Here is a 71,530-nt window from a genome sequence, read left to right as displayed (position 1 = left end):
GTAATTGCCCACCCCTGCCTTATATAGACGGGTTATATATCCCTCCCTACCTTGTAGGCATATCTATTATTGAAGGCTCGACTTGACAATCTCTGAATGTCATTAAACTTTTTGGTGTTTTGTAACAGATGTCTATTTCCATTCATCAAATGGCCGCTGCACAGTTTAGATTGATTGAATGATTTTATTTGTCAAAAATACCTATATAGACACACAATACAAATATTTTTGTATCGTCGTTCTGCCCCTGAACAGGCAGTTAACCCACTGTTCCCAGGCCGTCATTGAAAATAAGAATGTGTTCTTAACTGACTTGCCTGGTTAAATAAAGGTAAAATAAATAAAAAATTGCACATTTCCATTGTGGTCCCTATTTCTACATAAATACATACAGTATACAATTACATAGATAGACACATTACTGAGATACAGACAAAAATATTTTCTACTGTTCAAACATTAGCCAGCTTTTGGCATAATTTTTTAAAAGTGGTTATGGTTGTTATGGCTTTCAGTTGCTGTTGTAGTTTGTTCCACTCAACAGTTCCGGTATATAAAAATGTGTTCTTACCAGATAGATTCCTATTTAAAACAGGGAATATTAGACGCTGGCTCTGGTATAATGCTGGTGGACATATCTAACAAATGAAAAATACTGTTGTTGGATAGGTACCTGGAGGCTGAGCCTGTGATAATTCTGTGGACAAGACCAAGTTGAATTAATACTTCAATTGTTTAATTACAATTCTTACAAGCTTGTTTTGGCTGGTCTGTAGCTGATTCTTGAGATGTTTGGGGCTGCTGGGGGACCATGATGTGCAGGCATAGTGCACTTGCCAGAGTCTTTAGGGTGTCAATGTCAAACCGTGCTGGAATTATATTTTGGATGAACATGCGCATGCCTTAAGGAAACATTTGAAGTAGCCTAATCAGATTAAAACATTATGACTGCTGGAAAATAAGTATTTGGTCACCTACAAACAAGCAAGATTTCTGGCTCTCACAGACCTGTAACTTCTTCTTTAAGAGGCTCCTCTGTCCTCCACTCGTTACCTGTATTAATGGTACCCGTTTGAACGTGTTATCAGTATAAAAGACACCTGTCCACAACCTCAAACAGTCACACTCCAAACTTCACTATGGCCAAGACCAAAGAGCTGTCAAAGGACACCAGAAACAAAATTGTAGACCTGCACCAGGCTGGGAAGACTGAATCTGCAATAGGTAAGCAGCTTGGTTTGAAGAAATCAACTGTGGGAGCAATTATTAGGAAATGGAAGACATACAAGACCACTGATAATCTCCCTCGATCTGCGGCTCCACGCAAGATCTCACCCCGTGGGGTCAAAATGATCACAAGAACGGTGAGCAAAAATCCCAGAACCACACGGGGGGACCTAGTGAATGATCTGCAGAGAGCTGGGACCAAAGTAACAAAGCCTACCATCTGTAACACACTACGCCGCCAGGGACTCAAATCCTGCAGTGCCAGACGTGTCTCCCTGCTTAAGCCAGTACATGTCCAGGCCCGTCTGAAGTTCGCTAGAGAGCATTTGGATGATCCTGAAGAAGATTGGGAGAATGTCATATGGTCAGATGAAACCAAAATATAACTTTTTGGTAACTCAACTCGTCGTGTTTGGAGGACAAAGAATGCTGAGTTGCATCCAAAGAACACCATACCTACTGTGAAGCATGGGGGTGGAAACACCCAAGGAAAGAATGAATGGGGCCATGTATCTTGAGATTTTGAATGAAAACCTCCTTCCATCAGCAAAGGCATTGAAGATGAAACATGGCTGGGTCTTTCAGCATGACAATGATCCCAAACACACCGCTCGGGCAACGAAGGAGTGGCTTCGTAAGAAGCATTTCAAGGTCCTGGAGTGGCCTAGCCAGTCTCCAGATCTCAACCGCATAAAAAATCTTTGGAGGGAGTTGAAAGTCTGTGTTGCCCAGCAACAGCCCCAAAACATCACTGCTCTAGAGGAGATCTGCATGGAGGAATTGGCCAAAATACCAGCAACAGTGTGTGAAAACCTTGTGAAGACTTACAGAAAACGTTTGACCTCTGTCATTGCCAACAAAGGGTATATAACAAAGTATTGAGATAAACTTTTGTTATTGACCAAATACTTATTTTCCACCATAATTTGCAAATAAATTCATTAAAAATCCTACAATGTGATTTTCAGGATTTTTTCCCCTCATTTTGTCTGTCATAGTTGAAGTGTACCTATGATGAAAATTACAGGCCTCTCTCATCTTTAAAGTGTGAGAACTTGCACAATTGGTGGCTGACTAAATACTTTTTTGCCCAACTGTACTTATATGTATATATTCTTATTCCATTCCTTTACTTAGATTTGTGTGTATTAGGTAGTTATTGTGGAATTGTTAGATGACATGTTAGATATTGCTGCACTGTCGGAACTAGAAGCACAAGCATTTCGCTACACTCACAATAACATCTGCTAGCCATGTGTATGTGACCAATAAACTTTGATTTGAGGCGAAGGTTCACAGCACAACGATCATAAGCACACAAACCAAGACAACACAGGACTGGCTTCGAGACAAGTCTCTGAATGTCCTTTAGTAGGCCAGCCGGAGCCCGGTCAAACATCTATAGCGAGACCTGAAAATAGCTGTGCAGCGACGCTCCCCATCCAACCTGACAGAGCTTGAGAGGATCTGCAGAGAAGAATGGGAGAAACTCCCCAAACACAGGTGTGCCAAGCTTGTAGCGTCATACCCAAGAAAACTCAAGGCTGTAATTGCTGCCAAGGTGCTTCAACACAGAATTGACTAAAGGGTCTGAATACTTATGTAAATGTGATATCAGCTTTCTAATTTTTATACATTTGCAAAAATGGGGGGGGGGGGGTGTATTGTGTGTAGATTGACGAGGGGAAAAGGCTGTAATGTAACAAAATATGGAAAAAGTCAAGGGGTCTGAATGCTTTCTGAATGCAGTGCATGCAGTCACGCAAACAAACATACCTATATATACAGTGGGGAGAACAAGTATTTGATACACTGCCGATTTTGCAGGTTTTCCTACTTAAAGTATGTAGAGGTCTGTCATTTTATCATAGGTACACTTCAACCGTGAGAGACGGAATCTAAAACAAAAATCCAGAAAATCACATTGTATGATTTTTAAGTAATTAATTAGCATTTTATTGCATGACATAAGTATTTGATCACCTACCAACCAGTAAGAATTCCGGCTCTCACAGACCTGTTAGTTTTTCTTTAAGAAGCCCTCCTGTTCTCCACTCATTACCTGTATTAACTGCACCTGTTTGAACTCGTTACCTGTATAAAAGACACCTGTCCACACACTCAATCAAACAGACTCCAACCTCTCCACAATGGCCAAGACCAGAGAGGGTGTAAGGACGTCAGGGATAAAATTGTAGACCTGCACAAGGCTGGGATGGGCTACAGGACAATAGGCAAACAGCTTGGTGAGAAGGCAACAACTGTTGGCGCAATTATTAGAAAATGGAAGATGTTCAAGATGACGGTCAATCACCCTCGGTCTGGGGCTCCATGCAAGATCTCACCTTGTGGGGCATCAATGATCATGAGGAAGATGAGGAATCAGCCCAGAACTACACGGCAGGACCTGGTCAATGACCTGAAGAGAGCTGGGACCACAGTCTCAAAGAAAACCATTAGTAACACACTACGCCGTCATGGATTAAAATCCTGCAGCGCACGCAAGGTCCCCCTGCTCAAGCCAGCGCATGTCCAGGCCGTCTGAAGTTTGCCAATTACCATTTGGATGATCCAGAGGAGGAATGGGAGAAGGTCATGTGGTCTGATGAGACAAAAATATAGCTTTTTGGTGTAAACTCCACTCGCCGTGTTTGAAGGAAGAAGAAGGATGAGTACAACCTCAAGAACACCATCCCAACCGTGAAGCATGTAGGTGGAAACATCATTCCTTGGGGATGCTTTTCTGCAAAGGGGACAGGACGACTGCACCGTATTGAGGGGAGGATGGATGGGGCCATGTATCACGAGATCTTGGCCAACAACCTCCTTCCCTCAGTAAGACCATTGAAGATGGGTCGTGGCTTGGTCTTCCAGCATGACAACGACCCGAAACACACAAGCCAGGGCAACTAAGGAGTGGCTCTGTAAGAAGCATCTCAAGGTCCTGGAGTGGCCTAGCCAGTCTCCAGACCTGAACCCAATAGAAAATATTTGGAGGGAGCTTAAAGTCCGTATTGCCCAGCGACAGCCCCGAAACCTGAAGGATCTGGAGAAGGTCTGTATGGAGGAGTGGGCCAAAATCCCTGCTGCAGTGTGTGCAAACCTGGTCAAGAACTACAGGAAACGTACGATCTCTGTAATTGCAAACAAAGGTTTCTGTACCAAATATTAAGTTCTGCTTTTCTGATGTATCAAATACGTATGTCATGCAATAAAATGCTAATGAATTACTTAAAAATCATACAATGTGATTTTCTGGATTTTTGTTTTAGATTCCGTCTCTCAGTTGAAGTGTACCTATGATAAAAATTACAGACCTCTACATGCTTTGTAAGTAGGAAAACCTGCAAAATCGGCAGTGTATCAAATACTTGTTCTCCCCACTGTATATACACACACACACTGCGTTTACACAGGCAGACCAATTTTTATTTTATTTTTATTAATTGGTCTTTCGACCAATCAGATCAGCTCTGAAACAAATCTGATGTGAAAAGATCTCATGTGATTGGTCAAAAGACCAATTAGTGGGGGAAAAAAAAAATCAACATTTGGCTGCTTGTGTAAACGCAGACATTCATGCTACACACAAATCACAACTGTTTCTAACAGACTAATGATTGCTAAATACTGCACAATTTGAACACTTGCCCCCAATCCCCCTTCCCAAAACACGTGTAAATATTGGACTTTAAATTGTGCCTTAATGTATTATAGTTATGCTAAGATGTTTATTCTATTCTACTGAGCCATTTAGTTTATGTTCGTATTCTTAGTTTATTATTTCTTATTGTTGTATTGTCAAGAAGGAACCTGCAAGTATGCATTTCGTTTGGACGGTGCATACCATGTGTCCTGTACATACGACTAATAAAACTTGAAATATGTCCGCACAGACAACAAAATGTGTGCGTTCGTCATGATGCTCCGAAACTGTGTCTATCCATACACACATAATAGTCTTGTGCAGCAGCCTATAAAATCTCATTTACTATACAACTAACTGTACGAGCTAGGCTTGATAAACTTGAAATATAAACCTGAACAACACTGCCCTCTTCAGGGCACCAAAAGGCAACAAACCTTGTATATACTCATTTTACTGTATTAACCACTCTGGTGTGAATTTCTGAGGTTACTTAAAATGCCCTCTTCAGGACAAGAAAAGATCTTACACCTAGGAAACAAAAGACCTGAAATTGTTTTATTTAGGCCTATTTCCAACTTCTGACAAACAACTCCTGATGAAACAGGAGCGATAAGAGAAAGCAAGAGAAAGAGAGACTCTGGCCTTGGTGTTTGAAGTCAGTAAAAAAGGTAAAAAATATTCAGATTTCAGATTTCTTGCTATGAAACCATAGTCTCTTCTCACAAAAACAATCACTTTGCGTTATTCATCTGGTCAGGTCTTGCAAGCCCCTTGAAGACGTGAATCTTCCCAGCTCCGGTTAGCTAAAAGTTGTAGTCTATTGTGACGTAGGGAGGCTCTCACACAATTCCTGTCTGTAACAGAAAGAGGATGTGGACTAAGATAAAGCAAGGATATGTAGCAAGAATGAGTGACTGAACCAAAATAACCTGATAGCTAAAAGCTGACATGGAGAGGAACAGGACAGTCCTGCAATATTTTAATGGTTGGGTTTGGCAGTTGTGATTTTTCAGTTTTTCATGCATATGTTTAATAATAATTTATATTTGAGTGTCAAAGTCAAACAAAGACATCTTACAGATGATTGAGGAGCGGAGAGTATGACACTGCACGCAGTGTTTGGGATGTATCCTTTTGTCTTACCTGTCCTGTGAGGAGGATGTTGGTCAGTGTGACAGCACCCAGCAGAAGACCGTTGACCTGACGGAGGACTGAGGGAGCAACAGGTGTACAGGCCACATGCCTTGTCCACACCCCAAAGGACACCTGCTGAGAACAGAGGGAGATCCTCAATTGCATACTCCTCACCTCCTCCTCAAAACCCATTGGAGGAGAAGGACCTCTGGATTTCTCATCCAATGGGTATTAAGAAGGAGGCGAGGACACGGGGAGTATGCAATTAAGATTCTCCCAGAAAGAAACCCACACCGTAGAGCTTTGTTATCCCTCCATCCATCCATCACACCATCCATTCTAAGAGTTATTCATCCATGATGGGGAGATGCCAAACTTTATTACTGTTCTCGGCTAGATAGATGACAGTTGTCCACACAGAACAGTGACAGACTAACATGTCAGAGGAGGCTGGTGGGAGAAGTTATAGGAGGATGGGCTCATTGTAATGGCTGGAATGGAATAAAACAATTCCATTCCAGCCATTACAATGAGCCAGTCCTATGGCTCCTCCCACCAGCTTCCTTTTTAACATGTGTATGGGTAATGGCTATAGACCTATATATACTTACCAAATCCTACGCAGGGACAGACAGGGGTTTGAGAGAGTAGAACTGGGCCTCCCCTGCCTGATACCTTCTCATTTAGAAAGCACAGCCTCACCAGACTGGCATTGGCAGCGTAGAGCGCATGAGCTGGTGCTACCTCACAGTGCATCACACCCACCGCCACTGCTGAATGGGGAACCAGCACAGAGAGGACAAGGGAGGGACGTAGTGGAATTAGTATATTCTAAAAGGTAAAAAAATATTACAGACTTGAATCCTATGCTTACACAGACATTAATAAAAACTGATTTGACACGAGCAGGCCGGCAGAACACGGCACTTATCAATGACATCAGCACTAGAGTGAGGCTACATTCTTCTCTAAAAGTTTGTATTATTTCTTACCTGGTAGGGGGTGAAGCCATGCAGCGGTCTGACGGAGCCTGGTTCAGGGGACTGCAGCTGGCTGAAGTAGCCCAGCAGAGCCAGGTCACGCTGCTCATTGCTACACTGGTGTCTCCTGTGGATGAAAAACACACACCAGAGGGGGGGGGGGCAGAGGGGTGAACTCAGAGAAGTAGGGCAAGAAAATCTCTGACAAAGGCTCATACATCAGCTTAATATGATACTCTGGCAAGTGCAGAGTGGGTTTGTCTTTTCTCCAAATAAAATGGCAAGTATCTTCCTTCAGCAGAAAAATGTATATCCATATCCATGGCAACCAAGAAAGCTGTTGTCTTGTTGGGACTCTTACATTTCGCCCAGGCGCCCCACTCCTTCAAACTGAATAGAGTATCTCCACTGGAGAGGATGGGATCCAGAGTTGTCCTCCCCCAGGGCTGACTGGGCAGGAGGGTGTGTCTGCCAGCCATGTGATGACTTCAGGAACTCAGGGGTGAGTTGGGGGCACATGACTTTATCCCCACTACTGAGCTGCACCACGTGAGAGACGGAGCAGAGGCAAATGATGTCCACCAGCAACTGAAAGCCAAAACCTGAAGAGGCAGACACATGTCAACAGGTCAGTATGAAGAATTCAACAACAAAAAAGTATTAATTACTACGCATTATTACTATGCATAATTTATTTGCTGACATGTGTGCTTGCTTTCCCTCCTTTTTGAGGATTGGGTGAAACATGAACATGGCAGCTTGGGACAAATGTAGCTGTTTTTTCCCCAGGTTGCCAAGAATACGGCGTTACTGACCTTTGACGCAGCCCATTGTGTTGATGACTATGGGCATCTCTCTGTTATACAAGCGCCACATGGAGTTGAGACTCCAGATAGTGGTCCAGGTCTGTTTCACAGGACAACTGGCCATAGAATCAAATCAAACTTTATATGTCACATGCGCCGAATACAACAAGTGTAGACCTTACCGTGAAATGCTTACTTACAAACCCTTAACCAACAGTGCAGTTCAAGAGTTAAGAAAATATTTACCAAATAGACTCAAGTAAAAAATACAAAATAAAAAAGTAACACAAGAATAATGAGGCTATATACAGGGAGTACCTTTTGAGGATCTGGGGACCAATGCCAAATCTTTTCAGTTTCCTGAGGTGGAAAAGGTTTTGTCGTGCCTTCTACACAACTGTCTTGGTGTGTTTGGACCATGATAGTTCGTTGGTGATGTGGACACGAAGGAACTTGAAACTCTCAACCCGCTCCACTACAGCTCATGTTAATGGGGGCCTATTCGGCATGCCTTTTCCTGAAGTCCACGATCAGCTACTTTGTCTTGCTCACATTGAGGGAGAGGATGTTGTCCTGGCACCACACTGCCAGTTCTCTGACCTCTTCCCTATTGGCTGGCTCATCGTTGTCGTCTGAAAACTTAATGATGGTGTTGGAATCGTGTTTGGCCACCCAGTCGTGGGTGAACAGGAAGTACAGGAGGGGACTAAGTACACATCCCTGAAGGGCCCCAGTGTTAAGGATCAGTGTTGCAGACGTGTTGTTGCCTACCCTTACCACCTGGGGGCGGCCCGTCAGGACGTCCAGGATCCTGTTGCAGAGGGAGGTGTTCAGTCCCAGAGTCCTTAGCTTAGTGATGAGCTTTGAGGGCACTATGCTTGTTGAACGCTGAGCTGTAGTCAATGAACAGCAATCTCACATCGGTGTTCCTTTTGTCCAGGTGGGAAAGGGAAGTGTGGAGTGCGATTGAGATTGCATCGTCTGTGGATCTGTTGGGGCGGTATACGAATTGGAGTGGGTTTAGGGTGTCCGGGAGGATGCTGTTGATGTGAGCCATGACCAGCCTTTCAAAGCACTTCATGGCTACTGAACTGAGTGCTACGGGCGGTAATCATTGAGGCAGGTTACCTTCGCTTCCTTGGGCACAGGAACTATGGTGGTCTGCTTGAAACATGTTGGTATTACAGACTTGGTCAGGGAGAGGTTGAAAATGTCAGTGAAGACACTTGACAGTTGGTCCGCGCATGCTTTGAGTACACGTCTGGTAATCCATCTGGCCCAGCGGCTTTGTGAATCTTGACCCGTTTAAAGGTTTTGTTCACATCGGCTACCGAGAGTGTTATCACACAGCCATCCAGTACAGCTGGTGCTCTCGTGCATGCGTCAGTGTTGTTTGCCTCGAAGCGAGTATAAAAAGGCATTTAGCTCGTCTGGTAGGCTCGCTTCACTGGGCAGCTCGTGTCTGGGTTTCCCTTTGTAGTCCGTAATAGTTGTCAAGCCCTGCAACATCCGACAAGCGTCAGAGCCAGTGTAGTACGATTCAATCTTAAACCTGTACTGACACTTTGCTTGTTTGATGGTTTGTCGGAGGGCATAGCGGGATTTCTTATAAACATACCGATTAGTCTCCCGCTGGTTGAAAGCGGCAGCTCTAGCCTTTAACTCGATGCGGACGTTGCCTGTAATCCATGACTTCTGGTTGGGATATGTACGTATGGTAACTGTGGGGACATCGTCGACGATGTACTTATTGATGAAGCCAATGACTGAGGTGGTGTACTCAATGCCATTGGATAAATACCGGAACATATTCCAGTCTGTGCTAGCAAAACAGTCCATGTCATCTGACCACTTCCATATTGGGCGAGTCACTGGTACTTCCTGCTTTAGTTTTTGCTTCTAAGCAGGAATCAGGAGGATAGAATTATGGTCAGATTTGCCAAATAGAGGGGCGGGGGGGGGGCTTTGTATGCATCTCTGTGTGTGGAATAAAGGTGGTCTAGGATTTCTTTCCCTCTGGTTGCACAGGTAAAAATGTGGTAAAACGGATTTAAGTTTGCCTGCATTAAAGTCCCCACCCACTTGGAGCGCCGCTTCTGGGTGAGCATTTTCTTCTTTGCTTATGGCCTTATAGATTTGGTTGAGAGCGGTGTTAGTGCCAGCTTCGTTCTGTAGTGGTAAATCGATGGCTGCAAATAATATAGAGAACTCTCTTGGTAGATAGTGTGGTCTACAGCTTATCATAAGGAACTCTACCTCAGGCGAGCAAGACTACTTTAATATTAGACATCGAGCACCAGCTGTTATTGCAAAATAGACCCCCCCCCCCCCCCCCCCCTAGTCTTAACAGACGTAGCATCTCTCTACTACAGGTGCATGGAAACTCCCGCCAAGTCTACATTATCATCGTTCAGCCACGTCTCGGTAAAACATAAGATAATACAGTTTTTAATGTCCTGTTGGTAGTGTTGGTTTCGAGGTAAACTTTGAACATTGTTATATGCATAAGCATAGTACATAAAGGAGAGGAAGAGACTGGTTTTTAATGTCAGAAGTTAATGGTTCTCTGTGGAAAGACAGAGTGGCTGTGGAATATGCTGGGTGGATGGGAGGGAGTCACGGGAGTGCGATAGGTGATACAAGTGGAGAGCTTTTGATTAGACCTCAAGGGGGTTGTGGTCAGGTCACCTTAAGGGAGACAGAACGGTTTATTACTTTATCACTTCGTCTTCCTGTCGAACCATAAGATGTAAGGATTGGAGAGAAGGAGGAGTGGCTAAAGTGGAGTATATACAGTGGGGCAAAAAAGTATTTAGTCAGCCACCAATTGTGCAAGTTCTCACACTTAAAAATATGAGAGAGGCCTGTAATTTACATAATAGGTGCACTTCAACTATGACAGACAAAATGAGGGAAAAAAATCCTGAAAATCACATTGTAGCATTTTTAATGAATTTATTTGCAAATTGTGGTGGAAAATAAGTATATAAAGTATTTGGTCAATAACAAAAGTGTATCTCAATACTTTGTTATATACCCTTTGTTGGCAATGACAGAGGTTAAACGTTTTCTGTAAGTCTTCACAAGGTTTTCACACACTGTTGCTGGTATTTTGGCCCATTCTTCCATGCAGATCTCCTCTAGAGCAGTGATGTTTTGGGGCTGTTGCTGGGCAACACAGACTTTCAACTCCCTCCAAAGATTTTCTATGGGGCTGAGATCTGGAGACTGGCTAGGCCACTCCAGGACCTTGAAGTGCTTCTTACGAAGCCACTCCTTTGTTGCCAGAGTGTTTTTGGGATCATTGTCATGCTGAAAGACCCAGCCACGTTTCATCTTCAATGCCCTTGCTGATTTAAGGAGGTTTTCACTCAAAATATCACGATACATGGCCCCAGTCATTCTTTCCTTTACACGGATCAGTCGTCCTGGTCCCTTTGCAGAAAAACAGCACCAAAGCATGATGTTTCCACCCCCATGCTTCACAGTAGGTATGGTGTTCCTTGGATGCAACTCAGCATTCTTTGTCCTCCAAACACGACGAGTTGAGTTTTTACCAAAAAGTTATATTTTGGTTTCATCTGACCATATGACATTCTCCCAATCTTCTTCTGGATCATCCAAATGCTCTCTAGCAAACTTCAGACGGGCCTGGACATGTACTGGCTTAAGCAGGGGGACACGTCTGGCACTGCAGGATTTGAGTCCCTGGCGGCATAGTGTGTTACTGATGGTAGGCTTTGTTACTTTGGTCCCAGCTCTCTGTAGGTCATTCACTAGGTATCCCCCTTGTGTTTCTGGGATTTTTGCTCACCGTTCTTGTGATCATTTTGACCCCACGGGGTGAGATCTTGCGTGGAACCCCAGATCGAGGGAGATTATCAGTGGTCTTGTATGTCTTCCATTTCCTAATAATTGCTCCCACAGTTGATTTCTTCAAACCAAGCTGCTTACCTATTGCAGATTCAGTCTTCCCAGCCTGGTGCAGGTCTACAATTTTGTTTCTGGTGTCATTTGACAGCTCTTTGGTCTTGGCCATAGTGGAGTTTGGAGTGTGACTGTTTGAGGTTGTGGACAGGTGTCTCTTATACTGATAAGTTCAAACAGGTGCCATTAATACAGGTAACGAGTGGAGGACAGAGGAGCCTCTTAAAGAAGAAGTTACAGGTCTGTGAGAGCCAGAAATCTTGCTTGTTTGTAGGTGACTAAATACTTATTTTCCACCATAATTTGCAAATAAATTCATTAAAAATCCTACAATGTGATTTTCTGGGTATTTTTTTCTCATTTTGTCTGTCATAGTTGAAGTGTACCTATGATGAAAATTACAGGCCTCTCATCTTTTTAAGTGGGAGAACTTGCACAATTGGTGGCTGACTAAATACTTTTTTGCCCCACTGTATACTTGTAGTGGTGGAAACATGTCTTTGTCTGAATACAGCTGTGTCAAACCTTTGAGAAGAATGAAACTTGGTTAAGCGTCTCTAGTGTCTGAGATATTTACTCTGAAACATTAGAACAGCAGGATAATCTTAATCGTAGGTCATCAATTTTATTTTCCAATGACTGCACATTAGCAAGAAGAATGGATGGCAGTGGGAGTTTACTCGCTCGCCTACGGATTCTCAGAGGGCACCCCGATCCGCGGCCCCTCTTCCTGTGTCTTCTTCAAGCAAATTACAGGGATCTGTGCCTGTTCCAGTGAAAGCAGTATATCCTTCTCGTTGGACTCGTTAAAAGAAAAAGTTTCTTCCAGTCCACCATGAGTAATTGTGGTTCTGATGTCCAGAAGTTATTTTCAGTTATAAGAGACAGTAGCAGAAACATTATTTACAAAATAAGTTTTAAAAGTATTTCCACAAAACGAAAAAAAACCACAAAAAAATAGCACAATTGGTTGGGAGTAGAGGTCGACCATGGCCGATTAATTAGAGCCGATTTCAAGTTTTCATAACAATCGGAAATCGGTATTTTTGGGCGCCGATTTGTATATATTTTTTTACCTTCATTTAACTAGGCAAGTCAGTTAAGAACACATTCTTATTTTCAATGACGGCCTAGGAACGGTGGGTTAACTGCCTTTTTCAGGGGCAGAACGACAGATTTTCACCTTGTCAGCTCGGGGATTCAATCTTGCAACCTTACAGTTAACTAGTCCAATGCAATAACGACCTGACTCTCTCTCGTTGCACTCCACAAGGAGACTGCCTGTTACGCGAATGCAGTAAGCCAAGATAAGTTGCTAGCTAGCATTAAACTTATTTTATAAAAAACAATCAATCATAATCACTAGTTAACTACACATGGTTGATTATATTATCTAGCGTGTCCTGCGTTGCATGACTGGGCATACAAGTATACAAGTATACAAGCATACAAGTATCTAAGTATCTGACTGAACGGTGGTTAGGCAGAAGCAGGCGCGTAAACATTCATTCAAACAGCACTTTCGTGCATTTTGCCAGCAGCTCTTCGTTATGCGTCAAGCATTGCGCTATTTATGACTTCAAGCCTATCAACTCCCGAGATGAGGCTGGTGTAACCGAAGTGAAATGGCTAGCTAGTTAGCACGCGCTAATAGCGTTTCCAACATCCAATAGTCAAAGGTTAATGAAATACAAATGGCATAGAGGGAAATAGTCCTATAAAAACTACAACCTATATTGAAGACTCATGTTTAAAGGAACCACCAGCTTTCATGTTCTGAGCAAGGAACTGAAACAGTAGCTTTCTTACATAGCACATATTGCACTTTTACTTTCTTCTCCAACACTTTGTTTTTGCATTATTTAAACCAAATTGAACATGTTTCATTATTTACTTGAGGCTAAATTGATTTTATTGATGTATTATATTAAGTTAAAATAAGTGTTCTTTCAGTATTGTTGTAATTGTCATTATTACAAATGAAAAATATATATATATTTTTTTATATATATTTTTTTTAACATCGGCCGTTTAATCGGTATCGGCTTTTTTGGTCCTCCAATAATCGGTATCGGCGTTGAAAAATCATAATCGGTCGACCTCTAGTTGGGAGAATGTAAAACATCAGCCATGTTCTTCGGTGCCATCTTCTTAGAAGATCATGTGCTCTGGGGCCCACTGGTGTGTGAAGGGGGGACCTAGAAACCACAAGGCAGACAGACAGACAAGGGTTCATTAGGGTTAGTTAAGACCCCAAACATTTATAGGATTGATGAAAATATTGCCGAAATGCAGGTAGTTCAAGTGTACTTGCCATTTGAGTAATGAATGCATTGGAAATTGTATTTACTGCACTAACATGTATTGCACATGTGATTGTGATGGAAGGCAGTACAGTACATACCCAGCAGTGGCTCTCTAACAGTAGACAGGGAGAGACAACCTGAGGGAGTGAACTCTGTCTGGCCCAGGTCACACTCCAGGTATTCTACACTTGCAGTGCTGCGCAAGTGCACACGGTTATTGCTATGGGCATTGTATCACTGCAGAACCTTTCAACCAAACAAACAAAGTAACAAACACTACTCACTGGTTTAGTGAGGTACTGAAGAAGTGACGGTTGAAGGTGGACTTCCAAATATTCTTAGCACCACATACTAGAATAACTGGAAAGCCATCTAGCTCCTCTGTAGATGGAAAATAACAATCAATAAGTAATCTAGTTAAAACATCTCAGTATCCCTCATGTGGAATAAAACGTTGTGGCGAAATCTTGTACGGAGCCTTCACCGTGCACTGCCACTTTAAGAGTGCATCAGCAGTCAGGACAAGGAACTAAAGATAGCTCTTCCGGCTCTGTGTGGGGCTCTCGGTTGGCGCGCAGTTTTGACAGTGTGTGCAACTCTTTGCGAAAGTTGTGTTTGTTTTCAGTGTGCTTAGTTTGTAAACTGTTGAAGTCAATCGACAGTTTTTACTGCCGGTGTTACTGCTCATGATCGTGTTTGGAATGTTTTGGGGCCGCTCCTGTCATTGATCGCATGGATAAGTAGCAACTAGGGTTGCAAAGATTTGGAATCTTTCTGATAAATTTCAGGAATTTTTCTGGACATTTTCCATGGAAGCTAAGCCCTGGAATTTTGCTTAAATTCATCATCAAAGCTTATAACAGTGAAACTTTTTTGTGGGATACACAAGGCAATTCTAGGTCTTGTGGCATATTATTTTGGTTAAACTACCCCCAATTCAATAGAATTGCAACCCTCTGCATGCACAACTCATTATTCAGTCACATGTGCAGTGCACTCTTCCATTACACGTACAGCTAATTCTCAAGATCTTGCACACTAATAAGATGCTATTGACTCCACACTACTACCATGTTTGAGCCAAGGACTACATGCTTTCTGGTAAGTTTTGATTACAATACTGGGTGGGGTAAATATATTTTATATGACATACATGATGTTTTGTTAATGAGTACATAGTAGCCTACAGCAAAGTGTGCTAAATCATTTCTAACTTGTTAACAATTTGGGTTTTAGCTTGTTTGAGCCTGCTAACTGAGGAGTGTTAATTCACCTATTTCCATACATATTTCATTTTAAAACATTTCTTACAAATGAGTTGTTTATTGTAACTGCTTAACTATTTCTCTGTTTTTTTATCATTTATTTTCTAATCTTTACAGGAAAATGCCCATGGGCACTATCTGATGTGTGGAGACATTTCACTGCAGCTAATGTAGAAGGAAAAGCTGTGTACATTTGCAAATACTATGCCAAATCATATGTGAAGAATGCCACAAAGATGCAGAATCATCTGGCCAAGTGCATCAAGTTCCCTCAGCGCTCACAACAAGCAACCTCTGACAAAAGTCCCTCTACTTCTATTCCAGGTGAAAATGATGAATCAGACACCTTATCGATAGCAACAGCTCATGGTCCTCATGGAATCAGAAGTTGTTTTTTTTACTCAATGGAGGAACGTAGTCAGAAATGCTGATGAATGTCTGGCTTGAGCTGTGTATGCAGCTGGTTCACCTCTGATGCTCACAGGCTGTGTGTATTGGAAAAGATTTCTGAATATTCTCTTCCCAGCATACACCCCTCCAACTAGACATGCTTTATTTTCTAATTTGCTGGATGCAGAGTTCAAGTGAAGGTCAAGCAAATCATAGAGAAATCAGACTGTATTGCAATCATGTCTGATGGGTGGTCGAATGTTTGTGGGCAAGGAATAATTAACTACATCATCTCCACCCCTCAACTAGTATTCTCAAAAATCTTTATCTTTACCCCTATCTGACAATACCGCTACAACGGAACATGCTTGTCTATAGAAAAGGACTGAAGGGGACCTGTGTGTCATGCTAAGATAGCAGGGCTGTGTGCGTGTTTACCTGCACAAGCGTTAACAACGTTGCAGAGAGCCTCCCTGCAGGTCTGTGACATCAACATGCTGTTTTCCTCAGTAGGGTCATGCAAAAACAAATGTCACCTTTATTTAACCAGGTAGGCCGGTTGAGAACAAGTTCTCATTTACAACCGCGACCTGGCCAAGATAAAGCAAATCAGTGTGACAAAAACAACAACACAGAGTTACACATAAACAAACGTACAGTCAATAACATAATAGAAGAGAAATCGGGTGGGTGTTGCTATGGTGACCAGTGAGCTCAGATAAGGCAAAAATTTACCTAGGAAAGACTTACAGATGACCTGGAGCCAGTGGGTTTGACGACGAATATGTAGTGAGGGCCAGCCAATGAGAGCATACACGTCGCAGTGGTGGGTAGTATATGGGGCTTTGGTGACAAAACGGATGGCCTTGTGATAGACTACATACAGTTTGCTGAGTAGAGTGTTAGAGACTATTTTGTAAATGATGCCAGAGAGCGGTGTGTCCAGCAAGTCTGAGCTGTCTCAGATGTCTCTCTATCAATGAAATGTATTTATAAAGCCATTTTGACATCAGCATTTGTCACAGTAACTCTACAAAGAAGAGGCCTGTACAATAAAAGTCTACATGAAAAGGCTGTAGAGATAGATGTGACTGTCAGTGTCAACCCACCGAACTGAGTCCAAACAGCTTGTTGAGGTCTGAGAAACTAGTGAGGAACCGCACAACAAGTAATGCAATGAGCCAGCATATGTACACACTACTAGGCTACATAGTTAGCAAGCTAACATTGATTGTTGTTAGCAGGCGTTAGCTAGTTAACGTTACTGTAAATAAAACGTGAGCTGGATAAGTTAACTTAGCTCACTAGCTACTGTCAGTAACATAAATTGAGTTTCTTAGCTAAATTTAATGAACACAGATGCTGCCCAATACTGCAGTTGAATTAATCTCTGGCTAGCTAGCCAACTAACACAGTTATCTGAGGCAGCTAGCTGTTAGCTTAGCTACCTATCCAGCAAATGTTATTGTGATGGATATCTTTTTTTAAATGTAACCTTTATTTAACTAGTCATTAAGAACAAATTCTTATTTACAATGACGGCCTACCGAGGAACAGTGGGTTAACGGCCTTGATCATGGAAAGAATGATATCTTTTTCGGTCACTGGTTGATGACCCAACACTCTAAGCTACCCAATGTATATTTATTTTAATTTGTTAAATACTTTTATGGCAAGTATTGCTTTTTTGTTTTTACATTTACTGATAATTTCAAAATAATATTTAAATAATATCTAAATAATGTGAAGAGGGGTTTGTTCTCTGCCCACTTATTTTATGGATAAGGAATCTTCCATGAAAGATAAACAAATTAACAATGAAAGTTAAATCAGGGTCCATATCATTTGGATCAAAATGAAACATAATATCAGTCTCTCAGATTAAAATTAATAGTAGTTTCTTTTAAAATAAAATCTTCTAACTCACTCCAAAATCCTCTGACATAAGAAGTACTAGGATACCCGTTCACACCCTGATCAGCAAAAGTTGGATACCAAGCAGTACCTCTCCGTTGTTTCTCAGAAAGATGCTAGACGGCCCCCTATAGCTAACAAATGCAAATCAGGTTGACACATTGCTTTATTGTTAACTAACGTAACTTCCACCATGTGAAGCAGCCTGTCGCCATCTGATTAAAGTTACATTATTTGGCTAACCGACATCCCACCATAAACACCGGCGGCTACAGCGTTCGCTTCCAATTTAACTGCAAAACGAGCTTGCTATCTACCTCATATTAGTTAAAATAGAGATTATTTGTGACAATAACCAGCAACGCAATCTGGAGACAAAAGATTTACTGTAGCTCAGAATACTACACCGTCAAAACAAAAAATGTTGAGTCTCCGCTCATTACCACACCCACAAAGTCATTTATGACTAAACCCCGCCTATTTCTCGTATTGAAATATAATCATAACCTTAACCACATTGCTAATATTATGCCTAACCGTACCCGTAAGACCAAAAAGCTATTTTTAGTTCTCTAATTTGTGTCTGGAAGTAGCTAGCTTTGGTGCTTGACTGCTGTTGTGTGGTCTGAACGCTTGAATCAACTCCACTACTCAGCCAGAGCGTCCAGCGAAACGCTCTGAATTTACGAAAGGAAAATCTGACAACGGTCAGAATTTACGAACGTCCTGGGCACACTCCATATTGAATGTACGAACACACCCGTAGCTAGCTGCTTGTGGAGTTGACAGACAGCTGACCATGCATCCACAAAACTGAACATAAACTCGAATGCAATTCTATAGCTATACGATCGTATCATTTAAACGTGATGTTTACATGCTAAGTTACACAGTATTTCAATTCAATTTCACAGCACGACGCTAGCCTAAACGTCACATCCGGTTCCAACCGCCTGGACTAAAAAGAAAGCAATTCATGTTCCTGAGACGTTAGTCAAAATAACTTTTTATAAATTATATTATATTCACTGCACCATTCCGACAACTGATAGCAGTGATACGAATGTCAGCATCCTGCAAAGGTGAGGGTGACTCGCATCTCTATTTCTGCTGGACAGATGAGTTTAGGGAGCGTCTGTATAATGTCTGAAACGTCGAGGTGCGTAGCTAGCTAGGGGTATAGGCCTAACGTTAGCTAATAATGTCTAAGTATTGCATTTGTCTGTGTCTAATCTTCAACAAATTATATTTATTTTACTATTCAATTATCTCATATGTTGGTATATTTGAAACTGCTCAACCTCTTGTGCAAAGTGAATATCTAGCTAATAATGCACTTCATCTGAGGTCTGGACTAATTTATACATTATGGATTGCTGATGATGCTATTGCATTTTCAAGAATGCTAATAACCTAATGTTATTAATATAAGTTCAAATAAAATAAACCTATTTTCTATCAGTTTTTGTGAATTTTCATCTGTGTTATGACCCTTTCAGCTGCATGACACTGAATCCAGTGTCCCTTGCAAGCAGCAATCTATTGTCAAGGGTGAGAAATGCATACAAAGGTGAGTAGCAACCATGCCCAACGGGTTTTGTCCTTTCTGAATGAGCAGAGGAGTCTCAGCTCGTTCTGTGATGCCAAACTGACTGTAGGAGGTGGTGGGAGGGTGTACAATGCCCATCGCAATATCCTGGCCTGTTTCAGTGGCCGGTTCCAGGAGTCCGAGCCAACCACCACCATGGTTAAGGAGGTCTCCCTCCCAGAGGAGTTCCCCACTGATGGCCTGGAACTGCTTCTAGACTTTTTCTATACCGGGGAGTTAAACCTTGACTCTCTGAATCTGGAGAATGTGCGACAGGCTGCAGACAGCCTATGTGTACCAGATGCCCTCGCACTTTGTCAGCAGTTTGCCACAGAAGGGACAGTTTCTCCAGAAGGACTGCAGTCTGCATGTCTTCTGAGCCATCATTTTCAGCCAATCTCAGCTGTAACTTATGTAGGAACCAAGGCCACCCTAAAAAGAGGGAGGCCCCCTAAAAAAAGAGGGAGGCCCAAAAAATCCCAAACCCCTAGTAGTGGCTCAAGTAAGAAGGATTGTCTGGAAGCTACCGCCACCACAACTGCCATCACAACTCGCTCTGGGAGTAGGGTGAAGGCCTCCAGAAGACCGCTTGGAGAGGGCCCCTTTGTGCGTCTCCTGCCCCATGTGGGGACCACTAGCAGGGGGACTCCACCACTAGTTATTAGCCTAAAGGATAGGAGTGATGGGGCTGAGGAGGAGGGACAACGCCTCCCTCAGCCTAGAGATACAACAGAGGTAGGCTACAATATGTTACCTTATCCTAAAGTGTTAATGTAAGATTGAGTGTGGCCCTCCACACAATGTGCCTACAGATTTGTAGGTTTTATACTAGAATTATACAGTTGCAGGTGGATGGCCAGAAGATGTGATGAATGACCGTAGAGATGATGATGATGATGATGATTCATTGTATTTGATTATTTGACAGGTAACAGATGTGTTCGGCAACCTTGTACCAGATTTGAGCTACAAAGCTAATTCTCATCTGCAGCCTCTTGATGAAGAAGACTATGATGATGATGATGATGGCGGTGGTGGTGATTTGGTGGAGGGGGTAGCTGAGGACACTGATGAAGAGTATGTGCCCCATGCCCTGCTGCCTACCTCCTCCAGCCCCAAAGGCAGACGTAAAGGACCAACCAAAGCTGTCAATAAAGAGAACGGTGAACGGGCAGCCAAGGGGTCTACAAAGGGCTCTGTTCAGTGCCCCACCTGCAATAAGACCTTCCTCAGCAAGTATTACCTCAAAGTACACAACAGGTATCAACTGCTATCATATTGTATTGACTTTGCCAATCACCATGTCTATATTAAACCACCGTTGTCTTTACAGGTGTGTCCTATTTAGATAACTTATATTTAGCAAGAGAGACCTGAATAATGAAAAATACCGGTATTATTGAATGACTAGTGTGAATAGTGTGTGGTTTCTGTTCTTCTTGTGTTCCTCAGGTGTCATACAGGTGAGAAGCCCTTTCCATGCTCTAAGTGTGGAAGGAGGTACTACAGGAAGGAGAATCTGATGGACCACCAGGCCAGAAACTGCAACTGTGGTGAAAAAATAAAAGTGGTGAGTGACCAGCAGGACCAAGGCCTTGTTTACTAGGCATCAATAGGAAGGAAACTGAGCATAAATGGGAGGGACTACCTTGACATGTCCAATAAGTAAGTAGCCTTGCAAAAGCCTTGGCTAATGCACGCTGGAAAGGCTTATGTGGCAGGAGCCGATCTCCTGTTTGTGTAGCGTGAGGCAGCTTGATGTACATGTACACCTCCTGGACCGGACGCTAGTCTATCGCAGGGCCTTACCCCCAATCTCCTTAATGCTAAGTGCCAAGCGGAGACTCATCAGGTCCCATTTTTACAGTCTTTGGTATGACTTGGCCAGGGATTGAACTCCCAACCTTCCAATCTCAGGATGGACATTCTAACCCCAAGGCCACTGACTTGTCCAATAAGAAATACCATAAATTATACAATGCTTTAGGTTTTCCCTCATGTACTGTATGTGTGTATTCTTGTTTTTACTACAGGTACACAACTGCCTTCAATGCCACATGTCATTTGACAGATTGGGGGATCTACGTCTGCACACGGTCTCCCATACAGGGGAAATGCCCAATAAGGTCCAGTACCTACCTACCACAAATTATTATTATTATTATTATTATTTTTTAAATTGAACCTTTTATTTAACTAGACAAGTCAGTTAAGAACAAATTGTTATTTACAATGACAGTCTACCGGGGAACAGTGGGTTAACTGCCTTGTTTAGGGGCAGAATAACAGACTTTTACCTTGTCAGCTCGGGGATTCGATCCAGCAACCTTTCAGTTACTGGCCCAACATTCTAACCACTAGGCTACCCGCCGCCCGATACACAGTACTGTGAACATGTCATTAATTGACATTGTAAGACTAATCTCTCTGGTGTGTTTTGTATCAAACTCATATTGAGTCATCGCTTGATATTGTATCTATTTCAGTGTACGTCATGCTCGGAACAGTTCATGCATAAAAAAGATTTAAGAAGTCACGAAATCAAAATCCACGGTGCACCCAAACCACATGCAGTAAGTCTCTCTCTCTCCTTTGTGTTAATTGGTCTGTTTTTTCATGTATTCAATCCTTTATTCCTTCTGCATTATTGTCAAGATTTATGACTGCTTTCTTGCTGATCACCTTCTAACCTGTGATAATACTTTTTCCCACAGTGCTCTCTGTGCAGCAAAGCATACCTGTCTAAAACAGAGCTGCGTCTGCATGAGGCGTCCAAGCATCGCGGCGAGAAGCTCTTTGTGTGTGAGGAGTGTGACCATCGAGCCTCCAGCCGACACGGCCTGCAGATGCATATCAAAGCCATTCACAGGTGGGGCTGAGACTGGCCATGGTAGTGGAAGAGGGGTTTGTTACCATGGGGGAGCTAGACTGTTTGACTCAGCCTTACTGTCGTGTGACGGGTTAAATAATGTGACGTCCCTGTTTGTCTTAATTTCTCAGAAACGAGCGTCCATTTGTGTGTGAGTACTGCAACCGTGCGTTCACCCAGAAGGCTAACCTTAACATGCACTTGCGGGTTCACACTGGAGAGAAGCCCCATCAGTGCCACCTCTGTGGGAAGACCTTCCGGACACAAGGTAGCAACTTCCTCCTGCCCGCCATCCTCTCACTAGGCCCTGTAGAAGGCAGAGCAGGACAAACCCATTTCTAACAACAAACATAGCTGCTCAGATCATATGTTATGATTTAGTCTCATAGTAATCATTTAGATACACCGGTTCTGTCTCACAGACTAACACAAACTCTCACGTTAACATCCAGTGTGCTTTCACATGGTCTATTCCAATGCTCAACATTGTGCTTGTGCCAATGCTTATGTCTGTTCATTGTGTGATTTCAGCCAGTCTTGACAAGCACCACCGAACCCACACAGGAGAGCGACCTTACAGCTGTGAGTTCTGTAACCAGCGCTTCACAGAGAAGGGACCAATGCTCCGCCATGTTGCCAGCAAGCACCAGGAGGACCGCCCTCACTGTTGCAAGATATGTGGCAAGACCTTCAAGGGTGAGAATGGCCACATGAGATCGTGGCACCACAGTTAAAATATATTTCTTTCCTGTCATGTTTGAGTTTACACAAAGCTTTGTAGTACTAAGTTCTTTGCCTAAAACAGGCTTAAGATTATTTATTTTATATTTTATTTAGCCTTTATTTAACTAGGCAAGTCAGTTAAGAACAACTTCTTATTTACAATGATGGCCTACCCCGGCCAAACCCTAACCCAGACGACGCTGGGCCAATTGTGCGCCGCCTATGGGACTCGCAATCAAGGCCGGTTGTGATACAGCCTGGAATCGAACCAGGGTCTGTAGTGACGCCTCTAACACTAAGTGCCTTAGACCGTTGCAGTGCCTTAGACCGTTGCGCCACTCGGGAGCCATTATCATTAGCGCTACAAAATGTTTGGGAATCTCACACCTAATGAGTAGATTGCTTCCAGAAGTGATTCCATCCCGACTTCAGTTGAACAAGACAAGTTTGCCATATGTTTTCTTATTGTCTTGTTTACTCCGCAATCCGCCAGCCGTCGAGCAGCTCCATGTCCATGTGCGTCGCCATCAGGGCATGAGGAAGTTTGAGTGCGAAAAGTGTGGCTACAAGTTTACCAGACAGGTAGGCCATGCATTTCCAGTGTGCTAGCTTGGTTCTTCAAATTTCATGCACGCCTACTGCTCACCCAGCCACTGAGGGAATCATTAAATTTGTATTCAATGGATATGAACGCTGAAGTCTCCTCTTTTTCTCCAGGCTCACTTACGGCGTCATGTTCAGGTCCACACCCGTACAGAGAACTACAATCCACGGGAGAGAAAGCTACGGAACCTGATAGTAAAGGACGTGGGGTTGCAGGATGAGACTAGCCCCTCACAGATACCACCCACTGAGAAGGAGACACCTGAGGGGCCAGCGCCTGTCTCTGGACCAAGTGTCCCAGTCTCTGTTCCTGTCTCTGGACCTATACCTGGACCTGGAACTGTACTAGGAGCCAGTGACATCCTCAGGGTGGTGATCCAGCCCCTTACGGAGGAGGTGGTGTCCAGCCAAGGGCAGATGGATGTGGGCTTTAACCAGGACCAAGTGGGCATTACCCAGGTTGGGGTGGCACAGGGACATGGCCAGGTGGATGTGATGTCCATCAGCCAGGGTTTGGGTGTGGCGGGGCATAGCTTCAATGTGACAGATGTGATGGAGCAGACTCTACTGGTCGCAGATTACCCCATCCCTGAGACCACGGTGGAGCTGGAGGACATACAGGAAGATCCTCCTGCTAAGAGCAAGGCCTGAGGACTAAGAGCAAGGCCTGAGGACAGGACAGACTGGTTAGCATCTCACACCGCTAGACATTCTCATTGGAGAAGCCTAGAGCAGCTTGAGTACTGCAAGACTTCAAGAACTCCCACACTGTGGCTACTCGCTCTGCTCTGTAGTCGAAGCATTCATTTAATTTCAATCATTATTGTAACCATGTTTTCTGTCTAAATTACTGTACAGAAGAACTGGTTCCCACTCAGCCCAGTAGATGATGAACCCCTCAAAACATTCCCCTACTCTGTGGGCATCTTATTCATTATGCCTGTGCATTGGGTCTGACAATGTAATATAAGTTGGCTTAGGTTTTATGAAGTTTGTTGTGTTTTTACACAATTTGATGAGATAAGTCAATAGGTCAGGTTGTGAGAAGTGAATGTAAATCAATGGGATTGTCTTGCATCATCAAGTCAAACGGTAAACAGAATAAAGTGGCAGTCCTGCCTGCAGTTTTATTGTAATCACACTGTAAGGATGACCTCTCTACAGTATACAAACAATGCAAATATGAAAAACTGTGTTTGGACAACACAAACATCTTGTATGAAAACTAAGAAAACACACAACTGAATGGCATTACAGTAAGTAAACAATACTAAAATTAACTTTAGTCAAACACATGTTGCACAAATAAATTGAGAATGTGTTACCACCTCCAGTTACCATAACAGCGGTTGTCACCGGTATCTATCTTCATATGTACCTCTGCCTCCTGTTGCACTAGGAAAACACACTAACGTTATATGAACTAACACTACAAATACATTTTCATAAATAAAACTAAACCATTCTAATAAAATATTAAAGCATCTATAATAAAATAAATGCACCTTGAAAGAAAATATGACCAGTACTTCATGCAGGCTAGATTGGTAGTCGTGCCAATTAGGTGTAAACAGTCAGTCTAGATGAGGGAGAGCAAAACGGTGATCAGCATCTGATAGTCTATCATATCAATAAAACAGGGACACATCTATTTAATCTATCACTTTGATGGGGTTTTAGCAACCCAGTCCCAGTTGCATCACATGCTCTGATTCCATCCTAAGGTTCCATAGTTGTACAGCACTGGACAAGTCTCCAGATTAATTTCGCAATCGTTATCAAAGCTGGTTAGTGCTAGAAAACATTATGGTGGTTGTATTAGCTTTTGGAATGTATGGGGTCATGCCACTGATTATGAGCGATAATGTTGGCTCTCACAACCGGAAAGTGGAAAACAACTCCGTAGTTAGTTGATTATGTAAGATAAAAAATAAAAAAAGATATACAGTTGAAGTCGGAAGTTTACATACACTTAGGTTGGAGTCATTAAAACTTGTTTTTCAACCACTCCACACATTTCTTGTTAACTATAGTTTTGAAAAGTATGTTAGGACCTCTACTTCGTGCATGACACAAGTAATTTTTCCAACAATTGTTTACAGACAGATTATTTCACTTATAATTCACTATATCACAATTCCAGTGGGTCAGAAGTTTACATACACTTAAGTTGACTGCCTTTAAACAGCATGGAAAATTCCAGAAAATGCCATGGCTTTAGAAGCTTCTGATAAATTATGTCAATTAGCCTGAGTCAATCGGAGGTGAACCTATGGATGTATTTCAAGGCCTATCTTCAAACTCAGTGCCTCTTTGCTTGACATCATGGGAAAATCAAAAGAAATCAGCCAAGACCTCAGAAAAAATGTGTAGACCTCCACAAGTCTGGTTCATTCTTGGGAGCAATTTCCAAATGCCTGAAGGTACCACGTTCATCTGTACAAACAATAGTACGCAAGCATAAACACCATGGGACCGTGCGGCCGTTATACCACTCAGAAAGGAGACGCGTTCTGTCTCAGAGATGAACATGCTTTGGTGCGAAAAGTGCAAATCAATCCCAGCACACCAGCAAAGGACCTTGTGAAGATGCTGGAGGAAACAGGTACAAAAGTATCTATATCCACAGTAAAACAAGTCCTATATCGACATAACCTGAAAGGCCGGTCAGCAAGGAAGAAGCCACTGCTCCAAACCCACCATAAAAAAGCCAGACTACTGTTTTCAACTGTACATGGGGACAAAGATCGTACTTTTGGAGAAATGTCCTCTGGTCTGATGAAACAAAAATGGAACTGTTTGGCCATAATGACCATCGTTATGTTTGGAGAAAAAGGGGGATGCTTGCAAGCCGAAGAACACCATCCCAACCTTGAAACACAAGGGTGGTAGCATCATGTTGTGGGGGTGCTTTGATGCAGGAGGGACTGGTGCATTTCACAAAATAGATGGCTTCATGAGAAAGGAAAATTATGTGGATATATTGAAGCAACATCTCAAGACATCAGTCAGGAAGTTAAAACTTGGTCGCAAATGGGTCTTCCAAATGGACATGGACCCAAAGCATACTTCCAAAGTTGTGGCAAAATGGCTTAAAGACAACAAAGTCAAGGTATTGGAGTGGCCATCACAAATCCCTGACCTCAATCCCATAGAAAGTTAGTGGGCAGAACTGAAAAAGCGTGTGCGAGCAAGAAGGCCTACAAACCTGACTCAGTTACTCCAGCTCTGTCAGATAGAATGGGCCAAAATTCACCCAACTTATAAGAAGCTTGTGGAAAGCTACCCGAAACGTTTGACCCAAGTTAAACAATTTAAAGGCAATGCTGCCAAATACTAATTTAGTGTATGTAAACTTCTGACCCACTGGGAATGTGATGAAAGAAAGAAAAGCTTAAATAAATCATTCTCCCCTCCCTATTATTCTGACATTTCACATTCTTAAAATAAAGTGGTGATCCTAACTGACCTAAAATGGAATTTTTATGTTTTTATGAATTTTTAGGATTAAATGTCAGGAATTGTGAAAAACTGAGTTTAAATGTAGTTGGCTACGGTTATGTAAACTTCCGACTTCAACTGTATAACCATAATCTAGATAATACACTACTGCCTGCCGTAGATTATCCATGTATGTATAGATTTTTTTTCCCCAACATGAGACCTTCATACCCAGCCAGTCTATTAGTCCAGTCAATAATATGCCCATTGATCATGATCAATGACAGTGTGGTAGGCAAGTGAATTACATGGGGATCACAAAATTGCACACATGTTCAGTCACATAAGCACAATGTAATGTAATTACAGTCCTATAGTGATCACATCCATGCAGGATCATTTGATCACTCTGTCTTTCCACCTTTTCTGTAGCATCATAAAGAGGTGTATGTTTTCACAGTAAACCTAAAATGGCTGAAACAGTGGTCAGTATGATATTCCCTGACCCATTAGTTTTTGGAGTGTGTTACACTGGGTTGACGTCGTGGTTCTGGTTGAGGTTGTGGTTGTGCATGGCCTGATTGCGGTGGTGTCGGTGCAGGTGGATGGAGTTAGCCTCGGGCAGGTCAATGGGTTCGAAAGCGTTGGATACGGCGGGCATGAGCTGGCGGAAGATGCTGACACTGCCATGCCAGAAGGTGGGCTGGGGAAGGCGGCCTGCGGGTGTCCAGGTATGGGTGGAGGGGTCGTAGGCCTCCACCATGTCAGACAGCTCAAATGTGTTGTCATAGCCACCAGACACGAAGAGACGACCACCCAGGACTGCTACACTGCCTCCTACATGGACCTGAAGAAGGAAACAGTACAAATGTTGATATAAATACTATTGTAAAGGCAGAGGGAAAAATGTGGCAGGCCATAACATTAGCACCTCCTGTGTGTCACATACCTGTGTCATGGGGCTGATCTTGTCCCATTCATTCTTCTGAGGGTTGTAGATGTCGACCTCTGCCGAGTCATCCCTAGAAAGCAAGAATCCAGAGTGAGAAATGTCATTGCTGCCCTGTGGCTCAGTTTGTAGAGCATGGGGCTTGCAATGCCAGGGTCGTAGAATCGATTCCCACAGGGGACAATTATGAAACAAACTGAGACAGCCTATATGGAGGATGTCAGAGACCTGGCAGTGTGGTGCCAGGATAACAACCTCTCCCTCAATGTGAGCAAGACAAAGGAGCTGACCGTGGACTATTGGAAAAGGAGGGCCGAACAGGCCCCCATTATCATCAACGGGGCTGTAGTAGAGTGTGTCGAGAGTTTCAAGTATGGCAACTGCTCGGCATCCGACCGTAAGGCGCTACAGAGGCGCTACTGTAGTGTGTACGGCCCAATACATCACTGGGGCCAAGCTTCCTGCCATCCAGGACCTACAGTGCCTTGCGAAAGTATTCGGCCCCCTTGAACTTTGCGACCTTTTGCCACATTTTAGGCTTCAAACGTAAAGATATAAAACTGTATTTTTTTGTGAGGAATCAACAACAAGTGGGACACAATCATGAAGTGGAACGACATTTATTGGATATTTCAAACTTTTTTAACAAATCAAAAACTGAAAAATTGGGCGTGCAAAATTATTCAGCCCCTTTACTTTCAGTGCAGCAAACTCTCTCCAGAAGTTCAGTGAGGATCTCTGAATGATCCAATGTTGACCTAAATGACTAATGATGATAAATACAATCCACCTGTGTGTAATCAAGTCTCCGTATAAATGCACCTGCACTGTGATAGTCTCAGAGGTCCGTTAAAAGCGCAGAGAGCATCATGAAGAACAAGGAACACACCAGGCAGGTCCGAGATACTGTTGTGAAGAAGTTTAAAGCCGGATTTGGATACAAAAAGATTTCCCAAGCTTTAAACATCCCAAGGAGCACTGTGCAAGCGATAATATTGAAATGGAAGGAGTATCAGACCACTGCAAATCTACCAAGACCTGGCTGTCCCTCTAAACTTTCAGTTCATACAAGGAGAAGACTGATCAGAGATGCAACCAAGAGGCCCATGATCACTCTGGATGAACTGCAGAGATCTACAGCTGAGGTGGGAGACTCTGTCCATAGGACAACAATCAGTCGTATATTGCACAAATCTGGCCTTTATGGAAGAGTGGCAAGAAGAAAGCCATTTCTTAAAGATATCCATAAAAAGTGTTGTTTAAAGTTTGCCACAAGCCACCTGGGAGACACACCAAACATGTGGAAGAAGGTGCTCTGGTCAGATGAAACCAAAATTGAACTTTTTGGCAACAATGCAAAACGTTATGTTTGGCGTAAAAGCAACACAGCTCATCACCCTGAACACACCATCCCCACTGTCAAACATGGTGGTGGCAGCATCATGGTTTGGGCCTGCTTTTCTTCAGCAGGGACAGGGAAGATGGTTAAAATTGATGGGAAGATGGATGGAGCTAAATACAGGATCATTCTGGAAGAAAACCTGATGGAGTCTGCAAAAGACCTGAGACTGGGACGGAGATTTGTCTTCCAACAAGACAATGATCCAAAACATAAAGCAAAATCTACAATGGAATGGTTCAAAAAGAAACATATCCAGGTGTTAGAATGGCCAAGTCAAAGTCCAGACCTGAATCCAATCGAGAATCTGTGGAAAGAACTGAAAACTGCTGTTCACAAATGCTCTCCATACAACCTCACTGAGCTCGAGCTGTTTTGCAAGGAGGAATGAGAAAAAATTTCAGTCTCTCGATGTGCAAAACTGATAGAGACATACCCCAAGCGACTTACAGCTGTAATTGCAGCAAAAGGTGGCGCTACAAAGTATTAACTTAAGGGGGCTGAATAATTTCGCACGACCAATTTTTCAGTTTTTGATTTGTTAAAAAAGTTTGAAATATCCAATAAATGTCGTTCCACTTCATGATTGTGTCCCACTTGTTGTTGATTCTTCACAAAAAAATACAGTTTTATATCTTTATGTTTGAAGCCTGAAATGTGGCAAAAGGTCGCAAAGTTCAAGCGGGCCGAATACTTTCGCAAGGCACTGTATATACAGTGAGGGAAAAAAGTATTTGTTCCCCTGCTGATTTTGTACATTTGCCCACTAACAAAGAAATGATCCGTCTATAATTTTAATTATAGGTTTATTTGAACAGTGAGAGACAGAATAACAACACAAAAATCTGCATGTCAAAAATGTTATAAATTGATTTGCATTTTAATGAGGGAAATAAGTTTTTGACCCCCTCAATCAGAAAGATTTCTGGCTCCCTGGTGTCTTTTATACAGGTAACGAGCTGAGATTAGGAGCACACTCTTAAAGGGAGTGCTCCTAATCTGTTGGTTACCTGTATAAAAGACACCTGTCCACAGAAGCAATCAATCAATCAGATTCCAAACTCTCCACCATGGCCAAGACAAAAGAGCTCTCCAAGGATGTCAGGGACAAGATTGTAGACCTACACAAGGCTGTAATGGGCTACGAGACCATCGCCAAGCAGCTTGGTGAGAAGGTGACAACAGTCGGTGCGATTATTCGCAAATGGAAGAAACACAAAATAACTGTCAATCTCCCTCGGCCTGGGGCTCCATGCAAGATCTCACCTCGTGGAGTTACATGGTCATGAGAATGGTGAGGAATCAGCCCAGAACTACACGGATGGTCTTGTCAATGATCTCAAGGCAGCTGGGACCATTGTCACCAAGAAAACAATTGGTAACACACTACGCCGTGAAGGACTGAAATCCTACAGCGCCCGCAAGGTCCCCCTGCTCAAGAAAGCACATATGCATGCTCGTCTGAAGTTTGCCAATGAACATCTGAATGATTTAGAGGACAACTAGGTGAAAGTGTTGTGGTCAGATGAGACCAAAATGGAGCTCTTTGGCATCAACTCAACTCGCTGTGTTTGGAGGAGGAGGAATGCTGCCTATGACCCCAAGAACACCATCCCCACCGTCAAACATGGAGGTGGAAACATTATTCTTTGGGGGTGTTTTTCTGCTGAGGGGACAGGACAACTTCACTGCATCAAAGGGACGATGGACGGGGCCATGTACCGTCAAATCCTGGGTGAGAACCTCCTTCCCTCAGCCAGGGCATTGAAAATGGGTCGTGGATAGGTATTCCAGCCTGGCAATAACCCAAAACACACGGCCAAGGCAACAAAGGAGTGGCTCAAGAAGAAGCACATTAAGGTCCTGGAGTGGCCTAGCCAGTCTCCAGACCTTAATCCCATAGATAATCTGTGGATGGAGCTGAAGGTTCGAGATGCCAAACGTCAGCCTCGAAACCTAAATGACTTGGAGAAGATTTGCAAAGAGGAGTGGGGCAAAATCCCCCCTGAGATGTGTGCAAACCTGGTGGCCAACTACAAGAAACGTCTGACCTCTGTGATTGCCAACAAGGGTTTTGCCACCAAGTACTAAATCATGTTTTGCAGAGGGGTCAAATACTTATTTCCCTCATTAAAATACAAATCAATTTATGCGTTTTTCTGGATTTTTTTGTTGTTATTCTGTCTCTCACTGTTCAAATAAACCTACCATTAAAACTATAGACCGATAATTTCTTTGTCAGTGGGCAAACGTACAAAATCATCTGGGGATTAAATAGTTTTTTCCCTCACTGTACTAGGCGGTGTCAGAGGAAGGCCCAAAAAATTGTCAGACTCCAGCCACCCAAGTCAGACTATTCTCTCCTACTGCACGGCAAGCGGTACCGGAGCGCCAAGTCTAAGTCCAAAAGGCTTCGGTACCACTTAACAAGTATTCAAATGACCACCCGGACTAATTACATTGACACCCCCACCCTCCCTTGTTTTTACACTGCTGCTACTCGCTGTTTATTATCTATGCATAGTCACTTTACCCAAACCTACATGTACAAACTAACCTGTACTAACCTGTACTCCCGCACATTCCCGGTACCCCCTGTATACAGCCTTATTATTGTTATGTCATTTTGTTACTTTTTCTTTGTTACTTTATTTAGTAAATATTTTCTTAACTCTTTCTTGAATTGCATTGTTGTTTATGGGCTTGTAAGTAAGCATTTCACGGTTGTATTCGGCACATGTGACAAATAACATTTGATTTGATGCATTCAATCAGTGTTGTCGTACTCGAGACCAGTCTCGAGACCACATATTAAGCGTCTTGGTCTTGATACATTTTTACTCGGTCTCGGACAATGAGGACTTGTAATTTATTCCTGAGACCGGCCAAGACCAGTGGAGGAAAAAACTCAGCCCCTGTTCAGTCTGCTTTGCCAGGCCAGATATCCACACCCCTTTCATTACACATTTTTATATCTTATAGACTATTAAAACCTGGGCTTTCTACTTTACTCGCAACATTACTGTCCTTTACTTTTGTTGAAACATATCCTAAAACCTTGTCACACTCTTTGGAATTTATTTTCTCCCCTAGAAGAGGAGACGGGGAAATTATTTGAGAGTTGTGCACTCGCCTAGGGTAGGCCGGGGGAAATTGTAACATTTAGAATTTTTATCTTATTTAGAGACTATGGTTAGTGAAAATTTGTAGTAGCTCTCTATTTTCCCTTAGAATAAAATTTTCAACATTCTGAATGGCTAAAGAATCCATAAGATCTTCTGAAATATTGACACAGAAATACTGTACATTTTGAGCTCTTATTACTGTGGTCTTAAATTGGAATCGCATTGTTCTGGTCCCTGACTGTGTCTTGCCCCGTCCCGGTCTTGACTCTGTTTTGTCTTGGTCTTGACTCGGACTCGATTTGTCTTGGTCTTGATTCGGTCTCGCTATGTGGTCTCAAACACAACATTGCACTCAATACTGTAAGTCGCTCCGGATAAGAGTGTCTGCTAAATGACTAAATGTAAAACCATATACCATTCATGCTCCCCTTCTGTTTAACAGCTACAGCTGTCCTTAACATTAGGACAGAAAGATTGACCTCTATGTACTTCCACATTATTTAGCAAGTTTCTATCTCATCCAACCTTTATAAAGTTGATCCCATTTAGATTTAAAATTATTTTCAAATACTTTTTCAGTGTCCCACATTCCTGTCCATATTCTCCTCACCTGACAAAGTAGATGAGCCCATTGAGGGTGACCGTCTTGGGAGCGAAAGACCACGGTGGCAGCTCGCCACAGTTGACCAGGGTCCAGCGGTTGGTGTCCACATCGTAACACTGTATGGCCATGTTGTCCTCCCCTGTTGTGGTCATGGAGCCGATGGCGTAGAGACGCCCCTTACAGGTGGTGGTGGAGCAGTTGTCCATAGAGTGCAGCATGGCGGGCAGGGCCTCCCAGCAGTCCAGCGCGTGGTCGTAGCGCTCCGTGCTGTCTGGCGCCACCACATACAGCTGACCTCTGAGGACACAGGAACTGTGGTACTCCCGGGCTTTGAGCATTGGCGACACCTCGGTCCACTCGTTAACGCTGGAGTTGTAGCGCCACACGCCATCATAGAGACGCGAACCGTCAGATCCTCCTATGGGGCAAAGGACAGGAGAGAGGTGTGTTTGAGATGGAAGAGATCCACAAAAGACATGCTGTTCTTCACATGTGGTCAGGTTACAGCTAAGTGGTGCTAATTGAAAATGCATGCATCACCCTTGGGTGTTCTAGCACAGAGGAAATCACCAATAGGTCAGACATGAGATCTGGGTATAAGCTTTATGTGGAAGAATACTTGCCACATTTTATATGCTGAATAACTTGGCAACTGAATAATGTATCTTAATTTCAATACTTCTTTCAGTTTCCTCGACATGTGTTGTACTCATTCTATGTCTGTTTAGCAGCTGTAGCTTCACCTTGTAGGTTTAATGAATATAAGGATGTTGAATCAACCTGTCACCTTTCATAACACTAGCCCATTTCCCAACCATGTGCTCTGTGCTGCAGCCCCCTGCTGTAAGGTATGAGAGCACTGCTAATGATTTATGACCCCCATCACTGTCCTGACAGAATTACAGGCAGCGTGTGAGGGCCTGAGATGTTTTCTCAATGGAGACACTCTTCCTGATCCGGAAAGCCGTTCGCTGATGATGATGGCCTCTTTGAGAAACCTAGTTTCAAAGTACTATTTAAAAGAGGTGATCATTGCTTGATTGAGCTAGCCTGGCTTAATTAATGAACCAATAGGATCGTCCTAAAACGGTCAAAACTGACCATCTCCAGGCGGATTCAAATACACACTCAAAGTATATAAAATATTTCAAATAGTATTTGAACCCAGGTCTGTGTCTCAGTGAGCCCACCAACTACTGCTGCAGTCTTGGCAGGACACCATGTTCCTCCCACCTAGCTAGCTCACCTCAACGCTCCTCCCTCTCATATAGCCAGAGTGGCTGGCTGTGGTTTATTTAAACTCTTACTGACTGCCTGCTATTTCATAAGATTCACTGACTTGAAAGCTGCAGAGCATTCTGGTAACAGTGACTAAGACATCACACAGCAACTGTAACCACTTATGTAAACTGCTGTCCGTTGTATATAAACACATCACACTGATGTAGATTGTGTTTTAAACATATAGCCTAACCTGCAGTATAAAGAAAGATTTTATGCTGCTATATCCAGTGAAATTCAATACATTTTATACCTTTTCACATTTATAAACTACCAATTACCCTTCATTAATCCAATATAAAATATGCCTTGATAGTTATGTGTTACCAAACAACATAAATAGTGTGTACAAGAGTGTATAACGAAACAAGCATTGTCAACCTACCTGTGACATACATATCATTGCCCAGGGCGGCCATACTGTAGCCCCCTCCCAGGTGATCGGGGAACTCGGCCAGGTAGCGCCACTGTCCAGTCTGAGGGTTATAACAGTCCACAGTGACCAGCTCGTCACAGTCCTGGTCACAGCCGCCCACCACCACCAGGATCTCAGCCAGGCCGGTGGAGGGCCGCGGCCGCATGCGTTGGCAGGGTCTGTCATGCCGGTCATACTCACACGACTGGAAGCTCCGGGCCTCGCTCACCATCCTCAGGCAGGAGGGGGAGAGGTAAACCAGGGGGTCGCTTTCCACGTGGGCGAGTAGATAGAACCGACGTACAAAGGGTAGTCTGACCTGCTCCAGCAGCGTGGGCCAGTAGTGGAGCCGCCTCTGTAAGTCTGCTTTGACCCAGCGCACCGCGATCTGATAGACCGTCTCCTCCTTGTCCACACACAGCGCATCGTCCGACACGAACTCCAGCAGCCGTTTCCAGGGTAACCGCTTAAAGTCCTTGCCTTTGGCGAGGTCCACAATGTTCTTGAGGACGAAGCGGCGGGCGCTGACGGCCAAGTCATGGCAGGCGTAGGCCTCTGCAAAGTCCTGGATCTCCAGGCAGTTGGAGACGTCTAATCTCTGCTCCAAGAAGGCACAGCAGGCCTCTTTAACGGAGGGGAACTGGAACAGGTCGGCCGTCTTCAGCAGGAGGTCTACATTGTCCTGGGTGACTGTGACTCGGCCTGTGTAACAGAAGTCCACCAGCAGGCCCAGTAGTTCAGCAGACACCTCGTGAAGGACCACACGGTCCATGGCGCTCTCTCTCAGCGTCCCGGCGAACATGGCCCTGAAGTAGGTGCTGGCTGCGGCCAACACAGTCCGGTGGCAATGGAACTCGCGGCCCTCGGCGCAGAGCGTGACGTCAAAGAACTTGCGCTCTGCGCGGAGTTCGTGGATCCCCCGGAGCAGGTTAAAGGCATGGGCTGTGTCAAAGAAGGGCAGTGTGGATGGCTGTGTCTGCATGACTGGCTTCTCAGACATCACTTCTCTCTCCATCACTCCTCCCTCCATCGCTTTTGTCTGGATCTCTCGAAGAGGTTGTACTTAGAAGACAGGGTTCATCTGAAAACAGAAACACCATTATAATTTATGTTAAAATCACTTCTAAATTGGTTCAGGTTCACTGATTCACAAACACTATACCACACAATCTAAATATGAAGCCTACAAACCAAAATAACAACAACTAAATGAGCAACACTGTGTAGGTATTCAACAGAGTTAGCATAAGAATTAGCAAGTTCAGCTACTTACAGAAACCTCTGGTATTTTCAATACAAATAACAACCAGCTGAATTACAGTATAGCCAATGGTGAGGATCCCCTAACTGAAGAGCCCTACTGGGCGTAATAGGTGGTATATCAACACAATAAACAAACAGTAGCCTGCCTTCTAGAAAGTAAGACTGTACATTGCACAGCTCCAGTGACTGAGCAGCTCCCTGTCCATGTTTAAGAAAGAGAGCTTGCCTGTGCTGTGGGTCTAAATATACTTTGACAGGCAGTGTCCATTTCCATGTCCTCTCTTCTCATATACCTGTCTGCCTACCGTACATCCTCCTATCCGCCCCCATGAGGTAGTCGTCAAACTAGAGCCTGCCTGCCTGCCTCTAGCCTGCTCACAGTCACTCTCAGACTCAAACACTGCACTCATAATACCCACAAATCAGCTTCCTAAAAACAACTGACAAACTAAATCAACCATCTGTTTTAATCAGGCCACACAAGAAATACCTCTACTTGACGAAGAGAAAGTCTTAGTTATTTGACAACTGGTTTAACACTATAAATCACTGCGTCATGTCACAATATAATGAGACCTCCCTGGTGTCTAATTGAAGAGTTATTACCAGCTGCTGTAATAAGGCCATACACAGAGAATTACCCCATCTTGACGAGCAGAGTCTCACAGTTTCTCAATGTTACAATGTGTTAGGAGCTGATTTAAAAACTGTCAGCGTGTGTCATGACTCTTGCGAGGCTAATTTAAAGAGAATTCCTGGGTTTCTCACTAAAAGCCATTTATTTTCAAAGGCTGCCATAGACTTGAATTAGCTGATTTTGATCAGTGTTATTCTACAGGTTATGACATTGGGGCGCTTCAACAACAACCAGTCATCTGAAGGGTAAGTAAAAACTTTGGGATTGCTACATGCAGGGCTTGACTTTGACTGAAATAGGTGCTGGTACTCGTGTTGGGTGCCGGTACTGTTTATATTTAGGTGAAGGAGTTCCACAATATGTTTGAGCTAATATTCTATAAGAGGAACAGGAGCTTAAGCAGTAGAACATATGTGTTCCGGTGAGCTCCAGCCCAACATGATTCCAGGTGGGGTTACGGAATACTCATGTCTTCTTAAAATACACAGGTATGTTTCATGAAGGGCAAGGCAGCCATCTATCTCCTGGCCTTCTACGGCAGAAAAAACAACAAGCTGACGAGCATTGAGCCTCAGCCTAGTACATAGCTCACATTCCACACCAGGATTAAACAATGGAGTCAGCCGTTGGTAGGTCAACAGAGCCCTGTGAGCGATGAGCCAACTCCCACCAATGACAGCGCAGGGAAAGCAGGGATCGGCTAGATTCAGCCGCGGGACGTTTTTTTAAATTTATTTTTTGCTTTTGAGCGGATGGTCAGGACTCCAGAACATACACTGACCAAAAATATAAACGCAACATGCAACAATTTCAAAGATTTTACCTAGTTACAGTTCATATAAGGAAATCAGTCAATTGAAATCAATTGATTAGGCTCAAATCTATGTATTTCACATCAGCAGGAGTACAGATATGCTTCTGTTTGTCACAGATACCTTTTAAAAAAAAGGTTAGGGGCGTGAATCAGAAAACCGGTCAGTATTTACTGTGACCACCATTTGCCTCATGCAGAACGGCACATCTCCTTCCCATAGAGTTGATCAGGCTATTGATTGTGGCCTGTGGAATGTTGTCCCACTCCTCTTCAATGGCTGTGTGAAGTTGCGGGAACTGGAACACGCTATCGTACACGTTGATCCAGACAGAGCATCCTAAACAGATGGTAAGCTACAGGACTGTTTTGCTAATACAGACTGGAATATGTTCCGGGATTACACCACATCAGTCATTGGCTTCATCAATTAGTGCATTGATGACGTCGTCCCCACTGTGACCGTTCGTACATACGCAATCCAGAAGCCATGGATTACAGGCAACATCTGCACTGAGTTAAAGGCTAGAGCTGCCGCTTTCAAGGGGCAGGACTCTAACCCAGAAGCTTATAAGAAATCCCGCTATGCCCTCCGACGAACCATCAAATAGGCAAAGTGTCAATACAGGACTAAGATTGAATCGTACTACTCCGGCTCTGACGCTCGTCGGATGTGGCAGGGCTTGCAAACCACAACAGACTATAAAGGGAAGAACAGCCGAGAGCTGCCCAGTGACACGAGCCTACCAAACGAGCTAAACTACTTCTATGCTCGCTTCGAGGCAAATAACACTGAAACATGCATGAGAGCACCAGCTGTTCCGGAAGACTGTGTGATCACGCTCTCCGCAGCCAATGTGAGTTAGACCTTTAAACAGGTCAACATTCACAAGGCCACAGGGCCAGACGGATTACCAGGACGTGTACTGCGAGGATGCGCTGACGAACTGGCAAGTTTCTTCACTGACATTTTCAACCTCTCCATGTCCAAGTCTGTAATATCAACATGTTTTAAGCAGACCACCATAGTCCCTGTGCCCAAGAACACTAAGGTAACATGCCTAAATGACAACCGACTCGTAGCACTCACGTCTGTAGCTATGACGTGCTTTGAAAGGCTGGTCATGGGTCACATCAACGCCATTATCCCAGAAACCCTAGACCCACTCCAATTTGCATACCGCACTAACAGATCCACAGATGATGCAATCTCTATTGCACTCCACACTGCCCTTTCCCACCTGGACAAAAGGAACACCTATGTGAGAATGCTATTCATTGACTACAGCTCAGCGTTCAACACCATAGTGCCCTCAAGGCTCATCAATAAGTAAAGGACCCTGGGACTAAACACCTCCCTCTGCAACTGGATCCTGGACTTCTTAACGGGCCACCCCTAGGTGGTAAGGGTAGGTAACAACACATCCGCCTCGCTGATCCTCAACACAGGTGCCCCTCAGGGGTGTGTGCTCAGTCCCCTCCTGTACTTCCTGTTCACTCATGATTGCACGGCCAGGCACGACTCCAACACCATCATTAAGTTTGCCGATGACACAATAGTGGTAGGCCTGATCAACGACGAGACAGCCTATAGGGAGGAGGTCAAAGACCTGGTCATGTGGTGCCAGGTCAACAACCTCTCTCTGAACATGATCAAGACAAAGGAGATGATTGTGGACTACAGGAAAAAGAGGACTGAGCACTCCCCCATTCTCATTGACGGGGCTGTAGTGGAGCAGGTTGAGAGCTTCAGGTTCCTTGGAGTCCACCCCCCCCTTTACACCGCTGCTACTCTGTTGTTATCATCTACGCATAGTCACTTTAATAACTCTACCTGCATGTACATATTACCTCAACTAACCGGTGCCCCCGCACATTGACTCTGTACCGGTATCCCCCCCCCCCTGTGTATCATATCGCTATTGTTATTTTACTGCTGCTCTTTAATTACTTGTTACCTTTATTTCTTATTCTTACTCATATATTTTTTTAACTGCATTGTTGGTTAGGGGCTCGTAAGTACGCGTTTCACTGTAAGGTCAACCTGTTGTATTTGGCGCATGAGACTAATAAAATTTTATTTGATTTGAAACATGCTGAATGGGTGACATGTCTGGTGAGTATGCAGGCCATGGAAGAACTGGGACATTTTCAGCTTCCAGGAATTGTGTACAGAGCAAACCTGGCACCTTCCCTACGGAAAAGCACAGTGGTGGCAGCATCATACTGTGGGGATGTTTTTCAGCAGCAGAACCTGGGAGACTAGTCGGGGTCAAGGAAAAGATGAACGCAGCAAAGTACAGAGAGATCTATGATGAAAACATCCAGAGCGCTCAGGACCTCAAACTAGGGTTCTAACAGGACAACGACCCTAAGCACACAGCCAAGACAAAGCAGTAGTGGCTTCGGGACAAGCCTCTGAATGTCCTTGAGTGGCCCAGCCAGAGCCCGGACTTGAGCCCGATCGAACATCCCTAGAGAGACCTGAAAATAGCTGTGCAGCAACGCTCCCCATCCAACCTGACAGAGCTTGAGAGGATCTGCAGAGAAAAATGGGAGAAACTCCCCAAATACAGGTGGGCCAAGCTTTTATTTAAAAAATGTTTTTAAATGTAACCTTTAACTAGGCAAGTCAGTTAAGAACAAATTCTTATTTACAATGACGGCCTACCAAAAGGCAAAAGGCCTCCTGCGGGGACAGGGGGTTAAAAAAAATGTATAAAATATAAATATAGCACAAACACATCACGCAACAGAGACAACACAACACTACATAAAAAAAGACCTAAGACAACAACATAGCAAGGCAGCAAAACATGACAACACAGCATGGTAGCAACACAACATTACAACTGAATAGCTCCCGCGATATGCAACTTTTCAAGGAAGTCAGGAACAATACACTCAGACAGTTAGGAAAGCTAAGGCTAGCTTTTTCAAGCAGAAATTTGCTTCCTATAGCACTAATTCCAAAAAACTTTGGGACACTGTAAAGTACATGGAGAATAAGAGCACCTCCTCCCAGCTGCCCACTGCACTGAGGATAGGGAACACTATCACCACTGATAAATCTACAATAATCAATCATTTCTAAAATGATTTTTCCACGGCTGGTCATGCTTTCCACCTGGCTACCCCTACCTGGCCAACATCTCAGCACCCCCTGCAGCAACCCCCCCCCCCCCCCCCCCTCGCTTCTCCCCTACCCAAATTCAGACAGCTGATGTTCTGAAAGAACTGCAAAATCTGGATCCCTACAAATCAGCTGGGCCCTCTCTTTCTAAAATGATCTGCCGAAATTTTGCAGCCCCTATTACTAGCCTTCAACCTCTCTTTCGTATCGTCTGAGATCCCCAAAGATTGGAAAGCTGCCACGGTCATCCCGCTCTTCAAAGGGGGAGACACTCTAGACCCAAACTGTTATAGACCTATATTCATCCTGACCTGCCTTTCTAAAATCTTTGAAAGCCAAGTTAATAAACAGATCACTGACCATTTCGAATCCCACCTTACCTTCTCCACTATGCAATCTGGTTTCCCAGCTGGTCATGGGTGCACCTCAGCAACGCTCAAGGTCCTAAACGATATCATAACCGCCATCGATAAAATACTTTCTTTCGACTCTGTCAACCACCGCATTCTTATCGGCAGACTCAATAGCCTTGGCTTCTCAAATGACTGCCTCGCCCGGTTCACCAACTACTTATCAGATAGAGTTCAGTGTGTCAAATCGGAGGGCCTGTTGTCCGGATCTCTGGCAGTCTCTATGGGGGTGCCACAGGGTTCAATTCTCAGGCCGACTCTTTTCTCTGTATATATCAATGATGTCGTTCTTGCTGCTGGTGATTCTCTGATCCACCTCTACGCAGACGACACTATTCTGTATAAATCTAGCCCTTCTTTGGACACTGTGCTAACAAACCTCCAAACGAGCCTCAACGTCATACAACACTCCTTCCGTGGCCTCCAACTGCTTTTAAATGCTAGTATAACTAAGTGCATGCTCTTCAACCAATTGCTGCCCGCACCCTCCCGCCTGACTAGCATCACTACTCTGGACGGTTCTGGACAACTACAAATACCTAGGTGTCTGGTTATACTGTAAACTCTCCTTCCAGACTCACATTAAGCATCTCCAATCCAAAATTAAATCTAGAATCGGCCTCCTATTTCGTAACAAAGCCTACTTCACTCATGGCGCCAAACATACCCTCGTAAAACTGACTATCCTACCGATCCTTGACTTTGGCGATGTCATTTACAAAATAGCCTCCAACACGCTACTCCGCAAACTGGATGTAGTCAATGACAGTGCCATCCGTTTTATCACCAAAGCCCCATATACTACCCACCACTGCGACCTGTATGCTCTCATTGGCTGGCCCTCACTACATATCCGTCACCAAACCCACTGGCTCCAGGTCAACTATGTCTTTGCTTGGTAAAGCCCCTCCTTAACTCAGCTCACTGGTCACCATAGCAACACCCACCCGTAGCACGCACTCCAGCAGGTATATTGTACTGGTCATCCCCAAAGCCAACACTTCCTTTGGCCGCCTTTTTTTCCATGCTGCCAATGACTGGAACAAAATGCAAAAATCACTGAAGCTGGAGTCTTATATCTCCCTCCCTAACTTTAATCGTCAGCTGTCAGTGCAGCTTACCGATCATTGTACCTGCACACAGCCAATCTGTAAATAGCACACCCAACGACCTCATCCCCATATTATCACTTACCCTCTTGCTCTTTTGCACTCCAGTATCTCTACTTCCACATTCATCATCTGCACATCTATCACTCCAGTATTAATGCTAAATTGTAATTATTTTCGCGTCTAGGGCCTATGTATTGCCTACCTCCCTACTCTTCTACATTTGCACACACTGTACATACAGTGCCTTCCGAAAGTATTCGGCCCCCTTGAACTTTGCAACCTTTTGCCACATTTCAGGCTTCAAACATAAAGATATAAAACTGTATTTTTTTGTGAAGAATCAACAACAAGTGGGACACAATCATGAAGTGGAACGACATTTATTGGATATTTCAAACTTTTTTAACAAATCAAAAACTGAAAAATTGGGCATGCAAAATTATTCAGCCCCCTTAAGTTAATACTTTGTAGCGCCACCTTTTGCTGCGATTACAGCTGTAAGTCGCTTGGGGTATGTCTCTATCAGTTTTGCACATCGAGAGACTGAAATTTTTTCCCATTCCTCAATTCCGCAAAACAGCTCGAGCTCAGTGAGGTTGGATGGAGAGCATTTGTGAACAGCAGTTTTCAGTTCTTTCCACAGATTCTCGATTGGATTCAGGTCTGGACTTTGACTTGGCCATTCTAACACCTGGATATGTTTATTTTTGAACCATTCCATTGTAGATTTTGCTTTATGTTTTGGATCATTGTCTTGTTGGAAGACAAATCTCCATCCCAGTCTCAGGTATTTTGCAGACTCCATCATTCTTCCAGAATGGTCCTGTATTTGGCTCCATCCATCTTCCCATCAATTTTAACCATCTTCCCTGTCCCTGCTGAAGAAAAGCAGGCCCAAACCATGATGCTGCCACCACCATGTTTGACAGTGGGGATGGTGTGTTCAGGGTGATGAGCTGTGTTGCTTTTACGCCAAACATAACATTTTGCATTCTTGCCAAAAAGTTCAATTTTGGTTTCATCTGACCAGAGCCCCTTCTTCCACATGTTTGGTGTGTCTCCCAGGTGGCTTGTGGCAAACTTTAAACGACACTTTTTATGGATATCTTTAAGAAATGGCTTTCTTCTTGCCACTCTTCCATAAAGGCCAGATTTGTGCAATATACGACTGATTGTTGTCCTATGGACAGAGTCTCCCACCTCAGCTGTAGATCTCTGCAGTTCATCCAGAGTGATCATGGGCCTCTTGGTTGCATCTCTGATCAGTCTTCTCCTTGTATGAGCTGAAAGTTTAGAGGGACGGCCAGGTCTTGGTAGATTTGCAGTGGTCTGATACTCCTTCCATTTCAATATTATCGCTTGCACAGTGCTCCTTGGGATGTTTAAAGCTTGGGAAATATTTTTTGTATCCAAATCTGGCTTTAAACTTCTTCACAACAGTATCTCGGACCTGCCTGGTGTGTTCCTTGTTCTTCATTATGCTCTCTGCGCTTTTAACGGACCTCTGAGACTATCACAGTGCAGGTGCATTTATACGGAGACTTGATTACACACAGGTGGATTGTATTTATCATCATTAGTCATTTAGGTCAACATTGGATCATTCAGAGATCCTCACTGAACTTCTGGAGAGTTTGCTGCACTGAAAGTAAAGGGGCTGAATAATTTTGCCCAATTTTTCAGTTTTTGATTTGTTAAAAAAGTTTGAAATATCAAATAAATGTCGTTCCACTTCATGATTGTGTCCCACTTGTTGTTGATTCTTCACAAACAAATACAGTTTTATATCTTCATGTTTGAAGCCTGAAATGTGGAAAAAGGTCGCAAAGTTCAAGGGGGCCGAATACTTTCGCAATGCACTGTAGATTTAAAAAAAATTGTGTTATTGACTGTACGTTTGTTTATGTGTAACTCTGTTGTTGTTTTTGGCGCACTGCTTTGCTTTTTTTTTTCTTGGCCAGGTCGCAATTGTAAATGAGAACTTGTTCTCAACTGGCCTACCTGGTTAAATAAAGGTGAAATAAAAATAACTAAAATAAACAACATGGTAGCAACACAACATGGTAGAAACACAAAACATGGTACAAACATTATTGTGCACAGACAACAGCACAAAAGGCAAGAAGGTAGAGACAACAGTACATCACACAAAGCAACCACAACTGTCAGTAAGAGTGTCCATGATTGAGTCTTTGAATGAAGAGATTGAGAAAAAAAATCCAGTTTGAGTGTGTTGTTCCAGCTCGTTCCAGTCGCTAGCTGCAGTGCACTGAAAAGAGGAGCGACCCTGGGATGTATGTGCTTTGGGGACCTTTAACAGAATGTGACTGGCAGAACGGGTGTTTTATGTGGAGGATGAGGGCTGCAGTAGATATCTCAGATAGGGGGGAGTGAAGCCTAAGAGGGATTTATAAATAAGCATTAACCAGTGGGTCTTGCGACGGGTATATACAGAGATGACCAGTTTACAGAGGAGTATAGATTGCAGTGATGTGACCTATAAGGAGCATTGGTGGCAAATCTGATAGCCGCTCGAGAGTACCCTTACCTGCCGATCTATAAATAACGTCTCCATAATCTAGCATGGGTAGTATGGTCATCTGAATCAGGGTTAGTTTGGCAGCTGGGGTAAAAGAGGAGTGATTACGATAGAGGAAACCAAGTCTAGATTTAACTTTAGCCTTCAGCTTTGATATGTGTTGAGAGAAGGACAATGTACCGTCTAGCCATACTCCCAAGTACTTGTATGAGGTGACTACCTCAAGCTTTAAACCCTCAGAAGTAGTAATCACACCTGTAGGGAGAGGGGCATTCTTCTTACCAAACCACATGACCTTTGTTTTGGAGATGTTCAGAACAAGGTTAAGGGTAGCGAAACCTTGTTGGACACTAAGAAAGCTTTGTTGTAGAGCATTTAACACCAAATCCGGGGAGGGGCCAGCTGAGTATAAGACTATCATCTGCATATAAATGGATGAGAGAGCTTCCTACTGCCTGAGCTATGTCATTGATGTAAATTGAGAAGAGCTTGGGGCCTAGGATCGAGCCTTGGGGTACTCCCTTGGTGGCAGGCAGTGCCTGAGACAGCAGATTTTCTGGCTTTATGCACTGCACTCTTTGAGAGAGGTACTTAGCAAACCAGGCCAAATACCCCTCAGAGACACCAAAACTTAGCCGACCCACAAGAATGGAATGGTCTACCGTATCAAAAGCTTCGGGCCAAGTCAATAAAGATAACAGCACAATATTGCTTAGTATCAAGGGCAATGGTGGCATCATTGAGGACCTTTGTTGCAGTGACACATCCATAACCTGAGCGGAAACCAGGTTGCATACCCGAGAGAATACTATAGACATCAAGAAAGCCAGTCAGTTGATCATTGACAAGTTTTTCCCAACATTTTTGATAAAAAGGGTCTAAACCATTTGACCCAGAATTTTCTTACATTTTTTTAATATAAAAAAAAAAATATATATATATATATATATATATATATATATATATATATATATATATATATATATATATATATATATATATATATATATATTTTTTTTTTTTTATATATATTTTTTTATTTTACCCCGTTTTCTCCCCCATTTCGTGGTATCCAATTTCGTGGTATCCAATCCTCCGATACACAACCCAACCAAGCCGCACTGCTTCTTAACACAGCGCGCATCCAACCCGCATCCAACCCGCACTAGCTCTCTGCAGTTTCACCAGATGTTGGCCTGGTGGGACGTTCGCGTCTCACCTACCCTAGAGAGGTTAAAGAGCTCAGCCATGTGCTTCTTGTCAGTAACAACCACATCCTCAACATTAAGGGACATGGGCAGCTGTGAAGAGGAGGGTTTATTCTCCAGGTCTTTAACCGTTTTCCAGAACTTCTTGGGATTAGACCCACAGAGAACTTCTCTAAAGTAACTAACTTTGGCCTTCTGGATAGCCTGAGTGCACTTCTTTCTCATTTTCCTGAACACGAGCCAGTCAGCCTGAGTATGCGTGTGCCGAGCATTTCGCCAAATGCGATTCTTGAGCTGGAGTAACTCTGCAAGATCACGGTCGAACCAGGGGCTGAACCTGTTTTTATTTCTCATTTCTTTATGGGGGTGTGTTTGTTAACAATACCACTGAAGATATAAAAAAAGAAGGTCCAAGCATCTTCGACAGAGGGGATCAAGCTGATTCTATACCATTTTGCAGAGGCCAGTTCATGAAGGAAGGCTTGCTCATTAAAGTTTTTTTAGCAAGCGTTAATGACAAATCAGGACAGTTCGTTTCACTGAGCAGCCATTACAAACACAGGCTGTAAAACAGTGATCACTAAGGTCATTACAGAAAACACCAGACTGATACCTATCAGGATTATTTGTGAGGATAACATTGAGGAGAGAAGCCTTTTCTGGATGTTTGGAGTCATACCTTGTGGGACTGGTAATAATCTGAAAGCTTTAGGGAGTCACATTGCTCAGGTGGTTTGAGCATGTCCCGGTTTAGGTCACCTAGCAGGACAAATTCAGACTTAGTGTAAGGGGCCAGGAGAGAGCTTAGGGCAGGTAGGGGTCATACCCAAGAAGATTAGAGGCTGTAATTGCTTCCTAAGGTACTTCAACAAAGTACTGAATAAAAGGTCTGAATACTTATGTAAATGTGATATTTGCTGTTCTTTTTTTAATTATACATTTCCAAACATTTCTCAAAAAATGTTTTTTTGCTTTGTCATTATGGGGTATTGTGTGTAGATTGATGAAACAATTTCAGCAATTTTAGAATAAGGCTGTAACGTAACAAAATGTTGAAATATTCAAGGGGTCTGAATACTTTCCAAATGCACTGTAACTTGGGGGGCCAAATAAACCACCTGCGGGGCAAATTTGTCCGCAGGCCGCCAGTTGGGAAACCCTGCCCTAAAGGTTACTCTACAGAAGCAGGCCTGAAACCTGCTCTGGAGTTTAACTTCAGCTGTTCTATACTCCTGGGTAAGTGATTGTCAGGTTAAAAGCCATTATTAAATTTCCTTGCAGAATGTTCTGGTTGATCAATTCTACATAAGTTTATGTGTTAATTCATATGGTACAGTATTATTATACAAACTAACTACTGTAGTGCCTTTCTGGTTGTAAATTAAATTGGATAATATCAATCCACACTACTAGTCCTTCTTGCCCACGTCTTGTGTGCAAGTCAGTATGATACCCTACTCTGTAACTGTAGATGACAACAACTGTCAAAAAACTAACATATTTGTTAGAACTAGATCAGTGGGTCACAACATAAAGAGTAGGTACGTGATTCCCAAAGACCCGAGAGGGGTACTGAGCAACTTATGGGTTGTGTGTTTACCAACCTAAAATAGCAGAGAGAAAGCGATTGCCTCACTCAGAGGGAGAGAGAGAGCAGAGTTGGGTGGACAAACTGGAAAGGAATACAGAGAGTAGTGTGACCATCAGGCACCATGTGACTAGAACTTACCCACCAACAGAAAGCATATTATGTATATTAGAATGCAGACTGATGCATGCCACTACCCTCACCACATTTCATTACAGTAGTTGCCTGTATGACTGGCCCAGGAACTAGGAACTTGACTCATGCCCTATAGTTAGGTAGTATGGCCTCCTTGGAGAAACCCCTTAAGATAGGGCTAACATGGTCAGTCATAAATCTTAATAAACAGCCAGTCATCATCTAACAAGTTTCTGGACTATTTACAGCAGTCTTGGGTGGAAATGAGGAATGGCTGATGATGAGCTAAGCTTGGTAATAATGGTAATATATGAGTTGCTAGGTATAATTTCCTTCTAAATACACGATTTGACATACATTAATGTAGGGTTGACAGTATAGGAAAATATCAGCACTTGGTTTCTCAAGATGATAAAATAACAAGGCCTCACTTTCAGCCTGAAAGTCTTCTTTAGGTTATTTTTATAATACGGCTGAAGCTACAGATGTAAATGTAAACAAAACGTTTTTAGTCCTCAAATGATATGAAAAGCTCCCAGAGAAGAAGGCTAGATTGTTCTTCATGAACGTGTAGCCTACAGCCAAAATATGAATTATGCTATTAAGTGTGGTTTCAGAAAGTTCTCAAATCCAGCTATGGAATGTTTATTTGGAAGCTAAGCCTATTCTGTGTACATGAATGGAGAAAATCAAAACCAGATGGAACTGTTTTGCTTAGAGCAGGTCCTTCTACTAGACTATTCAGCCAAAACAACAACATCTGTTGACCCCTGCTGATAGGACATGGTAAACACCAACTTAGCAACACCATTTATCTAATTACTCTCGGTTCAAAACCAAGGCTCCATAAAGTGCCTAGTCACCACTCAAAATGAGCTTCCACAGACACAAAGACCCATTAAAAAGAAAGAACAGTGATTAAAAACCCAGGATGCATTCTAAAAAAGCCTGATGTCTAGTTTAATGACGATGTGCAAAACCGATGTCTAAGCTGACGTGCATACCTATATAACGTAGGTACATGATGTAATGACGCCATGTCAAATGTTGCGCTACACGTGCAACACAGCATTCCTAACCTAGCCCACACTGTCTGCTGTGTGGATCGAGCAGTCATTTGAATAAGAAGAACATTTTAGTGAGACAACTCAAAGGTCGAAATACATTAATGCCAAGATAATGGAATTCATTGCCCTTGACAATCAACCGTTCTCTGTAGTGGGTGATGTTGGCTTTCACCGACTGGTCGAGCACGGTATACATTACCAAGTGTACTATTTGTCAGATGTTGCCTTACTGGAGTTACACAGTAACACAGTAATAGCGTCACTGCTATTAGCTTCACGACATACATACTATGGAACGCCATTTGGGTCTTTGCATGTCAATTTAACGCATCAAATAACACAATTTAACCCGTTAAATAAGTTTTTCATTTCACACGTCAATTACAGTTCTGTTATAGAATGTCGTATGTTCTGAATTTGCACGTGCAAGCCAAGCGCCACCACTACTATCAGTAGCACTGTCAAGGTTGTACAAAAAAGTCTGCACACAAGCAAACACCGATCAGGAACGATGTGTTTACAATACCGCGTTGGTAATAAAACATTATTTGTTAATCCTCAACTACTGGGTACCTAGCTAGCACCAATACAACCAGTCTGAAAACAATGACCAGCATAAACTGCAGTTATTTTCATTATTCTTAGCAATGATTTAGGAATCCTTGTGAGTAGGCATTAGCTAGGTAACCACGTGTTGTTCGCCTATTGAAATTGAACTTCAGTTCATGAAAATAAATAGCTAGCCAGCTACTTAACCCTGTTGCCCAAAGCTAACGTTGTAAGCAGCCAGCTAGCTTCATCTGGTTAGTGAGGCTCGACGTGACCGAGTTTTGTGCTGTGAAGCTAGCCACAATAAGGATTAGGCACAATAGTGGAATTTGCTAAATAAAAGTACCTATTTGAAAGCAATGCAGAAGGTTACATTTGGTGGAATCGTGCCATATTTAGACTAGATAATGTTAGACAAGGTTGGAATGTGAAGCAATGAAATGGGGTATCAGTCTACTCGGTGACACCCACAGAACACAACTGTGAAGAGTTTATGAAAATATTAGCGCTGTAGCTCTTATCGCGGGATTGTGACTGTGAAATCACCTCCCCAGTCAGCCTATTGTGTGTACTGACATTCATATTGCACTGTACAACTTTACCTAAGGATTGGGGATCAATTAAATGTGGTATCAGTCTACTCAATACCCAAAATAGTTTTTCCCAATGTCCCCCTCGGAGCTATCAGACTCCAAAACATCCACGCAGCATTGTTTTTTCTCTGGAATAGTGTTCAATCCAAATAGGTTGACAATAAATGTGTCTCAATTCACAGTTGTTTCAGATTCCTGCAATAAGAGCTACGACGCTAATGTTCTCTGGGTGTCACTGAGTAGACTGATACCATGTCATTGATCCACAATCCATAGGTAAGGCTGTACAGTGAAATAAGTATGCCCCCGATGCAATTCTAAAGTATATCCAGTGGGATTTCAACAGATTTTTGTCAATTAACAAATGGTCTTTTGTTAATTTTATATAACAACATTCCAACCTTGTTTAGCATGGTCTATTCAATTATGGTATAATTCTACTATTTGTATTAATTTGCATCACTGTCAATTACATACTTTTCTTTTGAAGGCTAACCGCAAAGTCCACTATTGTAGCTAATCCTTATTGTGGCTAGCTTCACATAGATGGGTCCTGTCTTATAAATAAAGGTTATTTTAAGTGTGCGTTCTCTAATTATCTCCTTCTCTCTTTCTTTCTCTCTCTCGGAGGACCTGAGCCCTAGGACCCTGCCCCAGGACTACCTGACATGATGACTCCTTGCTGTCCCCAGTCCACCTGGCCGTGCTGCTGCTCCAGTTTCAACAGTTCTGCCTTATTATTATTTGACCATGCTGGTCATTTATGAACATTTGAACATCTTGGCCATGTTCTGTTATAATCTCCACCCGGCACAGCCAGAAGAGGACTGGCCTCCCCACATAGGCTGGTTCCTCTCTAGGTTTCTTCCTAGGTTTTGGCCTTTCTAGGGAGTTTTTCCTAGCCACCGTGCTTCTACACCTGCATTGCTTGCAGTTTGGGGTTTTAGGCTGGGTTTCTGTACAGCACTTTGAGATATCAGCTGATGTACGAAGGGCTATATAAATAAATTTGATTTTATTTTAGATGATGACGACTAGCTATATAGTTAGCTCGCTAACTATAGCTACTGAAACAGATTATGTTGTTTTGCTATGTTTTTGGGGAAGAACATTGTTTGCATCCATGAGTTAACTATAGCTTTTTTTATGACCAGCACTGTAGATGCGCTAGACAACTTTACCAGCACCATGGCATACGTATCGATGAATCGTTGTGACATATGAAATACGAGTGATTGTGTAATCAATGTGTAATAACTGCATTAAAAAATGTATGAACGCATTAAATTATTATGTGACGTGCAGTCATATTCAGGTCCTGATTGGTCAACAAGCTTATTTGACACGTCAAATAGTGTTATTTGACACTGTATCTTTTTTGACACGCAAAGACCCAAACAGCGTTCCATAGAAATCCTGGTTGAGAATGAAACGACTGAACAAATGAACAACGAAACAGCACAGCACAGCAAGTAAGTGAAAGAAATAGGTTTTTATTATGTTTTACTGGTAATGGGGACATACTAAATGCCAGAGGTGTGGACTCGAGTCACATGACTTGGACTCGAGTCACAATTATGATGACTTTCAACTCGACTTTGACTTTAACACCAATGACTCGTGACTTGACTTGGACTTGAGCCTAATGACTCGACCTGACGTGATACCAAGTCCAAATATTAAAAATGATCATATTAAAAAAAGTGTGCAGCACATCAACTCTTCATTTAACAGATTACAGTTTGAATCAGACAGCAGCCAATCAAATTGTGCCAGCTGAGAAAAAGTTGGCAGTGACAGTGCAGAGGAACGTCGGCAGGTGAATTCAGATGGAGCCCATGGAAAGATGAGCAACTTGCAAAACATGCGCACAATTTCCAACTTTGCTCTACATTTAAAGCTACACAAAGAACGGTAAGTCGTGGCTAATATAGCCGACAGCTATATATTTTGTATTACTTTACTAGTGTATCATGTAGGCTAACGTTACATTAAATCAATGAGCCTCGACAGAGTCAGTCAGTGCGGGAACGTGATCATTGCACCCAAGATTGAACTACAATTGGCTAGGCAGTTGGTACCCTAAATCCTGCCTGATGTTACTACCGTTCCTAAAACCATTGACATACACTAGCCTAATCTAACCACACTGAGAGAGAGTGTGTGTGTGTTAAGGTTGGGCTATTGTGTACAAGCCTACATCGCCTGATTGTGCCCCATAGCGATCGTTGATCACTATGGGGGGTGGGGGGGAATATGGAAATATGTTTATTTGGAAAGTAGTAAATATATAGATATTTTTAAAAGCATTCATGATTGGCGTAAATGTAATATACTAACTATTACTCTTGTTAAAAATATGAAATGGTATTTGGTGAAGAGCACAAATGTAATATGACTTGACTTGAGATTTGACTCGGACTTGCCTGTCTTGACTTGAGAGCCAAGAATTGTGACTTGTAAAACAATGACTTGGTCCCACCTCTGGTAAATGCCAACAAAATAACTTTCTGGTCAGTGTGGTGCGTGTGTGTAACCTTTATTTAACTAGGCAAGTCAGTTAAGAACAAATTCTTATTTACAATGACGTTCTACCCCGGCCAAACCCGAACGACGCTGGGCCAATTGTGCGCCGCCCTATGGGACTCCCAATCACGGCCTGGTGTGATACAGCCTGGATTCGAACCAGGGACTAGTGACACCTCTTGCACTGAGATGCAGTGCCTTAGACAGCTGCATCCATGTGTGTGTGTTAACTATTTAACTGCACTATAATTTTTTATTTTATTTTTTATTTTTTTATTTCACCTTTATTTAACCAGGTAGGCTAGTTGAGAACAAGTTCTCATTTGCAACTGCGACCTGGCCAAGATAAGGCATAGCAGTGTGAACAGACAACACAGAGTTACACATGGAGTAAACAATTAACAAGTCAATAACACAGTAGAAAAAAGGGGAGTCTATATATACATTGTGTGCAAAAGGCATGAGAAGGTAGGCAAATAATTACAATTATGCAGATCAACACTGGAGTGATAAATGATCAGATGGTTATGTACAGGTAGAGATTGGTGTGCAATAATAATAATAATAATAATAATAATGCTTAAAAGGCCACTAAAATGTTAAATATCGGTTATCAGTATCAGGTTTTTTTGCAAGGAAAATATTGGATATTGGTATCTGCCAAAAAGGTCATATCGGTGCATCACTATCTCTTTTGCCAACTCTTATGGTCGGCAGGTAGCCTGGTGATTAGAGCATTGGACTTGTAACTGAAAGGTTGCAAGATCAAATCCCTGAGCTGACAAGAATCCCTTGCCCCAAGGCAGTTAACCCACTGTTCCTAGGCTGTCATTGAAAATAAGAATCTGTTCTTAACTGACTTGCCTAGTTATATAAGGAAAAAATAAATTTAAAATATTGGGCAAGACATCACAAATCTGGGACCAGGCTAATACTGCACCTGGTAGGCAAATAAATGTCCATGACAACACAGCTGCTACAGGGCCTGCATACCAGGGGCCATGAGAACCAACTGAGTGGAGTGAGCTAAAGCTCTGGGTTCTCCATAGCTGATCCCATGCAGCCTGGTTTGGCCATAAAAAGGCAGGCTAGTCAACCCCTGGTCACATTCCATCTGGAGAGAAGAGGGACAGTTTGATCCCTGCATGTGGGGCTACTTAGATAAGAGTAACACCGTTGGAGGTGGAGGACAAAGCCTGGTATGCTGACAGAAGGGAACATTGTCTTTGCTCACACCAACGTATAACTTGAATGTACTTTTCCATAACACCGATTGATAAGAACAACGTCCATAGTTAGGGACATATATCTACAACTAACTGTATGTACCTTCAACAAACATACATACTGCTTTCATTTAATTGTTTACGTTCTAATCCACCAACCCAAATCCACTGTAAAACATAGTTGTGCCAATTAGCACTGTAATCGTTTGAATTTATGATAATGAAAAAAGTCCACATAGCTACATGATCGTAAATACCATGAATCTTTTTTGTTGTTGTCTGTCAGTACAGTAGGTCTATTCTTATTTAGACTGTTAATCATCAACGAGGAAAAATATAATGTATTGACGGGTGTGTCTAAGTAGAAACACGAGCAGAAATATCTGGTAGAAACAAAGAGAATAACATGCAGAACTCAGTTATTATTTTATATCAGACATGCATACTGTCCAATCACAACTGTATATATCCTTTCCACCGACGAAAAATCTCCGCAGACATAAAACAGGTCAATAATTAAGTAAATATACTTACCAAATGTAACGTATTCTAGTCAACGAATGGGTTATAGTTTTAAACGCTTAAAAGTTGTTCACATTTCGTATCTGAAAATAGACGTTGATATTGCTTCTCTCCTCCAGTCATCTGCGTCATGATTCCGCGTCGTGTGAAGAATTGGTAAAGCCTCTAAATGCTCCTCATTGGATACAGTAGTTGACACAGTGTGACGTTCACAACTTTCAACGTGGTCTCAGATAATTTCGTATTATTCTGTAAGTAAATCGGTAAAAATTAAATTGACTAGCAAGTCGGTTGAGAACAAATTCTTATTTACAATGACGGCCTACTCCGAACAAACCCGACGACCTGGGCCAATTGTGCACTGCCCTATGGGACTCCCAATCACGGCCAGATGTGATACAGCCTGGATTCGAACCAGGTTCTATAGTGAAGCCTCTTGCACTGAGATGCAGTGCCTTAGACCGCTGTGGCACTCCGTTATACTCCAATTAACATAATATGTTACATTTCATATGGTATATGTTAAATTGTGGATGTCCATCATCCATTTTGTATGGTATTGTAACGAAACAGCAGGGAGCAGGTCTCGAACCCTCGACCTTCTAGCCCGTCCAGCGTGCTATCGACTGTGCCGCAAAAGCATGCTCAAGCGGCAGAGTTGATATCCGCGCATATAAACCCAGGGTCGTTACACTATGTTATGAATTAGGATTACAATTTGTATGATATGTTCCAAATTTGCTAAATGTACAATATGTTCAAAATTCGCAAAACATATGATATGTTACGAAATCCAATTTGTTGTGGCTAACGTTAGGTGTCTAATGGTTCGTGGTTAGGTGTCTAATGCTAACGCTAGCTAGCTTGCTAATGTTAGCTTTATGGGTTAATGTTAAGGAAAGGGTTAGCTAAAATGGTTATGACGGGTTAGGGGAAGGGTTGCAAAACAGTTCAAAAGTAGTACGTAGTTGCAAATGAGCTAAAATGCTAAAGATATGATGAGATTTGAACACGCAACCTTTTGGTTGCTAGACCATTATGCACCCACTCACCCCAACCAACCCCCTTTCATTTTGGCCTTAATTAACCTTCTATATAATGAAACCATACTAATTTGAGTGTGCCATATTTACATTTAATTTGTTATGTGTAGTCTATGAGAACTGTCTGCAATGTGTTACAATGTAGTTACAATGTAGCAAGAACATGTTACTTAAAACCACTGGGAATTGAACAAATATTTGTCTAAATAGTATGTTCTTTAACATTTTACCGTATGTTTCCTTGACAATTATTTTTTTGTATAGTGTTGTGTCTTCATGCTGTTGCTATATTCTGCATCATGAAATTGTGGGCTATTTGTTATTATTGAGAAAATCTGTTGCTAATTAAACGCTATTGCACTCATTAATTAACATTTACTTAGGCTTTTCTAATGTGGATATTTTATTTTATCTGAGCTCTCTCCCGCCCTCTGGCAAAGTAATGATATCGTGACAATAAACAGATAGCCTTATTTGTCAGCCTGCTGCCATCTCGTGTTACTCTATTCCAGAGTTTCCCAGACTGTCCCGGGGCCCCACCTGGGTGGATGTTTTTTGGGGGGCCATAGCACTACACAGCTGATTCAAATAACCAACTCATCATCAAGCTTTGATTAAAGTGTGTATATTTTATCTGTCTAGGTATGTTTCAACTTACTTTACTAGGGGCACGCTGACATGGGGTTATGTCACTATGGGGTCATAGTGTATACAGGTACACTGAGAACCAGGAAGGGTAATGTTAGCACCGTTGTCACAGGTTAGAGGAGAGAGAGAATACTTGTCTTACCGTCTCACTATAATGCTTATGGAATGCACAATCCAGTGACGGAGTTGATGACAGATACTGAAAACAGACATTTGCCTCTAAAAATAAAAGTTCAATACAAACATTTGTAAAATATGGAAAGTGATTCATTTCCAAATCCCCAATAAGAACATAACCATTCTATCAGATATTTCAGTACTCTGACGAAGCTGATGTTTTGCGGAGTTGACAAAAATAGCATTTAAAAAAATAATTAAGTAATTTAGGCCTCCTGAGTGGCGCAGCAGTCTAAGGCACTGCATTGTCAGTGCTATAGGTGTCACTACAGACCCTGGTTCGTTCCCAGGCTGTGTTACAGCCGGCTGTGATCGGGAGTCCCATAGGGAGGTGCAGCGTTGTCCAGGATAGGGGAGGGTTTGGCCGGGGGGATAGGCCATCATTGTAAATCAGAATGTGTTTCCATGTTAGATAAAGTTTATTTTTAAGTATACACAGTAGCAATTTTAGTTTTTTGTCAGTTGCTTTATGATTCTAAAACCTAATAAAATGCAACATATTTGAACCAAAGTTCATATTCTATCAGGCAGATGGAGCTGACAGTGTATGGTTGTGACCATGGTGATTTCAATATTGTTGGTTAAAACTGTCAAAAGTAGAGAACTTTACAGACCATGAGTGGTCTTGTTGCACTACATGTAGTGAGGACACGAGTAAGGGGTCCTGATGGTATAGCTGACCCTGCTCATTCCTGATTATAATATAGGATTGTGAGCAAATCTGAGAGAGTTGGCCAAATCTCTGGACAAATCTTTTAGGAATCAGTTTTGAGAGAAATATTATTTGAAGTCACAGAGGGCTGTTACAAGAAACTATATACGTTTTTTTCAGTTAATATTTGTTATCTATTATTATTATTATTATTATTATTATATGTTAGAATTTTAAAACTTTTTTCGAAAGTTTGAAATTGGGATCATTTCCTCCAGACAAGGACATTTCCAGGCATAGAGCCGACATGGAAGTTAATAATATTGAAAGTACAGTATTTCGACAAATGTTTACTTATAAAATCACCCCGCATACATTGTGTAATGAATGCCTGGACTGCAACTAAACCAGGCCTCATTATCATGGCTTTCTCCCAGCCAGAGCCAAGCTTGGAAAGAAATATTTACTCAGATAAAAGCTCTGCTTGAAGGCATATCCAACCCTATCTTGATTTTGGTTGAATTTTTTTACATATATGCGGTCTTGTCCACTTCCCAATTTTTATCTTAATTCTGATGCATGAGCTGTCTATTTTTTATTGTAGATAGTGGTATGGCATTTAGTGATGTGGTGTATGATTTGTCTTTTGATTAGTCTTGATGTATGATGGCTGATGCAAAGGCCTAATCGTTTTTAGTGGACAGAACGTTATCAATACAGCAATTTGTATTACCATATCCTCAATTAGGATGATAATCATGACCTCTATGCTTAATTTACAGAACTGCTTAAAATTCAGAGCATTCTTTGTACCACTAGCACTCAATCAAAAGTGAGCAAAAATAGTATAATGAGCGAAGAAAATGCATTCTTTAATCTAGAAAAAGGCTTAATGCGGGAATCCTTAGTTGCTACATCCATTTTTGGACTTATAAATTAATGATATATACCCATTGATTCTTAAAGAATATAACTTAATATAAGCCTCTTGAGCTTAGTTCAACTGTCGTACCCCATCAGAACCTAAAATATAACCTTGTTTTACTCCAATGTTTGTAAATAACACAATCAAAACATGATTACAACTATACCTTTTGGTGTTATGGATGGTCAGTCCTTGCATCCATATCTCTGTCTATGAATTTGAGAGTGGTTACAATTCTCCAGGCCCATCCTTTCAGTAAAAAAAAAAAAAAAACAGAGCCGGGGAGGACCTTTTGTTATTGTTTAAATGAATGATTCTAGCTTTAAATTACCCCTTGCAGTGCAATTATAACTAGCCTCTCCATGAACTTCCTCTGGCCTCACTTGAGGGTTCCTCAGGTTGTGTAGGCCAGGGAAATGCTGACCACAATACAGGCTCTACTTATAGAAGAAACATTGATTGCACATACATCTAGATACTGACAATAGATTGTAGTTTTTGTTTATTGCTGTTCTTCAATTTGTAAGATTCCTAATTAAGATCCTGGTTTAGATTTGCCTTTGGGAAAATATTTTCCTAACCCTATTTGTTCACAGCATGTGTGTAATTCGTATCTGTGAGACTTACCTCATTATCTGCCTATTGTGCTAACCCTTTGCATCATCCAAAATACTGAATTTTAGAGATTTGGACTGACAAACACTGTCCAGGGGATATAGTAAATTACAGTTTTTTCCAACTGCTTACACACAAAATCTTTTCATGTCACACGATTTTTGAAACCTCTCACTCAAAGTGCAAAACTACACACCAAATATCCAAAACCATAAGCTATTTCTCAGCCTTTGACTCAGTTGTCAATTGCATAAAACACTTTTTTCAAAACACTACACACAATTCTCTACCTAAAACACAAAAACCTAACAGGAAGTGACTTGCTTTCCTTTTCCAAACACAACCAATCAAAATGCTACACTTATTCACCAGGTCACACACACACTCCTCACATGTGCAAACACTAATAGCTTAACTGATCACTAACCAATCACTGCTTTACTGTAGTATAGGCCTATAAATAGGTCAAAGGTCAGATTACCTGTTTTGAACAATGGATGCCAACAATGGACAGAGAGCAAGAGGAGTAGGAGGGAGAGGAAGAGGAAGAAGAGGACGAGGGCAAAGAAGAGAAGGAAGGAGAGCCATCTCTGATGAGATTACAGTTTTTTTTGATTGCTTAAGCACGAAACAGGGCCCGTGTTTTCAAAACACCACACACAATTAGCACAACCACACACCCAATTAGCAAAACACTACAGATCCTTTGCAAAATTAAACACTCTTGTAAAATCTATACACTTCTTTATAAAAACAACACTTTGTTACCATATGAAACACACACGTTTCACATTACTATACTCTGTTGACATGAGTTACACTCTGCTGTGATAAACCTAAAACACTTTTAGCACTTCTACTTCCCTATGACTAGAGTAGGCTACTATCAACAAAGTACAAATATAATGTAAATTCACCAAACACTACACAAGACCAATGTTGCAGACTGAAGAAACTAATTTATTTCTCAACACGCCCAAAATGTTGACAAGGAGATTCATAATACTGTAACCAAACGTCACTTTACGTATTGTAAGTAAAAAAAACAACATAAAAACTAGACATTGCCTCTTCGCCTAGCTGGATCTGGCCAGAGAATTTCATCAACATCGCAGGCAATGTTGCCATTAGCAAGACACCTTGGAAAGAAACATCTTGAATGACGAATCCATCCTTGCATTGCTGCTACCTCCATCTGGTCACAGGCCTCCTCCATGGCTTGGATGAGGGGTACCTCAGCCTGAAGACAGATCATATACCTTCCACCGCCATGCCGAGAAAAACTATTCTATAGGGTTGAGGAATGGAGAGTATGGTGGAAGATATGGGACGGTGAAATGTGGATGTTGCTGAAACCAGTTCTGAACCAGAGCAGAGCGGTGGAAAGACACATTGTCCCAGACAACAATGTATTGCATATGATCGATTTGATTTGCTGCTGTTATGTTGTGCAATTGGTCCAAGAATGTAAGTATGAGTGCTGTGTTGTAAGGGCCCATATGGGCATGGCGGTGGAGGACCCCATTCTGTATAATGGCTGCACAGAGTGTTATATTATGCCCACGTTGCCCTGGGACATTGACTGTTGCCAATGATGTTTCTTCCCCTCCTTCGTGTTCTCGTCAGGTTGAACCCAGCCTCATCTACGTAAATGAACTCATGCTGGACCTCCTCTCTATCCATTCGTAAAACAGTGTCAGGCAAAATTGTGTAGTTCAGTGTAGATCTAGTATACATATTACAGTACAGTAAAAGATTATGAGACAGTATGCAAGATCACACTGCTAAAGTGAATACATACCTCTGCATAATCATGCCGCAGTCGTTTCACCCTTTCGGAATTGCGCTCGAAAGGCACTCGATAAATTTGCTTCATTTGAATATGTTTTTTTTTAGGATGCGTGCCAGTGTTGATGTTGAGACCTGATGGATATCGTTGAAAATGGCGTGGTTATTGACAATGTTAGCTTGGAGCTGCTTGAGTGTTATAGCATTGTTGGCCAAAACCATGTTTACTATCTCCCTCTCTTGCTGTTCTGTGAACATAGGAGGCCTTCCCCCTTGTCGTCCCTAACCCTCAATCCTATGTAGAAAAAAAACAGTAAACAATAGTACAGTAATTTCACAGGAAAAGGTAACAGAAGTGCTGATAGTGCAGAGAATACAGTACTGTAAGCAGTTACTGAAACCGTGCAGATGTTTTTGATATGATGATATTTTTACAATACCTATTTTCCAGTCGAAATGTTCTCATCACACTTGCGACTGTATATCGGCTTAAATTTGGCTGTACTCGCAGTCCAGCCTCCCTCAGCGTCAGGCCGTGGTTGACAACGTGGTCAACCAGTGTTGCGCGGATCTCATTTGTCAGATTCGGTCCTCTTTGAGCACCTTCTTGTCTTCCTCTTCCTCCCCTTCCTCCTCCTCCTCATCCTCTTCCTCATCCTCCTCGTTCTCCTCCTCGTCCTCGTTCTCCTCGTCCTCCTCGTCCTCCTCGTTCTCCTCCTCGTCCTCCTCCTCCTCGTCTTACTCTTTCTCTGACTCTTTCCATTGTGCTTGAAGACCGATGAACTCACCTGCTGCTTTTTATAGTGCTTATACACCTGATTGGTGTGTCTACAATTAAGCAAACGAGTGTTTGCACACGTGAATACTGTGTTGAACCAATTGTTTGGACGGTGTGGTAATTTGACAGTCAGTGCTTTGGTATTGCAAGGACGTGACTTCATGATAGATGTTTGTGTGTAATGTATGTTAAGTGTGTTTAGTGTTTTGCAAATCACTGTGTGTATAGTTTTGCAACAAGTGTGAGGTTGACAATGTGCTTATAGTTGTGCAAATAGGGGCTGATGTTTTGCTTCTTGAGTGTAAGGTTTTGCTAATAGTGTACTACTTTTCATTTTAGTGTGTAAGCAATCCAAAAAAACTGTAACACTTGTTGATCATGTGATCAACCACGGTTTGACCATGAGAGAGGCTGGACTGAGAATCCAGCCCAACTTGAGTCGATTTAGAGTGGCGTCCATAATTTGAACCTTCAGAAATGAGAACAGGTATGCAACTATCTAATGACTATTTTAGCATTACAGTAATGTACTGTAAAATACGTATGACTGCATAGTATTGCATAAACATTTGTAACTCTAAGCCATCCATTTACTGCACTGCATTGAATGAATGAGGTTGGTTATCATGCTGTACTACATTTTTTTGTACATTGTTTACAGTTCCTATGCTGAACACATACTGTGTTTGAATTCGGTACAGAGTGGAAAGGCAAAGACATCATGGAGGACGAGGACGCTTGTTTACAGATGTCCAAGAGACTGCAATTATAAATATGGTTTTGGCCAACAATGCAATTAGGATTTGAGAGATAAGAGAGCATATCTTGAATAATGACACCATATTTAACAACATCAATGCTGTAAGCCTGTCGGCCATACAACGCATCCTCCAATGGCACCGAGTGACGATGAAACAACTTTACAAGGTGCCATTTGAGAGAAACTCTGACAGAGACAAGAATATGCGACATGACTTTGTAAAGGTATGCATGCAACACTACTTCCAGTACTTCAGACATACCATATTTACCCTTCTGTATATCCTTTTGTCTGTTACAGAGAGTATTGGATGCCCATGTAATTCGCCATGAATTTATTTATGTGGATGAGGTTGGCTTCAACCTCACCAAAACCAGGCGCCGCGGAAGAAATGTAATAGGACAGAGGGCAATTACCAATGTCCTTGGACAGTGTGGGGATAATATAACTGTGTGCTGCCATCACTCAAAACGGGGTCCTCCATCACAATGTCACAATGAACAACGCCGGCCATATGCTCACTTTTCTGGATGCAATTTACACAATGCTTGTCCCTGATCCAGATCAGGGGCCTGCTAGATTTGCCGTTTTTATGGGACAATGTTAGTTTTCACAGGGCTGTTCTGGTCCAACACTGGTTTGCCACCCATCCACAATTTATAGTTTTGTACCTACCCCCATATTCACCTTTTCTAAATCCCGTAGAGGAATTTTTCTCAGCCTGGCGCTGGAAAGTGTGTGATCGTCAACCCTATGCCCGCATGCCGCTTCTCCAGGCAATGGAGGACGCATGTGGGGACATAGAGGTTGCCTCTGTCCAAGGTTGGATACGCCATGCTAAGAGATACTTCCCTCGATGTTTGGCAAGAGAAAACGTATCTTGTGATGTAGACAAAGTATTGTGGCCAGACCCAGGCCGGAGAAGAGATGATGCGTAACTTAGCACTGGTGACTGCCCCCCCCCCCACCAATTCCTGGACCCCACACACACAATTGTGTTCTTTACTGTATTCTAAAGAATATACTTTTGGTTTACATATGTTTATGGTTTTGTTGTATGCTACTGTATACAGCAGTAATGTTTGGCCTAATGTGTTTACAGTGTACTTGTTACACCTCTCAGCAGATTACTTTCACTGTAGAACATTGTATTGGTGTTTACAGTGTACTTGTTACCCCTCTCAGCAGATTACTTTCACTGTAGAACATTGTATTGGTGTTAACAGTGTACTTGTTACCCCTCTCAGCAGATTACTTTCACTGTAGAACATTGTATTGGTGTTAACAGTGTACTTGTTACCCCTCTCAGCAGATTACTTTCACTGTAGAACATTGTATTGAAATGTAGATATAAGCCTATGAAAGACCAAAGAGCTTTAGATTTAGAACAACAGTGTTTACATGGTATATCCAAAAATGTACTATTATGAAAGCAGTGTTTGACATTTGATGCAAATGCTTCATTCTGACATGTGTTTATGGCATTTTGAATGCAGTGTTACATTTTGAAGGAGATGTGAGGCATTTTGCATTTTGTGTGTGCAGTTTTGGGAATTGTGTGTAGAGTTTTGAAGAAAAGGAGACAGTTTTGAGAACGTGTGTAAGCAGTTGGTAAAAACTGTAATAAACAACGTAATAATAGTAGACGTGGTGAATTTTCTAACTGTTACCTTTCGGACACTAGATGGAGATATTCTTCACTTTGTGGTTTTTAACACCTTTGTCTCTCTTGACTGGTCAGGTTTGAACCAGGAGTTGAAAGATAAGTATTTATTTCCAGCAGAAAATATATAAGACTATGTTCAGTGAACTAAAATAATTCCCAAGTAGATTATATTATTTTCTTTTCCAATGGCTCACAATTTATTGTAGCAGTTGATTCGTGTCCAAAACTCACATGCCCTAAAATGACATCTTTACATTTTTCTTTCAAACGTATGGCTAAGTTTATAAGTGTATTGCCAATTATATAGATTGTATCTGTAAAGTGATGTATTTATCTTAGTTTGCATTAGTCACATTGTACATAGAGTAGATTATAATAAGTCATTCCGACAGCAGGATATTACCAGAGGTAAAAAGCCCATCATTAAGAACTTTGACTGATGTCCTCCTCACTAATCACCAGACACTCTGCAATATGTCTCTGCTTGATGAAAATGTACCAGAATACCTGACAAGGATCAAAGAGCATTTAATGAAAAAGTATTTGTCCCTATTTAGTTCAAATTCAGTAAAATGATGGAGTACCATGATGGAGTACCACGGCTAAGGGCTGTTCTTTTCCACGACGCAATGTGGAGTGCCTGGATACAGCCCTTAGCAGTGGTATATTGGTCATATATCACAAACAACGAGGTGCCTTTATAATATAATAAACTGGTTAACAGCGTAATTTGGACAGTAAAAATTAAGGTTTTGTCATACCTGTAGTATACTGTCGGATATACCACGGCTGTCAGGCAATCAGCATTCAGGGCTCGAACCACCTACTTTATAAACATCTGTAAACCACACATTACTCTGCAAGTAGTGGGATGGTCCAGCAGGACTGATTAATGTAAGGCTTGTTAGACGTCCGTCCTCATGACAACTTTACACTGAGTCCAGACGTTTTAGAATTCAGCACACTCAATGTGTAAATTATTGATATGATGGTTCAAGTGTGGCTTTGAATATCAATAAACACCTCAGGAGGGGAGCGGAGAGGAGAGGTGGGGAGGGGAGAGGAGAGGAACTAAAGAAGACACAGTATGGGGTAGGGACAGGGGACAGACAATCATAGCCTGCTTAGCTAGTAGTATACACAGAATGTGGCCATACATGTTTCATCTGAGCACACTTTAATTTCAGACAATAATAATCATCTTCTTAATTATATTCCCTGCTAATTGTTTTATAGCATTGCTCTTCCATGGGGTGGAAGCTTTAATAACACACATTGACTTTCCTTTACCAGGAAGACAAAATGGGGTGAATTCCTGTGAATTTCCACAGAAATGCTTATTATGATTGATCCCAAGTGTGGTGCATTTTTATGTCCTCCGACTGGAATTGAAGTGGTTAATTGTTGCGTGCATAAGCCTCATCCAGGAAGAACGTATTTCTATGAGCTCCCATTCCAAGTAGAGCATCAACGGACCATTTTCCCTATTCATCAAACACCCAAACAATGCCTTGTTCAATTGGTCATGTTAAAATTTTACTGTAGTGGGCTAAATCAGGGTCACATAGAGTGATTCTTGGTAGTTTAGGTTTATTTGTACAATTTTTACAGGGACAGTGCACATTAATCAACGTCTTACACAGATTTGACTTTGAAGCAAAAGTATACACCTAACACACATGGTTATGGGCTTAAAAAAAGAAGACAACTGTACCATGTCAGATCTAGAGTTTACATTTATTCAATTTTGAGTTTGCATCCCAATAATACACTTTATATACATCACAGAAGACTGAACAATGACAAAACAGTTTGACATAGAAACACTTATTTGTATTTATTTTTTTTATCTTCATGAATTAGGAAAAACATTAATAACATTTCACCCATGAGGTTAAAGAGGGCACTTTTGGTCATTAACTGCAGGAAAGTGCTACACCTGCCATCATAGATGCACATAGTGTCTTAGTTCAATGTAGAAGAGGAATGAGCGGTGTGTGGATTTCCACCACAACGCTATGGCAGCCTCTGTAAACACATTGACAATCTGTGTAAAAGGTTAGATTGAATGTACACAGGGGGGAAGATTGAACAGATGATTGTGTTGTCTTTGACATAGTAACACTTAACATCCAATGCTAGGCCTACCAGTGGTTCCTTCTTTTGTCCATACAGTGTCATCTAAGCAAACCTGTTATTAGGATAACATTCAAATTTTAAAAAAATACGTAATTCTCTTCAAGAGAAGGCATTGGTGTTGGCTGCATCATGGGCCAGTAATCGAATACCGGAGACTACAAAGTAAAAAATATATATATCTGTTGCTGTGCCCTTGAGAAAGGCACTTAACCCTAATTGCTCCAGGGGAGCTGAATGATGATGACCCTGTCCGTGACCTCACTCCCTGCGGGGGTCTCAGGGGGGGGTTGGGATATGCAAAAAAATAAATTATAAAACATTTCCATTACACACTTGTTTGTAACGGGACAAATATAAGCACCCCACAAATTATGATTATTATTAATAATAATAAGGCACTTACTTTATACTTTACAACAGTCCTAATGTCTTCAAGTACCATAGTTGCCATGTATGTATAAGAGGATAGCGCTCAGCCAGTGCTATTGACTAGCCTTGTGTGTATGTGCATTGTCTTAGCGCAAATATTTCACTTGTAACCGTTGATTGAGGGACAAGCATTGCGTCGGAGTGACGCCACCTCACCTGAGTAAGACGATGACTGTATGTGCTGTTGAACTTTAGGGTCAGGTGGGCAACCTGCGTGCGTGCTCAATTGGTTGTTTGTTGATCCGTGCTGCCTTAGCCCATACTGCTAGCTTTCTGTCAAGCATGTTACAAACAATGTCTTTCATTTAGAGGGCAAAGCCACTGCTTTTGTTTCCCGTTGCCTCATTGGATGACAATCATAAGCTAAAGATCTGTACCCTTGTGGACTATTGCTGACTGTCAGCCCTTGGTTTTAAAGTCATTATAAACCTTTATTGCTCATTATTCCTAAAGGCAATAGACTGTACATGTTTAAATTCAAACTAGACACATCCACATGGGATGGAAATGATTTATCTCAGTACAACCATTCAACACTTGCCTGAACAATCTAGTCTAATGTTGTCTTTCGTGAAAAAGGACACAAGTATGCTTAATTATCATGATAAATCATATCTTATGTCAGATTTTCTGGACTCTGGACTCTGATGGTGCACACAAGTTGATGTGCATTTCATAACACTACTAATATTACCTCTGTAATATAATGTTACACCTCTGTGATATCATATTATACCACTAATATTACCTCTGTAATATCAATTTACACCTCTGTGATGTCATATTATACCACTAATATTACCTCTGTGATATCATATTGCACCTTGGATATTACCTCTGTGATATCATATTACACCTTGGATGTTACCTCTGTGATGTTATATTACACCACTAATATGACCTCTTTGATATCATATTACACCACTAATATTACCTCTGTGATATTGCTTTACACCACTAATATTACCTCTGTGATATCATACCAAACAACACTTTGGATATTCTCTGCTGGTACATCTGCAGCTACTGAGTCCTACTGCACGAAAGTAAAGAATAGATGGAATTAGTGAAAATATAGAGTACCAGTCAAAAGTTTGGACACACCTACTTATTCAAGGGTTTTTCTTTATTTTTTTACAATTTTCTACATTGTAGAATAATAGTGAAGATATCAAATCTATGGAATAACACATCTGGAATCATGTAGTAACCAAATAAGTGTTTTACAAATCTCAAAATATAGTTCATATTTGAGATTCTTCAAAGTAGCCACCCTTTGTCTTGATTACAGCTTTGTCACACCCTGATCTGTTTCACCTGTCCTTGTGATTGTCTCCACCCCCCTCCTGGTGTCGCCCATATTCCCCATTATGCCCTGCGTATTTATACCTGTGTTCTCTGTTTGTCCATTGCCAGTTCGTCTTGTTAGTCAAGTCAACCAGTGTTTTTGTTATCAGCTCCTGCTTTTCCCAGTCTCTCTTTTTCTCACCCTCCTGGTTTTGACCCTTGCCTGTCCTGACTCTGAGCCCGCCTGCCTGACCCTGAGCCTGCCTGCCGACCTGTACCTTTGCCCCACCTCTGGATTGTTGACCTCTGCATACCCTGACCCTGAGCCTGCCTGCCGACCTATTTGTTTTCCCCACCTCTGATTTACTGACCCCTGCCGGCCTTGACCTGTCTATTGCCTGCCCCTGTTGGAATATTAAACCATTGTCAATGCAATGTGTCTGTATCTGGGTCTTGATTCCTGATACTGCTTCCTGATACTGCTTTATTATCATGATGAATCATATCTTAAGTCACATTTTTTGGACTCTGATAGTGCTCACATCAAATCAAAATATATTTTAGATTTTAGATTCTTTAGAGTAGACACCCTTTGCTTTGACAGATTTGCACACTCTTGGCATTCTCTCAACCACCTTCACCTGGAATGCTTTTCCAACAGTCTTGAAGGAGTTCCCACATATGCTGAGCACTTTTGGGCTGCTTCTCCTTCACTCTGTGGTCCAACTCATCCCAAACCATCTCAATTGGGTTGAGGTCGTGGGATTGTGGAGGCCAGGTCATCTGATGCAGCACTCCGTCACTCTCTTTCTTGGTCAAATAGCCCTTACACAGCCTGGAGGTGTGTTTTTTAATTATATATATATGTGTATATATATTTTAATTCACCTTTATATAACCAGGTAGGTCAGTTGAGAACAAGTTCTCATTTACAACTGCGACCTGGCCAAGAAAAAGCAAAGCAGTGCGACAAAAACAACAACACAGAGTTACACATGGGATAAACAAACGTACAGTCAATAACACAATAGAAAAATCTGTATACAGTGTGTGCAAATGAACTAAGGAGGTAAGGCAATAAATAGGCCAATAGTGGTGAAATAATTACAATTTAGAAATTTACACTGGAGTGATATATGTGCAGATGAGGATGTGCAAGTAGAAATAATGGTGCCCAAAAGAGCAGAAAAACAAAAACAAATATGGGAATGAGGTAGGTAGTTGGTTGGATGGCTACTTACAGATAGGCTGTGTACAGCTGCAGCAATCGGTGAGCTGCTCTGACAGCTAACTCTTAAAGTTAGTGAGGGAGATACAAGTCTCCAACTTCGGTGATTTTTGCATTTCGTTCCAGTCATTGGCCGCAGAGAACTGGAAAGAAAGGCAGCCAAAGCAGGTGTTGGTTTTGGGGATGACCAGTGAAATATACCTGCTGGAGCGCGTGATATGGGTGGGTGTTGCTATGGTGACCAGTGAGCTGAGATAAGGTGGAGCTATACCTAGCAAAGACTTATAGATGACCTGGAGCCAGTGGGTTTGGCGATGAATATGTAGCGAGGACCAGCCAACGAGAGCATACAGGTCGCAGTGGTGGGTAGTATATGGGGCTTTGGTGACAAAACGGATGGCACTGTGATAGACTGCATCCAATTTGCTGAGTAGAGTTTTGGAGGCTAAATTATAAATGACATCGCCGAAGTCAAGAATCGGTAGAATAGTCAGTTTAACGAGGGTATATTTGGCAGCATGAGTGAAGGAGGCTTTGTTCCAAAATAGGAAGCCGATTCCAGATTTAACTTTGGATTGGAGATGCTTAATGTGAGTCTGGAAGGAGAGTTCACAGTCTAGCCAGACACCTAGGTATTTATAGTTGTCCACATATTCTAAGCCAGAACCGTCCAGAGTAGTGATGCTAGTCGGGCGGGCGGGTGCGGGCAGCTATCAGTTGAAGAGCATGCATTTAGTTTTAATAGCATTTAAGAGCAGTTGGAGGCCACGGAAGGAGTGTTGTATGGCATTGAAGCTCGTTTGGAGGTTTGCTAACACAGTGTCCAAAGAAGGGGCAGATGTATACAGAATGGTGTCGTCTGCGTAGAGGTGGATCAACGAATCACCCGCAGCAAGAGCAACATCACTGATATATACAGAAAAAAGAGTCAAACCGAGAACTGAACCCTGTGGCACCCCCATAGAGACTGCCAAAGGTCCGGATACAAGGCCCTCCGATTTGACACACTAAACTCTATCTGAGAAGTAGTTAGTGAAGCAGGTGAGGCAGTCATTAGAGAAACCAAGGCTGTTGAGTCTGCCAATAAGAATATGGTGATTGACTGAGACTGAATCGAAAGCCTTGGCCAGGTCGATGATGACGGCTGCACAGTATTGTCTCTTATCGATGGCGGTTATGATATCGGTTAGTACCTTGAGCGTGGCTGAGGTGCACCCGTGACATGCTCGGAAACCAGATTGCATAGCAGAGAAGGTACGGTGGGATTCAAAATGGTCGGTGATCTGTTTGTTCACTTGGCTTTAAAATACTTTAGAAAGGCAGGGCAGGAGGGATATAGGTCTGTGACAGTTTGGGTCTAGGGTCATTGTCCTGTTGAAAAATAAATGATAGTCCCACTAAGCACAAACCAGATGGGATGGCGTATCGCTGCAGAATGCTGTGGTAGCCATGTTAAGAGTGTCTTGAATTCTAAATAAATCACTGACAGTGTCACCAGCAGAGCACCATCACACCTCTTTCTCTATGCTTCATGGTGGGAGCCACACATGCGGATTCACCTACTCTGCATCTCACAGAGACATGGCGGTTGGAACCAAAAATCTCAAATTTGGACTCATCAGACCAAAGGACTGGTCTGATGTCCATTGCTCATGTTTCTTGGCCCAAGCAAATCTTTTCTTCTTATTGGTGTCCTTTAGTAATGGTTTCTTTGCAGCTATTTGACCATGAATGCCTGATTCACACAGTCTCCGAACAATTGATGTTGAGATGTGTCTGTTATTTGAACTTTGTGAAGCATTTATTTGGGCTGCAATTTCTGAGGCTGGTAACTCTAATGAACTTATCCTTTGCAGCAGAGGTAACTCTGGGTCTTACTTTCCTGTGTCGGTCCTCTTGAGAGCCAGTTTCATCATAAAGATTGATGTTTTTTGCGACTGCATTTGAAGAAACATTCAAAGTTCTTGACATTTTCCGTATTGACTGTGCTTCATGTCCAAATAGAACTATCTTCTGTATACCAACCCTGCCTTGTCACAACACAACTGATTGGCTCAAATGCATTAAGAAGGAAAGACATTTCACAAATGAACTTTTAACAAGGCACACCTGTTAATTGAAATGCATTCCAGGCAAAGCTCTCAAATATAAAATATATTTTGATTTGTTTAACACTTGGTTACTACATGATTGTGTTATTTCATAGTTTTGATGTCTTCACTATTATTCTACAATGTAGAGAATAGTAAAATAATAATAATAATACACTTGAATGTGTAGGTGTGTCCACACTTTTGACTGGTACCCTAAATATTTTTGACATTATCTCCAGTCCCAATCCCTTTATTCTGAAACCTCACCAAAATATTTCCTGTTGTTTTAAAGACACATTTATCATAATAGACATCATCTATACATGGCGCTTAAAGAGTAACTGCTGCTCCCGCCCCGTCCCGCCTCCCACCCACTACAGAGACTCAACAGATATCCATCGCTTACATTATCCCTATCTCCTCTCCCACAACACTGCACAATTAATCATCCATGTCACATAATTAATGCAACTGTAGTGGATGGCCCAGGGTAACCTAGCTCAGAGTGACACATCATACAACACAGTGAAGGGAGGTCAACCACTATAGTGACTATACCCTTAAGTGGAATTTAGTTTAGTGACTGTGACTTTAAAGGGGCAATCTGAAGTTGCTACATCCATTTTTACACATTTAAATGAATGATATGTACCCATTGATTCAGGAAGAATATAACTTATAAGCCACATGAGCTTGGTTCAACTGTCATACCCCATCAGAACTCCAAATGTAAGCTTGTTTTACTCCTTCGTTTGTAAACAATGTAAATGTAATCAAAGACTTGTATAATCTCAAAACATGGTTAAATCTATAATGTTGATATCATGAATGGTCAGGCCTTGTATCCATAGCTCTGTCCGTGAGTTTGAGAGGGGTTACATTTCTCCAGCCCCATCCCTCAGCTGTTTACCAAATCAATGGTGGGGTGGTGTTTGTTATTGTTCTAACTGCAGATTGCCCTTTTAAGAGTTACAATCTGATACAGTCTTGTATAGCTGTATGCAGTTTATGAAGTCAGTTATCATAATTTTCATAATTACTTCCAATGTATTCATATTTATACATTTTGCCTTAAAGGGGCAAATCGCAGTTGATTGATACATTTGAGGATTTCTGAATTAATGAAATGTAACCATTTATTCTTGAAGAATATAACTTTTAAATGCCTCATGAGCTTAATTCAACTGCTGTATCCCATCAGAACCCGAAATATAAGCTTGTTTCACTCCAATGTGTTTACACAAAGTAAATGTAAACAAACGCTATATAGCCTTCAAAACATGGTTAAAACTATCATTTTGATATCACGGATGGTCAGTACTTGCATCCATAGCTGTGTCTATTAATTTGAGAGTGGTTACTTTTCTCCAGCCCTATCCCTCAGCTTT

The 71,530-nt window shown here is 42.2% G+C and overlaps 4 protein-coding genes across 11 annotated transcripts; 1 reads left to right on the top strand and 3 right to left on the bottom strand.

Annotated features, from left to right (window-relative positions):
* Nucleotides 1-5,417: 5,417 nt before the first annotated feature.
* Nucleotides 5,418-8,042, bottom strand: LOC110532602 (polynucleotide 5'-hydroxyl-kinase NOL9). Of its 3 annotated transcripts, none has more exons than XM_021616641.2 (6): nt 7,806-8,042; nt 7,352-7,592; nt 7,003-7,117; nt 6,622-6,783; nt 6,020-6,145; nt 5,418-5,730 (listed from the first exon to the last, which is right to left on the bottom strand). In XM_021616641.2, the coding sequence occupies exons 1-4, from the start codon at nt 7,918-7,920 to the stop codon at nt 6,766-6,768; spliced, it is 489 nt and encodes a 162-aa protein (XP_021472316.2). In that variant the 5' UTR covers nt 7,921-8,042; the 3' UTR covers nt 5,418-5,730; nt 6,020-6,145; nt 6,622-6,765. The 3 variants fall into 3 exon arrangements, with proteins under 3 accessions (XP_021472316.2, XP_036844518.1, XP_021472317.2); XM_036988623.1 differs by having other exon boundaries at nt 6,020-6,142; XM_021616642.2 differs by having other exon boundaries at nt 6,622-6,780.
* A 5,541-nt stretch (nt 8,043-13,583) lies between these two features.
* On the bottom strand, nt 13,584-17,301 carry LOC110532601 (polynucleotide 5'-hydroxyl-kinase NOL9). 3 transcript variants are annotated; one of them, XM_036988622.1, is made up of 4 exons: nt 16,123-16,856; nt 14,314-14,410; nt 14,128-14,225; nt 13,584-13,921 (listed from the first exon to the last, which is right to left on the bottom strand). In XM_036988622.1, the coding sequence occupies exons 1-4, from the start codon at nt 16,178-16,180 to the stop codon at nt 13,875-13,877; spliced, it is 300 nt and encodes a 99-aa protein (XP_036844517.1). In that variant the 5' UTR covers nt 16,181-16,856; the 3' UTR covers nt 13,584-13,874. The 3 variants fall into 3 exon arrangements, 1 of the variants encoding a protein (XP_036844517.1); XR_005053316.1 differs by having other exon boundaries at nt 13,725-14,225; nt 16,794-16,848; XR_005053315.1 differs by having other exon boundaries at nt 13,725-14,410; nt 16,794-17,301.
* A 1,070-nt stretch (nt 17,302-18,371) lies between these two features.
* Nucleotides 18,372-25,312, top strand: LOC110532600 (telomere zinc finger-associated protein). Of its 4 annotated transcripts, none has more exons than XM_021616637.2 (11): nt 18,372-18,680; nt 19,098-19,921; nt 20,178-20,446; nt 20,639-20,756; nt 21,220-21,312; nt 21,673-21,759; nt 21,901-22,055; nt 22,187-22,323; nt 22,587-22,751; nt 23,272-23,360; nt 23,496-25,312. In XM_021616637.2, exons 2-11 carry the CDS (start codon nt 19,157-19,159, stop codon nt 24,030-24,032), a joined length of 2,415 nt encoding a protein of 804 aa, XP_021472312.2. In that variant the 5' UTR covers nt 18,372-18,680; nt 19,098-19,156; the 3' UTR covers nt 24,033-25,312. The 4 variants fall into 4 exon arrangements, with proteins under 4 accessions (XP_021472312.2, XP_021472311.2, XP_021472314.2 ...); XM_021616636.2 differs by having other exon boundaries at nt 18,374-18,680; nt 20,115-20,446; XM_021616639.2 differs by having other exon boundaries at nt 18,395-18,680; nt 19,098-19,168.
* A 1,531-nt stretch (nt 25,313-26,843) lies between these two features.
* Nucleotides 26,844-54,084, bottom strand: klhl21 (kelch-like family member 21). The gene is made up of 5 exons (XM_021616634.2): nt 53,927-54,084; nt 34,566-35,676; nt 32,906-33,317; nt 27,772-27,844; nt 26,844-27,669 (listed from the first exon to the last, which is right to left on the bottom strand). The coding sequence occupies exons 2-5, from the start codon at nt 35,623-35,625 to the stop codon at nt 27,349-27,351; spliced, it is 1,866 nt and encodes a 621-aa protein (XP_021472309.1). The 5' UTR covers nt 35,626-35,676; nt 53,927-54,084; the 3' UTR covers nt 26,844-27,348.
* Nucleotides 54,085-71,530: the final 17,446 nt, after the last annotated feature.

Source organism: Oncorhynchus mykiss, chromosome 9 (genome assembly GCF_013265735.2).
Source record: "Oncorhynchus mykiss isolate Arlee chromosome 9, USDA_OmykA_1.1, whole genome shotgun sequence".
In the NCBI taxonomy this organism is placed as follows: domain Eukaryota; kingdom Metazoa; phylum Chordata; class Actinopteri; order Salmoniformes; family Salmonidae; genus Oncorhynchus; species Oncorhynchus mykiss.
This window is presented reverse-complemented; position numbering and strand designations above follow the sequence as displayed.

Bases quoted from the DNA above. Each gene is read 5' to 3' on its own strand.
- klhl21 (XM_021616634.2), bottom strand. From the start codon at position 35,625: ATGGAGGGAGGAGTGATGGAGAGAGAAGTGATGTCTGAGAAGCCAGTC. The intron at 27,845-32,905 runs GTGAGGAGAATA...CTTGCTTTCTAG, and splicing joins GGGCTCATCTACTTTGTCAG to GGATGACTCGGCAGAGGTCG. The intron at 27,670-27,771 runs GTATGTGACACA...TTCCTTCTTCAG, and splicing joins AGATCAGCCCCATGACACAG to GTCCATGTAGGAGGCAGTGT.
- LOC110532600 (XM_021616636.2), top strand. From the start codon at position 19,157: ATGCATACAAAGGTGAGTAGCAACCATGCCCAACGGGTTTTGTCCTTT. The intron at 20,757-21,219 runs GTGAGTGACCAG...TTTTTACTACAG, and splicing joins GTGGTGAAAAAATAAAAGTG to GTACACAACTGCCTTCAATG. The intron at 22,324-22,586 runs GTAGCAACTTCC...GTGTGATTTCAG, and splicing joins GAAGACCTTCCGGACACAAG to CCAGTCTTGACAAGCACCAC.
- LOC110532602 (XM_021616641.2), bottom strand. From the start codon at position 7,920: ATGGCCAGTTGTCCTGTGAAACAGACCTGGACCACTATCTGGAGTCTC. The intron at 7,593-7,805 runs GTCAGTAACGCC...CTGCCTCTTCAG, and splicing joins CACAATGGGCTGCGTCAAAG to GTTTTGGCTTTCAGTTGCTG. The intron at 7,118-7,351 runs GTAAGAGTCCCA...TTTCATCCACAG, and splicing joins GTGGGGCGCCTGGGCGAAAT to GAGACACCAGTGTAGCAATG.
- LOC110532601 (XM_036988622.1), bottom strand. From the start codon at position 16,180: ATGTTGATGTCACAGACCTGCAGGGAGGCTCTCTGCAACGTTGTTAAC. The intron at 14,226-14,313 runs GTGAGTAGTGTT...GCACTTGCGCAG, and splicing joins TTCAGTACCTCACTAAACCA to CACTGCAAGTGTAGAATACC. The intron at 13,922-14,127 runs GTATGTACTGTA...TGTGGTTTCTAG, and splicing joins TGTTAGAGAGCCACTGCTGG to GTCCCCCCTTCACACACCAG.